Below are 72,089 nucleotides of genomic sequence, written 5' to 3' on the forward strand. Positions count from 1 at the left end.
AATAATAGAATAAAATAAAGGACACAGAAGCAAGATCATCCCTAGGAAGCCACTGAAAAATACACAAGTATGCCAATAAACATAACTAAATTAAGATGAAACTCCAAAAATATATCCAAATAATCTAAAAGGCAAAAAAAGACAGGAAAAAAGAAAGAATAAGGAGAGAGAACACACAAAAAAAAATGGGAACTCGACACAAAAGCACAGCATATAAAATGTGAAATTGACAAGTTGGACTGCACTGCAGTTGAGATTTTGTGAGATGAAAGTCATTGTTTAGAGGATAGAACACAAACTACAGATGAGAAGCAAATACGTGCATGCTGCATACTGAACAGAAGATTCACATCTAGCATGTGCAAAAAGTTCCCAACAGTAGTAAAACAAACCATCCAATTAGAAGATGGGCAAAAAAAGATACATTTACAGAAGAAGATATACAGGTGGAAAGTATCCAGATGGAAAGAGAGCTAACGTCATGAGCCATTAGGAAGATGAAAACTAAAACTATGGTTATATATTACTGCACACCTGCCAAAATGGCTCCAAGAAAAATAGTAATAGAGCCATCGAGGATCTGTTTTACATCATAAAGATGCATAACAACTGGACCGTTCACACATGGCTATGGGATTGTAAAATGGCACAGCCATACTTCAGAAAGCAATTTGGCAATTTACATCATGCAAACTAGCAATGTTCCTTCTGAGAATTTCCCCAGGGAAGCGAAGACTTCATTTCCCACAAAATCCTGCTCACAGATATTCATAGCAACCTCATTCATCAGATCCAAAACCTGGAGATAACCCAGGGGTCCTTCAGCAGGCAAAAGCCGATTCTGGTTTGCCCATACCCTAGAATACTAGTACTTTAATACATCCATACCATAGACGCTGTGCAGCGTTATGAAGGAACAGTTTTCATACAAACATCAACCTGGATGGATCTCCAGGGGGTTTTACTGAGTGAATAAAGCAATCAAAAAAGGATACCTATCATGTCTCTCTAAAAAACACTTGAAATAATGATATTAGACATTGAGAATAGCATAATTGCTGCCAGAGCTCAGGAAAGGAATGTGAATGTAAAGAAAGGGAGTGTTATTTAATTAACTTGGGAAGAGGAGGTAGTGTGGTCCTGGTCCATGTCACATCCCTTTCTCCACCACCTTCTGCCAGTGACCCTGCTCCTGCTTCCCTCACTTCAGGGAAAATCTCACCGTCCACTCTGCTGGCCCCCGCCAGGGCCCTCTTGCGCAACCTAGCTCTAGAAGTCTTCTACCCCAGGTGCCACTTTCTGTTTCTCAGCCTTTCTGTCCCTAACCTCCACTTTCCATGGAATTTAGCCAAATCCCCGGGTTCACAGTAGCTTCCTTGCTTGCATGGCATGGTGGATAGTGAGTGGGATCTCTCACTGTCTCAGATCATGCCCATTCTTATCCAGTTCCCCTAGGTCTGTCCCCAAATCTCGTGTCTCCAGAGCTAAGATTCATGGGTCCCTGCCAGTGCACTCTACACCACCTACAGTTCCTGGTTTTCAGCCTCTGTCTGCTGGAGGGGGGGGGGTCTTCCTTTATAATAGTAGGCGGTGGTCAGGGTACTATAGGGAGCTAATGCCCTCTGGTGTTTGGGAGGATGGGGGGGTGTGCTTGTTTTCATGCTACTGGCACCCCTTCCTCCAGCTGCAGCCCACGGCTCCCCTAGAGCTCCAACTATACTCAACTTTGATGCTGTGTTGCTCAGTAAAGGGTGTGGGAAGAACTGTGCTGCTGCTTTCCTTTTGCAGCACCCCAGTTGCTTGGTTTGGTCTAGAAGACTTGTCTTAAGGTCTATCTCTCACATCTGGGTGTGTTTGAGTCCGGGTTCCACAGCACTTACCTTACTTGATGCCTTTCCCCCAAGCCTTTTCAACACCTGCTCTACACTGGAATCCAGTGACCTTTTACTTAACCCACTTTATACAAGCTTTGATGTAAGGAAACAAGCATATTCTCTCACTTTGTATCCTTTCTTGGCACCTTTCTCATAGAAGCGAAAGGAGTCATTTGTGGAAATGGAAATAGTCATACATTCAGTGACACCCATGGCAGACTTGTTCCAAGTATCCCACCAATGTACAATCAAAATCGAAAGGAATAAACAAGCAAAACACAACAAAGCAGTAGAGACTAAACTAATAAAAGGAAGAATTATATCTGTGTCAGGAAGCAAGGACAGCATTCTAGAATACATTAGCCATGAAAACAATAACAATACATATTTATTTGAATATTTACTTATTCACCCCTGCCTTTCTATACTCCAGCCCAGCTCTTGATGCACAAGGTGATTCTCATGGGTTAACTGGAATGGAGAGCAGGATTGAGGTAGATAAAAGACCTTGCAGGGAAATGGAGACAAACTCACATTTATAAATATAGTATTGTCACTCTACTGTAAAATTTTTCTTAATAATAAAAATAAAAATATGAAAGTAATAAATCCAAAATGTACAATAGATATTGCAAGAATGAAAAGAAAATAAAGTGCTCAAAAGGAAAGAACAACTGGGATAGGGGAAAAGAGAAATAGAAGGAAGAAAAAGATTATATGTGTGTAGATATAAATATATATATATAAACAATATGTATATATATATTACATATATGTAAGTATATATAAGTATGTATATGTGTATGTATGCAAGATAGATAACTACACTACTAATCTCTGTGAGTTCATCAAAAACAAGTTTGTGCTGCCATTGTGTGACATCATTTTTATTACTAAATCTTATAATCTGAACAACTATTTCTAACATAACAATATACGATATATTAACTAGTGTTATTTTCCTACTATTTTTGAAGTTCCACATCATTTCTTTTTTTCTGTTTTGTGTTTTTAAAATTTAAAAAAAACTAAGTAAAAAAAAGATAGAAAATAAAGATAATGAATGACTAAAATGTTTGAAAAGATTCACCAAAAAAATAAAATATGCCTGAAATAATCTCATTTCTGTCAAACAATATTCATAGATAGGTATATGTGTCCATAATGGATGTAAAAATATTGGTAAGTAATTAATGGATCACGGTGGTAGGCTTTCAATAGAAATGCTTGGATCATTCTTACATTTCTATTCAATACTCAAATTATTCCAAAGAGCACACACTAATTACATAAGCATAAACATTAAAACTCCTTTCACAATCAGAAAAAGCTTGTAAATGGAGGAGATTGAATTTCAAAGCCAGGTGAGAACCAGCTGCACAGGTGGGTTCCTGTCCTTTTAGATTACTTTTTTTTCTGAAAAGAAAGTGGGACATGAGGCTATTACTTAAAATAGAAAAACACTAAAGCCAGTTTTAGACCCGTGATTCTGATCTTTTACTTTAGCACTTAACTGTTTTCTGCCCTTTTGTTTCTGTGAGGGGAAAGATAATTGCTGATTTCTGAAAGTTTTTCAATGATAAAGCTCATCAAATTAATGGGAGCTACAGGTTATGGAATATATGTGCATGAATAGCTAAAAATTTTAAAAACTTTGATAATTCAATAGCATGTGATGTAAATAGGAGATGTTTTCATTTTAACTCACAATTCATCTATTCCCTTATTTAATATACATGTTTTATCACTGCCTAGGTGCTAGATGCTGATCTGGTCCCCAAAAGGAAAAAGGAAAAATTACTTCCTGTCATCAGCAATCTCAGAGCCTTTAGGAAACAGCAAGAAAATTCCAGATTAGAAAGCAGCATGGTGCATAGTGAAAAAGGAGCACAGGAGAAGGGTAATTAACTCATCATGGAGATGAGGAGAAAGAAAAAGAAGGAGATGGTCCAGGGGAATCAGCTCCACAAGGAGTCAAGGAATCACCCTGGTCCTAAGGTGTCAGTGTGACTTTGCTGAAATGAGAAGACAGCATGCCAGGCAGAGGGAACCACACATGCAAAACACAGCACTTGCAGAAGTGAAATGCTCTAGAAGAATGTAAGCTGCTGTCCTTGATGAAGCAAAGATTACATCTGTGAACACGATACCCATGTGACAACACCAAGCCAAAAGCAGACAGGGGCTGCTGTGGGTACTGTGTCAGATCAGGAGGTTGGAAATTTATCCAGCAAGAGTAGAAAACAAAAGTTGCATTGTACCTTCTAAAGATATATAATTATTGTATCTGAATCCAAAATTTAAATACTACTAAAGAATATTTCTAAAAGAAGATATATCATTACAGGTGAATTTTAGCAAGATCACACTAAAATTGTCCAAGATGGATTGGAAATAAACAGGGTTAGAGGCAGGGAGACCAGCTGGGAAATCACAGGCATAATCCTAATAGAAGACGGGAATTTAAAAGTGGATGGAGAGAACACCCAGCAAGCCTCCAGCCCAAATGGGTGGCCTCGTACCTCCACTGCAGGTCTGCCCCCTGGGGAACCCACCCACCTTATGGACCTAGTACTGCAGTTGATCCTTGGATCCAACCCCCTACCCCAGAAACTTAAACTACAGTGGATTATCATATTAGCTGGATGGGAGACTCAGTTCTTAGTTACTTTTTACTCATCACTGAAACAAAACACCTGATGCACCAAGTTGTGAAAGGAAAGGTTTATTTCTTACAGTTTTTTGGAGGTTCCTGTCCATACTCAGTTGGTTCCAAGACAAGGTGGCATGGCAGGGCTGCAGTTCATGGTGGTTGTAAACAGCAAGCTGAAACCAGCAAGAGAGTAAGACACACCTTCTTCCTGCCATTACATTACATCCTGGCTCCACCCCTATGTGGGTGTAGCACTGACACCATCAATCCAAGCTCTATATAATGAACAAATCACAGATGCGCAATGCAAATGCATGAGGCCTGGGGGCCACCAACATAAACCATGACATTCAGGAACCCCTCACCCAAGCAGAAGACCTCAGCAGACTCCAGTCAGTGTGGTGAGTTAGCCCTAAAATAGAGGTCTGCAGTGGGTAAATAGGAGCAGAAATGAAACTCCTCCAACTCTAAGACCTTGGTGAACCTGGCAAGAGAGTGGGTAATCTCCTCCTCCACCCAGAGAACATCAAACAGGTTGAGGAGTGCACCAATAAAGCACCCCCCAACTTGGAGGAAATTAAAATGCCTAGGAGACTCTCAGTGACATAGTAGGGCCTCAGCTGACACAAACACTATAGACTGGGAGATGTGGTGACCTGAGATAACCTGAGGATATAGCAAAAGTAGGAACTAAGAGTTGACCTACATCAACACTTCTAGGCTAGTTAACCCAGAAAGAATATAGGACTCACCCAACAGGCCCAGTAGGAAGAATTCAGGTAACTGGATCTCCTCTTCATTGTGGTATCCAGTAATTGGACAAACATCAACTACACAGTAGGATCCTAAATCTCATACTACTGACAGTTGAGACTGTTTGGATTAAAAGACCAAATATTTACCCAAAAGGTGAAAATGACAAAGTGAAAAGGCAAAATGCAATCTCAAACATCTAGTCCATCAGGAGCAAGTACAGGTGACATCAAAATAGAGAACTTTAAAAGTCATACACCAGAAATCTCTGACAAGATCTCAAATGAAATAAAGAAGCAAATCCATTAGGCTATAGAGCAAATCAAATTAGAAATAATGACTTATATAAAGACAGAAATAACAACCTTAGTGAATAAGTTGCTCAACATAGTGAGAGAAGAAATAGATTTTAAAAATACAAGAACATGGGAAATTGATTGAAATTTTGAATGAACAATGCAGAAAACAAGCAGAATTCAAGAAACAAAATTCAGAGATATCCAAGAAACAAAAAATTGTATTGAAAGCTGTCAAACCATTTAAATGAAGCTGAGGATAAAATTTCAGACTTTGAGAACAGGATCACAGATAGCAACCATGAAAGGCTAGAATTTATAATAACAACAAAGTAGCATGAAGTGACAATGCAGCAGCTTCAAGATGATGCCAAGAGAAACAATATAATACTAACAGGCATCAGTGAAAATGCAGGAGTCAAGGCAAATGATATAACTAAACTATTCACAGAAGGAATAGCAGAAATTTTCTCAAACATGGGGGAAAAATCTGATATACAAATAAGTGAGGCATACAGAACACCAGACAGTCACAACCAACATAAATCTATACCCAGACATACAATAATTCAGGTCTCAGACATACAGCATAAAAACAGAATACTAAAAGCTATTAGAGAAAAGTCCCAACTTGCCTATCAAGGAAAGCCTATTAGAATCATGGCAGACTTCTCATCACAAACCTTCAGGTTAAGATGAGCTTGGAGTGAAGTATTTCAAGCCCTAAAAGAAAACAACTTTCAACCCAGAGTGATGTATCCAGAAAAACTGTCTTTCAAATTTAATGGAGAAACAAGATACTTCTATGACAAAGAACAACTGAAGAAATTCATGTCCACCAAACCAACCCTAGAAAGAGTACTAAAAGACATGCTAGATAGAGATAAAAATTACCACAATCTCCAGAACAACCACAAAAGGAAACCACCAGGCTGAACAAGAAATTAAACAAGGGAGAAAAACAGGAAACCAACAATAGGAACAGAACATGGCAAAGTCAAGCAAGTACATATTAATGATATTCATAAATGTAAATGGGCTCAATTCACCTATTAAAAGAAACAGGTTGACAGAATGGATCAAGAAACAGGATTCCACAATATACTGTATACAAGAAACACATCTGACTCAAAAACAAACTCAGAGATTAAAAGTTAAAGGATAGAAAACAGTATTCCATGTCACAAGAACCCAGGAAAAAAAAAGCGAGGGTAGCTATTTTTTTGGCAGACAAAGTGAATTTCAAACCTAAAACGATTAAAAGAGATAAAGAAGGGCACTACATACTTGTAAGTGGAAAACTATAAGAGAAAGAACTAACAATTATTAATATACATGCACCAAATACAGGAGCACCCAACTATGTAAGACAAATACTAATGGACATGAAAAACCAAATACACAAGAACACAATTGTAATAGGAGGCCTTAGACCCCACTGTCATAAAGAGATAGATAAACTAGATCAAAAGTCAGCAAAGAAATAACAGAACTGAATCATACCTGTGAGCAAATAGACTTAGTGGATGTTTACAGAGTGTTCCACCCAACCACAACAGAATATATATTCTTCTCAGCTGTACATGGGAAATTCTCCAAAATAGGCCATATATTAAACCATAATGCATTCTTAACTAAGTGCAAAAGGAGCAAAATTATCCCATGCAAAATATCTGATCATAGCACACCAAAATTGGAAATCAATGGCAAAAAAAACCCTGCAAAATTTGCATAAATACATGGAAATTAAATAACAATCTTCTGAACAACCAGTGGGTTACAGATGAAATTAAAGAAGAAATAATACAATACAATGAAAATACAGATACAAAATACCATAACCTATGGGACAAAATGAAAGCAGTCCTAAGAGGGATATATAGCAATAAATAGTCACATCAAGCAAACTAAATGAGCACAAATAAATAACCTAACGCTACATCTCAAGCTTCTAGAAAAGAAAGAGCAAGTCACAACAAAGCTCATAGAAGAGAGGAAATTATAAAGATTAGAACAGAAATTAATGCAATTGAAGCTAAAAAAACAAAATTAATGAGTCAAAGAGCTGGTTTTTTGAAAGAATAAACAAAATTGATAAACCTCTGGCCAAACTTATCAAGAAAAATAAAGAAAAAAATCAAATCCATGCAATAAGGACTGAAAAGAAAGAACTTACTACAGATCCCATGGAAATTCAAAAAATCATGTACACCTACTTTGAAAATCTCTACTCACATAGGGTGGAAAACAGAACAAATAGACAGATTTCTAGGAATATATGGGCTACCAATGCTCAATCAAAAAGATTTAACAATTTTGAATAACTCAGTATCAGCTACTGAAATCTAAAACGTGATTAAAAACTTACCAACAAAGAAAGTCCCAGGCCCTGATGTATTCACAGCTGAATTCTATAAAAGAAAATAGAGAAGATTTCATGCCAACATACCTTAAACTCTTCAATGAAATTGAAAGAGAAGCAGTCCTCCCTAACTAATTCTTGGAGGGAAGTATCACTCTGATACCAAAACCAAAGTAAGACCCAACCAAAAAGGAGAACTATAGACCAATCTCACTAATGAATATTGATCCAAAGATTCTCCACAAGATATTGGTAAACATAATGCAGCAAGTCATCAGGAAGATTATACACTACAACCAAGTGAGATTTATTCCAGGAATGCAGGGATGGTTGGCGAGGCTGCAGAGAAAAAGGAACACTTCTCCACTACTGATGGGAGTGCATACTGGTGGAACTCAATATAGAGATTCTTCAAAAACTTAGGATTGGAAATTCCATTCAACTCAGCTATTCTGCTCCTGGGTATTTTCCCAGAAAAACTGAAAAGGTCATGTCACAGTGATATATGTGCACCCATGCTCATAGCAGCACAATTTGTGATATCTAAACCTTGGAAACAACCAAAATGCCCATCAACTGCAGAGTAGATGAAAAAATTGTGATATCTTTATACAGTGGAATACTGCTCAGCTATAAAAAAGGATGATCTTGAGGTCTTTATAGGTAAATGGAGGCAACTTGAGAATATCCTCATTAGCAACTCACATTAGTAAATAACACATTGTCTCTTTAGTGTAAAAAATAATAAGAACTGGCAGAACAATGGTATCCAAAAACTATAATAGGTATAAAAGTATAGTAGATGTAAAAATGTAATAGATAGAATAAACATTGTGAAAGTGAAAGGGAAGGAAATCACTCTAAAGGATATAACAGTAAGTATAGTGTGTAAGTTAGATGTTCATATTACTAAATTTCTCTGAAATCATTGAACAGAAGGGTTTACACTGCCAATGTTTGAGCGTCAAACCACTTTTTATGCTTTGATTTTGTAACTTTAACAACTATTATTAAGATCACAATATGTAATGTATCAACTAGTGATTTTGTGATGTTAATCTTTTTTAATTCTGTATCCTACTTTTTTCATTTTTTTTCTATTTTTTATTCTTTAATTTTCTTCTTTAAATAAAATTAAAACAAAAAATGTAAAAAGTGGATGAGAACAGAGTTGTCTGATAAGGGTCAGAGAATCATGAATATCTAAGCTAACAGATTTATGTATGATTTCTCTAACATGAGAAATTCAAACTATATGTAAAGAGCAAAATAAAAGATGGATAATAAGAAATAGGAAATTGTTTTGTAAATCAAAGAGACCAGAGATGAAATAGAGGAAAGGAAGTGGATGAAAAAGGAATTAAGATAATAGGAAACCTACAATGGTTATCATAATTTTGAAGATAAAAAAGGCATTATGGCAGCCATTGTTGATTTCTGATTATCTGGTTTTGAAGTCCTGTGTCACTTTCATTGTTTTGTTTTGATTGACTTTATTCTATTTGATTTGGTTTTATTCTTTTTTAAAATTTTTATTTAAATAGAAAAAAGCAAAATAGAAAAGGGGTAGAAATAATGCATAATTCCAAAACAATAAACAGTAAGAAATCACTGGTTAATAAATTATATATTGTCCTCTTAAAAATAGTTGTTCAAGTTACAAAATTAAAGCATACAAAGCAGCCATTCAAATAGTAAGACTGCAAACAGTTCTTTCAATGATCCAAGAAAAACTTAGTCATATGGGTATCTATCTTACACACTTAAACGTACATAAAATTATATCCTTTAGAGTATTTTCTTTTCCTCTCTTTTTTACAATAGAAATTGCACATTTTGGGTTTTATTACTTTTACAGTTCTTGTTTCTTTTTATACTAGAGACACAATACGATATTTACAAATATGATTCTTATTTATTTCACTTATGAGGATTTTCTCAAATTGTCTCCATTTGCCTATGAAGGCCTCAAGACCAAAATAAAAAATTATTAAAAAAAGAACTAAGATGTGTTTTGTACATGTCCAAGTTCCCATGAGGAATACAACTAATATGCACTGCAAACATGTACTAAATTTGAAAAGAAAATAATTAGTTAATATGATTTGATGAGCACTGAGATGCAAAAGTTGAGCAAAGGTGACACTGAGAAGAAAAGCTCCAGATGAGGAAGGCAGAGGAGAAAGTAATGTTTCTTGGAATCATGAATGCCTGAGGAGAGGCAAGGGAGAGAGCCCTGTGCCCTACGGAGCCAGGGGCTGAGGAGTTTCGCTGAGGCTGGGCAGCAGCAGTTAGGAATACCAGGAGGAGTTTCCGAATGGTCTGTAATTCCAACCAGAATCAAGGAATAAGGGGAGCATTCCAGGAAATAAGCTGAGAAAGGGTCATGGGAAGACAAATTAGGAGGCATGGGAGGAGTGGGACAGAGTACAGACAAGGGAGAGGAGACACGACACAGGAGACAAATGAAGCAATTAAACTGTGCCAGCCTCTGTCTGCACCAGCAGATAATGACGTCTTCCACGAGTTATTTGTAAGTTCTTTATTCTTCAAGGCAGAGCGAGTTATTAACCTTTTCTAATTGGAATCTGATTTTCTCCTTAATTCCACATACAAGACTGATCAGATTTACAAATGAGTAAAAAGAGTTGAAATGACTCTATTATTGATACCTTAGTCACTTCAATAACAAAAGTCCACTTACTGCTTCTCATCTCCACCCTGTCTGAGTCATGGAATCTTAAGGGAAGACCTTAACCCAAGGCCCCATAGTTGCCTGTGAATGGTTCCTTAGAAAACAGCAGTGCTATAGACAAAGGACTTATGTCTTCCAACATTTTTAAATTGAAGCCCTAGAGCCTCATATGATATATTTGGAGACTGGAACCTTTGCAAGTAATTAGACTTACGTGAGGTCATAAAGATGAGGCACCCATGACAGGCCATTGCTCTTCTAAGGCACCAGAGGCCTTTCTCTCTCTTTCCTGGTGCCCACGCACAGGGTTCATGGCAGAACGCAGGGAGGTGGCTGCTGCCTGTAAGCTGAGAAGAGCCCTCAGAGTGAAGCCCACTCACTGGCTCTAGTTCTGGACTTCCCAGGCTGGAGAAGCTTGAAAAATAAATGTCTGTTGTTTGAGTTTCTCAGTCTTCAGGATTGTGTCATGGCAACCAGAACAGGGTAAAACAAGTCAGTGTCCCTGTCGGACACCTCTAAGCACTCAGCAGTAAGCCCTCTATGAAAATCCCCTTGCTTTCATCATGTTTCCACTCCTTCCTCCTTCTATGAACTTTTCCTGGGCCAAGATACTGGTGAGGAGCCCAGACTGGAGCATGCAGATATCATAAGGGTATGAGCAAGCCAAGCCACTGGGGGAGACAAGCTGCTCTTCAGAAAAAGGAGAATGTGAGATATTGTAATGTCAAACACAGATTGGTGATGAGTAGTTGGCCTTTAAATTAACTTTGCTTATAGTGTTTATTTATTTTTCCTCCTGCCATTTCCACTAATCAGACATGATGATATATGCAAATCATTCCATAGTAAAAAATAATGTCCATCAGAGCACTTCAAGTCGTAGAAAACTGAGAAATGTAATGGACTCATTGATTATAAGGACATGCTTCAAGGTCTATGAGCTACTTCTGCATTTTGCTTTTTTTAATTTTATTTTGACTGTGTCGGGCACAGGCGCTCAACACACCCCGCCCGGGACTAAGGACCATGTCAGCTTCCGCAATGCGCTACGTCCCTCTCCAAATTAGCCACCCCATGCGCACCTCATGCTCACTCCGTATTCGCCCCGTGCTGACTCTGTGGCAACCCCTGATTGACCACAGCTGGGTATATTAGCCAGAGCCCGTGTCTCATTCCAACCCTGCCTCCTTGTGGCAGCCTGTGATTGGTCATGGCTGAATATATAAGCCAGAGCCCGCGTCAATAAAGCGGCAGTTACCTGTTACCCACAAGAGCGTCCTCTGTCTCATTGGGGGGCTGTGCCGGTCAGACTGTAGTAAAAATACAACAGAACAAGACAGAACAAAGCCAACTGAGACAATGTAGTGACATTGGTACAGAACTTCACAGCAAGATACTGGGATAGTAGTAATAGGTGTTATAGTGTATCTCGATCAAACCTATAACAAAACATTGTAAAACCAGTTGAGGGAGAATATTGAATATAGCAAAACAATCATTACAAAACATACCAGTGAAAATAACCTTTGCCTTCAAACAGAACATAGAAGGAAATCCCCCTTATTTGCTATATTGCATCTGATCATCTTCCAGAGAGATGCTCAGAACTCTATCCTCAGTTGCTGACCAGGGACAGCTGACTGGTTCTCCTCCCCACTGATACCAGGGCGCTTACCAAGAGGGCGGGCAAATTGCTTTTTTTGTGCAGCCGCCGAAGTCCCAACATCTCCAAGTCTTGGGTAGCCGCTGGTTCTGAAATATGTTTTAAAAGGTAGATCTAGTTGCAAAGCTTGAATCCATTTTTTTGTCTTTAGTAAGAGCATTTTTAGTGTTTCAGACAGTCTACATATGTAGGCCCAAACCAGTGCCTATTTTGGTGTAGTTTAAAAGTCAATGCTCCTGGCCTCTGCTGGCTCAGTCGCCATAGCAGAGTTATCAGTACCTATTTCCTGCATAGCTATTGTCATCTCCACTCCTTCTGGCAAAGTACTTCTCTTTTAGGGACAACAGAAAATTAAATCTTACCTGAGGAAAACTGCGCCAAGAGAAAGACTGAATCCTGGGAAAGCAAAAGTTCTCTGCATTGCCCAACAGTTTTTAAAAATTAAATATACTGTAAATGATACATAAAAATTGTACTATTTAAGGAGAGCCATGTGCATATTCACTGAGCAATGTGCAGAACAGGGTAAATACATCATTGATTATTTATTTTGGAAAACATCCTAGCTTTTGAACAATAGTACATATAGTACAGTACTCTTATCTACAGTCAATCTACCATGGAACAGCACAACGGAACTTCTTACTCCTTCCTACACATGACCCATCTATCAATCTTTCCCAGGGCCACCTTTTCTCTTCCCTCTCACATCTCTGGTAAGCACCACTGTTCTCTCAACTCTCATTTCTCCTGCCACTTGTTTTTCTTTTAACATTAGTTTGTAGTTTAGAAGAAAATATTTCCAACTGTAAAGTAGATCCTAGCACAGTCCATAGATACTTAACTTAAGATCTCAACATATTGATGCTGGATCAAGTCAATGAGACACAGTCAGTGATCAAGATAAAGAAAATTATTCATCACACATCCTGCCAACCCTTAAGCCTTTGTACTGAAGTAAATAACAGAAACCAACAGCAAGGTGATATCAGGAAGGGGAACTACCTGGCAGTGGGGAGAAGACATCACTAGAGGGGAAATATCAGAAGATGCCTGACAAGTGCCAGGCTCTGTCTATTATTCCAGTTCTTACAACAAATACATCAGGTGTTTACTAACAGTACTGCCTTCCCATATACGAGTAAATAGAGGCTTAGAGGGTTTACCTAGTTTGACTAAGTGGCAAATAAATCATAATCCAAATGCAAGCCTAATCCATGTGACAGCTAAGCATCAAATGTGGGGTATGAGTTCATCTGATCCTCGTTTTCAAATCATAATCACATAAAAACTTGGGGTGACCACGGGGCAGGAAGATCAGACATAGTGCTCAAACAGTGAGAGGGCCATGCCCCCGGGGTTCTGCTCAGTGGCTCTGTGTCCTGGGAGGAAAAAAACAGAAACAGGATACTGCCCCTTCCCCGGAGGCCCAGGTCTCCAGCTCTGCCTGTCTTCCCAGAGTCCAGGCTTTACCAGCTTTCCAAGCAAATTCTGTGCCTTTCCAAGATGCAAAGCTGGCTGTGCTGCTTTCTGAAGCAACTTGAAGGCAACTTCAGAAGCAGTGTAAACCTCCCCCGATGCCGGCACACCCAGAGGACCCAGCAGCTCTTCTCTCCTTGCAGCTCCCACAGAGCTCCTCTCATCTTAAAAGCCACAGGCTCATCTCAGGTGCAGTCCCAGTTTGGGTTTCCCCATTAGCACACCTTGAGAAGAGAGCTGTAGTAAATATGGTTTGTATGGGAAGTGACACCGAAAACACAGATGACAAAAGAGTTAAAATGAGGCAGGGAAGAGAAAGAAACTGATAAAATGGGACTTTTTAAGTAAGGAAAGCTCTGGAGCTAAGAAAAAATATTCCCCAGCATTTATCCTGCCCACCCGCTTGGTGATGAGGGAGCCAGGAGACTGCTTGGTAATTAATACATTCATTGATTATTGCATAGACAAGTTTCTGAATTCTGTGAAGCCTTCAGTGATCCATGCCTAGTCTTCTCAAATAACATCAAGCAAAGATGCTGGTATTGGTAACTGGAAGGTCACACAGCTTATACCACAATGGGAAGGCCAGAGAGGGGTGGGAAAATATAGACAGTGCCCACTTAGAGAGACACTGCTTTCCCATCATTCACAGTACAGGCCTCTGCATAGATAAGAAAGAAAAGCATATTTGGAGAACACTGACTCATTTAAAGTTAAATCAGATATAAATGTATTCCCTTCACAAGGATTGGGTTATTCCCCAAAACTATGCTCAATGTGTTGTAGTTAGGGGTTGTGCAAAGAACAATTAGAATCAGGACATGGAATCATAATATTATTTTTATAATGGTCACCAGGAGTTAACACAAGAAAATGCAGGAAATCTATCTGCAACACCAAAGACATAGAATATTTAGTCAAAGGCCTGAATCCCACAGCAATGCCCCACATAAGTACAGATAAAGACCCAGAGCTCTTGACAATGCCTCCAAGTCCAACTGGAGGTCCAGAGCCCACAAGAAGGACACATGCCAGTCTCTTTTATGAATCCATGCTGGGAAGGCCCATAGGTCAGCGGTGGAAGCCAGAAAGTCCATGCCAGTAGGGTAAAGGAGCTGTGCTGGTGAGATGAGGATTCTATGCTAGAGCCAAGAAGTCACACTCACAACAAAGATCAGGGTTGTCCTGAAAAACACCACAGCCATCCTCAGTGACACGGAGGTCCCAAGCTCCTCCTCCGACAAGCACAGTCAGGTATATGCCAGGAAGCCAGTGTGACAAGTGTCGTCTTCCCCTCCGGAGCCAGGAAGCAAATGATCGATGTGAGGACCAAAGCTTCTCCAGGAGAACCAATGGCTCAGACAGCAAAACAGCAACTCATAGGAGAACCCACAATGCCTCAACACCTCAACACCTCAACACCTCAACATCTCAACACCTCAACTAATGCACCTCAATTAATGTATTAACACCTCCTTCTCCTTCTCCTTCTCCTTCTCCTTCTCCACCTATTTTTGCTGGCAACTTTCCTCAGGTGGAGCATCTTTGGTCAGTGCCATGCTGATGAAATCCAGCTAGCGAAAGTTGACCACCAGTTCTTAATCCATAACACAATGTTTTCTAATAAAGTTAATGAGAGCATGAGATCTTTTGTATTTGGTTGCAGATAAATAGCAAAATAAGGGGAAGAGCAAGAACAACAGGGCAAGATCAAGAGGAAAGTGGTTAGATACAACAACGTAAATATACAGAGACACAGCTGGCCTCCTATTTTTATATTTTATTTCTTTTGGCTCAGTACAGTAAAAGTGGCAAGCTCATTAGAAAAAATAACAGTTTCAATTACTTTTGGGTAAAATTCTAGATGGAAATAAGCAACTTTTCCATCTTCTTCTGAGCCTTTTTGTTACCATTTTATATAAAGAAGACAATAATAGCTATCTCATAGAGCTATTGTGAGAATACCTGTAAAGTTCCTGAAACACTGTTGGTTGCCATTTGAATTCAGCAGGCACTACGGGTGGGCTGAGGTGCAGGTGCTAACACACACCTCCCTAAGCACCTTGCCTTCCTGAGCTGGTGCTGGTGACAATAGCCGCTTCTCATTAGCTAATTGCTAGGTGCTGCCTCACTTTCACACCCAGTGGGTCTTCCATTATAGATCTCACATGGCCCTCTTTGCTGTGGATTCTCAGCAATATATTTGCTTTCTTCCCAGCATAACAATGTAAAATAAGAAACAGAATTATTTGAAGGAAAATATACCTTCCTCATTGGCCATTGCCTCCCCCAGTCAGGATAAGAAGAACACACGTGAGCGGTCTATAGGAGGTAGCACGTGTGTATCCTACATCATGCACTTCTTGTAATATCACACCTTCTTCCTGCTTTCCTAAAATGATAAAATCCCACACTTGTAGAGTGACTGGCATTTTATTTGGCCATAAAATGGATTTCTGCCTGGTCTTTTTCTTTTTACTGCATACTATTTTGTCTTTAGAAGTAAAAACAATGTTATTATTAGTCAGTTTTTTTATATACACTTTATGTCCAATAAAAATCACTCTTTTTAAGGGTAAGTTTTGATGAAACTGGACCAATGTAGCTATGTAATCTCCATTATCATAATGATATAAACATTTTTTTGCAAACATTTTCTCTTGCAGTCAATAACTTTCCTCAATACAAATCCAAATCACAGATTTACTGCACATTTTCTCATAGTGCTAGAGTCTGCAGTCTTTTGTATCTTCCTACCCTTAGCATGCTTTCGGAATTCATACATGTTACCGTGTATAGTATTACATTTTGTGTAACAATCAATTTTTTTCTATTTACCAGTCGATGAACCTTTTCATCCAATTACTAGTTTAACCCATTTACTATTTCCCTTAATAAGCTTTTATGTTTCTTGTGCATGTATGTATAGATTTATGCTTTCATTGCTATTAGGAACATACATGGGGAATATGGAAGACATATAAATGTATGTAAAACCTTTCTTAAAAGTCCCAAATTGTTCTGCAATATGCCTATCCCCTTTTTTATAGCCCTACCAACTATGTATGAGGATTTTATTTGTGCCGCATTTCCTGATATAGTCAGGTTTTTAATTTTAGCCATTCTACTAAGTGTGTAGTAGTATCATATTGCAATTTGAATTTGCATTTTTCTAATGAAAAATGACCTAAATGTTTTCATTAAAATGCTTGTTAATTTTATTCCTTCTTAGCAAAATGTTTGCAAATCTTTTGCACATTTTTATTGTTATTTGGTTCCTTATTAATGGATTGAACATATAGTCTATATATGAGACTTTTCTCAAAAAGATCTTTGATGAACGTGATTACAGTCAGAATCAATGAACAATTGTTTACTTCTGCTGAATCTAATTATATTTATAGTCATATTTATGAAACTTTGTTTATTCCTGTTGTGGTTTATGTTTCAATGTTTCCCCCAAAGCCTCTTGAAGTCATGGGGGCTGGGGTTTTCAAAGGTGGCTGAATCTAAAGTTTGTGATTGCTTCATGGCCCAGTGCTGGGATTAAGAATGTGATGCTACATCTACCCCAGTAGGTAGCTTGCATACATTATAAGGGACAGAAAGAGGCTTGTCCCTCTATCTCTGCTGCTTTTGTTGTCTTCTGTGACTATGAGCTGTTGCTCCTCTCCTATGTACCATCCTGCCTTTTAACCAGTCGATTATAGACTAAAACCTCTACAAACTGTAAAGCTTTCCTCCTTAACGTTGGATGTCCGGTATTTTTTATTAGCAATCAGAGAAAAGTAAGACAGTCCCAAAAATGGTCACCAAGATTTTTATTTATTTTCCAAAATTTTTGCATTTTTGCCTATATTAGATCTGTTTTCTTATGAGTTAACTTTCTTACTGTGTGAGGGATTTAAGTAGTATATTTTGCACATGGATATCCAGTAAAATTGTTTCAGTACAATCTTTCAAAAATCACTTCAATAATTTTTAAATGCCCATATGTTTGAGTATCTACTTCTATACTCTTTAGTTCCAGGGCTTTAGGTATTTATATCTAAACCAATAGCATAAACTTGTTAACTGGCTTTACAGTAAGGCTACAAATCAAGCAGTGTAGTTCCTTTCATTTTCTTGTTATACAAAATTATTAACCAAAATATTGTGCTTTTTTATATAAATTTTAAGAAAAATGAATTAATTTCAGCAAAAATATTCTGTGTCTTTTACTGGGACTGTACTGAATAGTAAGGTCAATTCAGGAAGAATGCACATCTTAATATTAATCTTCTAGTTCATGAAAATGGTACATTCCTCCACTTACACAGCTGTTTGTTAATCTTTCCCCCCTTTCTTTGACTACTCTTCAACCTCCTCACTTAATCCTGTGCTTATCAGAATTAGTTAGTATTTCCAAATCAATGATATGAAGGATGGATAATGGTCATCCTTATCTGGTTCCTCATCTCAGTAAAAATGTCTCTGTGTATCTGCTAGATCTTAGCATACTGGTTTTAGGATTAAGATGAATGTATTTATAATGCTAAGAAAGTATCCGATTCTTAGTTTCCTTAGTTTTTTTTTTTAATCAGAAAAATTAATTGCATTCTGTTGAAAGATTTTTCAGCACATGTGAAAGAGATCATGATGTTTTTCTTAGATATGCTTGTTAGGTCTGAGAAGAGGGGGAAGAAGAGGAAGGAAGGGAAAGAGGTCCGGGGAAAGTGGAGTGGATGGCCATGAAAGTAGTGGGCGGCAGTGGCTGCAAAGATAAGAAATATAAAATATAAGTAACCTTTATTTCGGGAAGGCGGGGAGAGACCCCCCCCCCGGCCCCGAGCACAGCATCTCCACCCCGGGGCCGGGGTTCTCTCTCTGGAACACACTCTCTCTTTCTTTTTCTTCTTCTTCTTCTTAACACATGGAGTTAGGCCCATAAGTAGCCTCTGTCTGGGGCGGACCCCAAGGGGCATTAGGGATGCACAGGTATTTCATTGGCATGCGTTTGGTGCCAGCGTTACAGGGATGGGGGTATAGGGTTACAGGCAAATCTATAGGGGCGGGGGAGGCAGGAGCCCCCTAACTTGGCTGAGGCTTTTCCTGGTTAAAGTGTCCGGTCTGGGCCAGCAACTCTTTCATATCCTGTCTTATGATTATTAGGAAAAGGGGTGAAGATTTCTCTCTGTAACTACTTCCTGCTGGCTGAGAGCGCTGTATTGGGGTCTAGGGGAGTCGACGGGATGAAGGTTGATGCCCAGGTAGACGCTGATGTTAGGTGTTTTAGTTAGGACAACCTCACTGGTAAATGTACGTATGTTAGACTGGAAAAAACAAAGAAACAAGATGTTATGAGGAGACATGGCACTGTCATATTTATGGACCCAAGTGAGGTAGAGGGAAAGGTGTCTTTGATTTAGACCTGTTATACTATCAGGCTGACGTTGAGGTGGCAAGGCAGAATTCTGAAAAATTAAACGTGGGATTAGGAGGAGTGAAGTTATGAGAGGTGTTTACTCCCCCATATGAAAGCATAAAAGTTAAAAGGTAGGTAGGTAAGGCTTGTCTCTGGTATATATGACGCTGGAGTCTGTAGGCAATCCTGTTAGAGAGTCCTGCTGTAGAAATGATCATTAATAGAATGTAAGAAATTAAGAATCAAACTGGACAACAAAACATGACAACCTGTGAGTCATAAAGCAGAGATGAGTATCAAAAGGATGGTTAGATCTAGGGCCTGAGTGATGTGAAACCAGGATGGCAGTTTAAAAGGGAATAAAAGCATTTTAGGATTTAGGACTGGGACCTGTATAAAAATGGGCCCTGTTTGTAACTGGCATGAGACATTGAGGATTTATTAGCCTAACAACTCAGTAAGAACTCTGTATATGTGGTCTCTTATGTCCACGAAGGTAGAGAATGTCTTACCTTGAGAGTTTTAATGTGATTTGGATTCTGAGACAGACATCCACCAAGGTGATTGGCCCCTGTGATCTTTGAGGGTGACAAGCTAGGGTGGCCAGGCCACTCTCTGGTGGCCAAGATAACCCAACAGCTGTGGAATAAGGTCTTTTGGCAGTGACCTATGAGGGCTACCAGGTAGGATGGCCAGGCCACTCTCTGGTGGCCAGGATAGCCTAAACAGCCCTGGAGTAAGGTCTCAAAGAATGCCAGGATGGGGGATTTTGTCTGATGTCTTCTGATGAAGTGAGTGCGGCCCATGGCGGGGGGGCAGGTAGCTTCACCTTGTGTAGATTTGTCTGTCTCAGAATTGTGTTATTTAAAATATGAACAACCATAGCAAGGTCTCTGTGGAGCTTGAAGGTCAAGTTTTGCCTTGTTGTTTGAGATCTGGACTATAGTAAAAGTTATCTGTAGAATTAAGTAAGTATGTAGGAGCTTAATATTGGCATTTAAGATTATAAAGCAGGCAGGTTGGTAAAATTATCAGGTGGCCAGTAATAGTGAATAAATGGTAGAAAAATTGTAAGAAAAAAATAGCCTCTCTTGAGTGGAACTGAATTGTAAAGAAAAGTTTGGGCAGGGCCACGAGACGCGCAGTGTCTAAGGCAGCTCGAAACATTGAGATAGATAGCACCTGTAGGAAGAGAGCAGAACCAAAGAAGTGAAAGACGTCTACAAAGAAAATTACTGTACTTTGAAAGGGGAATTGAAGAAGACATCAGAAAATGGAAATATGTCCCCTGTTCCTAGATAGGCAAAATCAATATTATCAAAATGGCTATCCTTCCAAAACTGATTCAAAGCAGTCCCAATAAAAATACCATCAAGTTTACATCTTACAAGTTTGGCGCCAGAGGATGATTCACAGAAAGTTCAAATTTTACTTTCAAGTCCAAATTCTTGGACAACAGGTTTACTAGTCCAGGCTTGAATCATGGTACCCATTCCTGAACCAACCAGATGCAGTCAAGATGGAAAAAGTCATTTGAATAAAAGGATAATTATTTTGAAACCATATAAATGAACTAGCTAGGAGTGTGGGGATAGAAAGGCTTCCTAAAAAACAGCATTGCCTTTTCTTTTGGCAGACTAAATAACTGCCTGTTAAATTTTTAAACAAAGGAAAGGTCCAATTAATTGCACATAATTGAATCCACCCCCTTAAAAAACTAAGCAAAAAAGGAAAAATTGTATCTCATTAACAGCTAAAAACACCAATAATTTTGTTCCTTTATTTCCATATCTGAAACCCCTCTGTTCCAATCAGCTTTTTCCCCTAATGCAGCGCTGTTTGTTTCCTAGAAACCCCATGAAATGCAGTTCTCTCACTCAAGAATCTTTCTCCAACTGTCATGAACTTCACTTACTGGCTTTTTGCCTCTCTCTGCAGCTTTATTCATATATTTTGTCTTTTGCTTTTATTATTTTATGAATATGTTTCACCTCACGTCCCAAATTTTAAGCTCCTTAAATAACTAATAATAGTGGCTCACAGCACGAATAATTAAAGATTACTTTTCTTCTATTCTGTGCAACTTATAAGACAAGGCTGTTTATAGTGTTAATAATCATATTTGGGTGCATCTTCTTAGGAAGACGAGCCTTAGCATCACTTACACAAAGCACAAAAATAGTTCCAAACCACGCGGATCAAGTAAGTGTCAAGGTTGCTGATAGTTTCTGGCATTTGCACTGAATAACATGCTAACAAAATTTCTCAGTGTACTAAAATAATACGTGAAGGAAAGATCTCAAGTGTTTTTAAAATATTTCAGCACTTGATGTCCTATAAAATAATTGCTTCACCTTGTTTTCCTCTGTTTAAAGAACTCTGAAAAAAATTAAAACAAGAGGAAGTTCAGGAGATTTACAGGAAAAAAATATTCTTCAATAAGACAATAGAAGTTTGTGATTCAGCCCAGATTTGCAAATCTGAGATGTGTCAACTAAAGTGTGAAAAATTTGCGTTAACTGAAATGATGATCACTTTGACTTTGTGAAAAGTAACAATTCTGAAGCATATTTTAAAGGCACAATAACTAGAATCTGACTAACTCATGCTAAAATATTCCATAGAGAACAACACCTTATTTGGTGAACTCATCATAAAGATTTTTGCATTAATGTATTTATCTTTAGATTGCAGAAAATGTTCCCAGTATGACAGAAACTATTGCTTTATTTTGAAAGGGAAAATTATTTTCATATTTATATAAAATGTTTCTTGAACTTAATGATTACAGTTTTCTCACTTCTGTAGAATATGGTACAGTTTATCAGCACTTTCTCATCTAATGTTTATGACTTTTCATTCCTTCACAGTGAAAAAGTAAAGTTTTAAAATCTTCTGTAGCTTGCCAAAAGATGAGGTAATTAATTAGAATTGCACAAATTCTAAGTCAGCGAAATGCAAATAAATAGAATTTTACTTTAGTTTTTCCTTAAGAGGCATGCATATACCTTAGGCAAAGATTAGAAAGAAGAAAAATTGTGAAAATTTTTCACTTCTGGATTAACTTCCTAAATTCTTAAAGATGATATTTATGAAGGATTTGGAGACGGAAAAGGGAAATTCCATTCCTGCTGATTCTTAGGTCAATTGCTATGTGAAGTCTGTTATTTTTTTTATTGTATTTGCTCTTTCAGTTAGATGTGTAAATATGCCATTTTATTTGATAAAATAGCATATATAGAGTGTAATAGCAGTAGCAGATAATTGAAACCAACCTGATTTTTTCAAGTTTTACCCAAAACCTTCACCTTCCTATCTCCTGCAGTTGCACCAGCAAAGGAATGTTTTTAGAGGGAATTAGATTCACTATGTGCATAAACCAATGCATTTAGATGGTGACTGTGAAGGTCCAATTAACTGTGCTAACAATGTGGCTAAAATGAGGTAACAGTCATGTTGGTAGCCAATTAGGATGGGATTGATTGAACACTCCCTTTTTTAACCTCTTGTGAGGTCAAAATCAAAGTGCAGAACCATATTTCATAGACCAGAAAAGAAGCTCAGGGGAGAAAAGAAGAAAGATGAGTAAATTGTAATATGAAATGTATAAGCTCTCATTTATATGTAAGTGTAGAGGGACACTTATTTGCATTAATAAAATTACATATTCTTTAAGGACATTTTACTATAAATATCATGATACTAGTACTTTACTATATAAAATGATATGATTAACATCAGACAAATGGGAAAAGGTTAAGGAACAGAGTTGGGAATGTGTAGGTGCCCTCCCACTGCCTTATCTACTGCCACTGAGTCATAGCTTTTCTGGATTTAATTTTTTTTGGCCTCCAAAGTAAAAACAATGCATAATTACTTTCTATGTATAAAGTCCTCTGAGATTGCAAGAAAATATACATATAATTTCCTATTCCAACCATTTACAATACAGTTGACAAAACAAACTAACTCATGTAGAGAACAAAAATAGCTATTTGGAAGCTTTTTCTCTGAAGCACATATCAATTTGTTGTTTTCCATAACAACCCAAAGTACACAGTATAAATCTACTTTACAGGAAAGAAAAATTAGACACAGTGTAATTGAGAAACTTTTGCTTAAGACATATGGTCAGCTTTCAAGTCCAACCAGTGTTTAGAGCCTGGGTACTTCATTACAGTGTGTTAGAATGCCAAAACATGCTATATCCTCAAAGAATGAAAGGTAGAATAATGAAAGAGAAAGTTACACACCAAGAGTTGTTCAATATTGGAGTAATGATCCAAGGTTCTGTGTTTCAATAAGATGATGAGTCAAATCTTGAAGGATGAGGAGAGCTGAGTGGACATTGGCGTGGTTGATAGCAGTGAGATGAGAAAGTAGAGAATGGAGGAGGGAGTGCATCTGTATGGGGTGTCGGAAGAGCACAGGAGAACATAAAGAAAGCTAAGACTGCACCGGTTCTTTGGGACCAATTTTAAAACCTGCCAATCTCCCTACACAGACTGACATCTCTGTTCACCAGGCCCTCTACAGATAGGTCTCTAAAGTTAGGCTTCGTTCCTTCCAAAAAGCATCTGGAAAGCAAGCAAGGACTCAGATCGCAACTGCCTTATCCTAAGACCCAAGCCACAGGCCGAGCTGACCTGGACAAAGCCTCTCTACTGCTTAGGCAGAAGTGCCCTCTTCTACGAGCATAGGACTTTGAGTCAGAGCATGACTTTGTGTGATTAAGAGAAGGAGCAACCTGGGCCAACGAAGATCCCTATGTACAAGCTGATCTCAACCCCAAGCATACTCTCAAGCAGATTCACACACGGCTCAGCACTGCACATACTGCTCCATCCAGCATAACCATGTCCTCCAGAATCCACCTTAAAATTCACCTTCACATAAGTGTTTGTAATTATAAAGTTTATTTATATTCAAAGGTGGCTATTCAAAGATTACTATCTGCTCATTTATGGAAAGAAAGTTGTATATATTAGAAAAACAAGGACATATATAATATGTCAAAATCCAGTGATTCTAACTATGGTAACTATTAAACAGAATGAATTAATTAATGTTTTTTTGAAACTAAGGTTTAGAAACAAAAGGAAGCATTCAATATGCTTAAAATATACATTTATGTCTGGTAGAAAATATAATTAACTTTGAGGAGGTCACAAAATTTTTATTTTATTTTATCTTTATTTATTTCTGGTACCAGGGATCAAACTCATACCCCATGTTTGCCAGGCAGGCACTTGTGCCTGTCACAAAATTTTTAAAGAATAGGCAGAAAGATTGACAGAAAAAGGAGAATTTACCATCCTAAAAGAACATTAAAAACGTGTCCTTTTTTTTAATCACTGAGACAAAAGGAGAACATTTCAAAACACAGTTTTTCTCCAGCCAGAATGAATGAAGGTGGAGGGGCTACAGGGTAGCTGTCACTATAGTTTGAACACAGTAAAGAGTCTCCGCTCTGAAGGTACTTATCTCTCTGGGAGTGAAGGAAAAGAGATCGCTTACACACTCCCAGGTAACTCCGAAAATTTACCGATGAGACAAATTATTGTACATCTGTTGAGCTGGAGCCAGAAAAGTGTGAATCAAAGCCAGAGCTACAGTAGGTGAGTCAGTCCTCTGCCCAGGAAAAGAATCACCCCAATCCTCCATCATCACACAAAACCCAGGAGAATCACCTATAAAGCTTGTTAAGAATGGAGATTTTCAGTCCAAACCCACACACCACGGAGAGCGTGCCTCAATGGATCCCAAGAGAGATTTAAAATCTGCACTTAAACATTCTTGCCCACATTAAAAGCAGCAGAATCTGTTGCAGCACATTTACAAATCATACTGTGTACTAGAGACACTACCCCTATTCAGTGGTTTCAATGGGGGACAGCTAACGAAATGATGAGTATTGATATGTACAGCAGGATTTAGTTATGTATTGTAACCAATGCTATTACTATCAATCATTGAACGGAAGTTCCAGTTACATGCTCGCTCCAAAAGTAGTAAGATGTTTATGGAGAGAAATTTCTTGGTTTAATTTGATTCAAAGAAAAATCTACGGAAGTTATTGAACATACCAGAATACTTCATAACTTCTAATGGTTTCTCAGTGATGTGAAAGCCATAATATTAAATGGTTCCCAAAACTATATGAGTCAGGAGAATTTGCCATTGCAAAAATTTGCCATTGCAGCAGAGGTAGCATTTAAAGCTTTAAAATTCCACATTCTATCTAGCACTGCAGTTGTATATCTTAAATTTATAACTACTACAAAAAAATCTCTTATTGAGGAAGAGATAACTATCTTAAATATATACGCACCAAACTCCAGAGCGCCCAGTTATATAAAACAATTATTAACAGAAATGAAAACTCAAATTATCAGTAACACAATTGTAACGGGAGACCTTAATACGCCATTGACACCAAGGGACAGATCGACCAGACAGAAAATGAGTAAAGAAATAACAGAACTGAATCATACCTGTGAACAAATGGGTTTGATAGACATATACAGAATGTTCCACCCAACAACATCAGAATACACATTCTTCTCAGCAGTACATGGATCATTTTCTAAAATAGACCATATATTAGCTCATAGAACATATTTAAACAAGTGCAAAAGAGCTGAAATCATCCCTTGCATGTTATCGGATCACAGCGCTCTGAAATTAGAAATTAATGATAAAAGATACTGCAAAAATCCCACAAACACATGGAAACTGAATAACACACTCTTGAGTAATCAGTGGGTCACAGAAGAAATTAAAGAAGAAATCAAACAATACCTAAAAGAAAATGAAAATGCAGATACAACTTACCGGAATCTGTGGGATACAATGAAAGCCGTTCTGAGAGGAAAATTTATTGCACTGAGTTCCCACATCAGGAAAACAGAACGAATACAAATAAATAACTTGATGCTACACCTCAAACAGCTAGAAAAGGAAGAGCAAGTCAAGCCCAAAGCCAAAAGAAGAGAGGAAATTATAAAAATCAGAGCAGAAATCAATGCAATAGAGACTAAGAAAACAATCCAAAGGATCAACAAATCAAAGAGTTGGTTCTTTGAAAGAATAAATAAAATCGATAAGCCCCTAGCCAACCTTATTAAAAAAAGGGAAGAAAAAGCTCAAATTCATGCAATAAGAAATGAAAAAGGAGAAGTCACTACAGACCCAATAGAAATACAGAAGATCATCAACACCTATTTTGAAAACCTCTACTCTCAAAAGTTTGATAACACAGAAGAAATAGACAGTTTCTTAGAAGCATATGAAGTGCCAAAGCTAGATCAAGAGGATGTAAAACTGTTGAATAACCCAATCTCGGTTACTGAAATTGAAAATGTAATTAAGTCCTTACCCACCAAGAAGAGCCCAGGCCCAGATGGATTCACTGCAGAATTCTACAAGAAATACAAAGAAGACCTAATGCCGACACTCCTCAAACTATTCAATGAAATTGAAAGGGAAGCAATCCTGCCTAAGTCATTCCTGGAAGCAAATATCACTCTAGTACCAAAACCTGAGAAAGACCCAACTAAAAAAGAGAACTATAGACCGATCTCCCTAATGAACACAGATGCAAAAATCCTCAATAAAATATTGGCAAATAGGATCCAGCAAATCATCAAGAAGATTATACACCATGACCAAGTGGGATTCATCCCAGGAATGCAAGGATGGTTCAATATACGCAAATCAATAAATGTAATTCACCATATCAATAAAGCCAAAAATAAGAATCACATGATCATTTCTATAGATGCAGAAAAAGCCTTCGATAAGGTCCAACATTTATTCATGATAAAAACTCTACAGAAAATTGGAATAGATGGTCTTTACCTCAATATAATAAAGGCCATTTATGACAAACCAACAGCCAGCATCATACTAAATGGCCAAAAATTGAAAGCCTTTACTTTAAAATCAGGCACAAGACAAGGATGTCCTTTATCACCACTCCTATTTAATATAGTACTGGAAGTACTAGCCAGAGCAATTAGGCAAGAAAGAGAAATAAAAGGGGTAAAGATAGGAAAAGAAGAAGTTAAGTTGTCATTATTTGCAGATGACATGATACTCTACATAGAAGACCCCCTAAGCTCCATTGAAAGACTCTTAGATACAATAAATAAATTCAGTAATGTGGCTGGATACAAAATCAATACTCAGAAATCAATAGCATTCCTATACACAAACAACAAAACCACAGAGAGGGAAATAAGGGAAACTGGAATATTCACATTAGCAAGCAAAAAAATGAAATATTTAGGAATTACTCTTACGAAAGAAGTGAAAGACTTATACAGTGAAAACTATATTACACTGAAAAAGGAAATTGAAGATGATCTCAGAAAATGGAAAGACATCCCTTGCTCATGGATAGGAAGAACAAACATTGTGAAGATGGCCATTCTCCCAAAACTCTTATACAGATTCAATGCAATCCCAATAGAAATACCATCAACATACCTTATAGATCTAGAGAAATCACTCCTAAATTTCATCTGGAACCAGAAGAGACCTAGAATCACAAAAGCAATTCTAAGCAGCAAAGACAAAGCAGGAGGCATCACAATCCCTGACTTGAAATTATACTACAAAGCAACAGTAGTAAAATCAACATGGTATTGGAATCAAAACAGAGCTGAAGATCAATGGAATAGATTAGAAGATACAACCACAACTACAAACACACTCAACCACCTTATCTTCGATAAAGGAGCCAAGCAGGTTCACTGGAAGAACGACAGTCTCTTTAATAAATGGTGCTGGAAAAACTGGCTCTCCATTTGCCAAAAACTAAAGCTAGACCCATGTCTATCACCATGTACTAAATTAAAATCTAAATGGGTCAAAGATCTGAATATTAAAACAGAAACGCTAAATCTATTGGAAGACAAATTGGGTAGAAACCTTGGAGACATAGGAGTAGGTAGAGAATTCATGAATAGGACTCAAACTGCACGGGAAATACTTCCCAGAATCAATAACTGGGACCACTTCTTATTAAAAAGTTTTTGCATGTCAAAAGAAATCTCCAGCATAGTGAAAAGAAAACCCACAAACTGGGAAAAGATTTTAGTGAACTCTCTCTCAGACAAGGGACTCTTGTCTAAAACATATAAAGAATTAAAAAAACTCAGACCTTCAAAATTCAAAGATCCAATCCAAAAATGGGCATCTGAGATGAATACGCAATTCTCAGATGAAGAAATGCAAATGGCAAATAAATACATGAAAAAATGCTCATCATCATTGGTCATTAGAGAAATGCAAATTAAAACCACACTGAGATACCATCTCACTCCTGAAAGAATGGCCAGGATCAAGAAAACCAACAACAACAAATGCTGGAGAGGCTGTGGGGAAAAAGGAACTCTCCTGCACTGTTGGTGGGAGTGTAGACTGGTACAGCCTTTGTGGAGATCTGTCTGGAGGTTTCTCAAAAAGTTGGGATTGGAAATCCCATTTATTCCAGCTATTCCACTTCTAGGCATATTCCCAGAAGAACTGAAAGCATCATACCACAGGGATATATGTGCACCTATGTTTATAGCAGCACAATTTGTAATCGCCAGATCTTGGAAACAACCCAAGTGTCCATCAACTGAGGAATGGATAAAAAAGTTGTGGTATTTCTATACAATGGAGTATTATTCAGCTATAAAGAAGGATCGCATTGAGATATTTATCAATAAATGGGCGCAGCTTGAGACCATACTCATAAGTGAAATAAATCAATCTCACATGTATGAATACCGAATAGTTTCCCTAATGTAAGTAATGATTCAAATATATAAAAATATGTGATAATCATGATTCCCCATTATGTGGCCTTGAAGCCTTATAAAATTTTCACTTATTAATTAGAAAGGCTTTACTCTGGGCTTTTTGATATGGAAATATTTGAAGCTATAGTATATGAAGTTTTATCCAAATATTTTAAGGAAAAAGACAGACACTATGGTAACTACTATTCTTTAAAAAAAAATCATTTAGCTATTTCTTATGTTTATTTTAATTAAGGGAAAAACTTAAAAAATTAGGATATATAGTAGTAACTCTTTTTGATCTCCTATTAACTTGGTTTGAAGTCCTGTAATACTCCCAAGATCTTGTTTTGACTGATTAGACTCTGTTCCATTCTGTGCGATAGTAGCAAGTTTGAAGGTATAGGCAACTAATTTGAAGGCAATAAGATTCACAAAGATGCCCATTCTGGTTTGACTATTGTCTCCTTTGGAAGTCCTGTAATGTTCACAATGCCTAAGTTTTATTGGTCTTGTTCTCCACTGTTTTGTCCGGCTTTATAATATCTAATGAGATGGACAATTCCTTTTAAGGAAACAAGAGACAATGTTGATAACCATTGTTGATGACCTTGTACTCTGTTCTACATCATGTGCTATGTCTATCCTTGGTTTGGACTTACAGCTTTGTTTTGCCATATTTGACTTTATTCTCTCCCCCCCAAGAGAGTAATGAGAACTGAGGAGTAATAAAATCCAAAATGTATAAATTTTGTTATAAAAAAGAGAGGGAGGGGAAAAAAAAAAAGAGCTCTAACGGATATAACAACAAGTGTGTTTAGGGATGTTAAATAGCTGACTATATTAATGTTTTTGGATCATTGAACACAGCTGTTTGCAGTCTCTCCGTTTGAATGTCTACTTTGTATTCTTTGATACTGTGATTTGAGCAACTATTTCCAAGATGATATTATGTAATCTATTAACAGGTGATTTCTTACTGTTATGTTTTTTTTTGTAGTTATGTATTATGTGTAACCTTACACTGCTTTGTTTTGTTTTGTGTTTTTCTCTTTTTCCTCTTAAATAAAAAAAAAAATCTCTTATCTTTCCCCAGCTTCCAGCTGCAAGTAGACTATCTTCACTGTGGTGCAGAAACCAGGGGTCAACCTGTAACACCCACATAAGCTGAAACAGCCTGGTGGTTCTGGGATGGCACACATGGAGATTGTTGCCAACAGCATAAAAAGAAGTGGATGGGAAGATGCTGGTGCTATTGATTCTCCTGGAGAAGCTTGTCACACTGGTTTTCCTGATATGAACTCAACTGTTCTCATCAGAGGAGCTCGGGTCCTCACTGTCATGGAGCATGGCTGCAGTTCTTTTGAGGATGCTCTGGTCCTTACTTCAAGCATCACTTCCTGGTTCCAGTACAGACACCTCAGCCTTCTGGTACAGATCCTTCATCTCACTGGCACAGATTTTCTAGCTTTCACCACTGACCTTTGGGTCTTCCCAGTGCAGATTCTTAATACAGACTTCCTTGAGACATTATCATGGGCTCTCTGCACCCAGTTGGTCTTGTTCAGAACCTTGCCCTGGGCTCTACGGCTTCAGCTGGACTCATGCAGGATACTGCCATGAAATCTAGACCTTCGCCTGGATTCTTTGTTTCTCTAGTGTATGGAAAGATCCCCCGCACTTTTCACATTTGACTCTTTGGGTGGATGTTATTTTTAAAATCTTATAAATTATATGTCCTATATTAAATTTATTTCCCTGTAAACCCTGACTGCAACCATCACCTTCCCTATTCATTCTTTTAAAAAAAAAACTTAAATTACATTTATCTTTAATTTATATATAAAACCATAAAATTGTGTATATTAGTGGAATAATGTACGATATTTTGATGTGTGTTTGTATTGGATAATGTTTCACTCAAGACAAATGTACCTCTTCAAAACTGATCATTTCCTTAGGACAGAACATTCAAAATTCTTCTGGGATACAGACCACATATTATTATCTACGGTCATCCTGTCACACAATGGCATTCTTACTAGAGTGCAGTGTTGTCTCACTGTGGTTTTGATTTGCATTTTCCTGATTAATATTGCTGAGAATTTTCTATTTACCTAATGGCCATACCCTTTTGAGAAATGTTTACATAGGTTTATGTACAATTTTAAACAGCTATTTGTTTATGGGTTTTGCTATTTTTGAGTTTTTTACATACTTTGGATGTTAACTCTTTGTCAGGTATACATTTTACAACTAGATTCTCCCATCCTATAAATTATCTGCCCTCTCAAGATCACACTTCTTTGATATTCATAAGTTTCTTAGTTTGATGCAATCCCATTTGTCTATCTTTCCTTTTTTTCTGTGCTTTGGGATCCTGACCAAACAGGCTCATTCCAATATCCTGAAACAGTTCATTTTTTCTTTTCTTCTAGTATTTACATAACTTTAGGTCTTATATTTAAGCCTTTAATCCATTTTTCTTGATGTATGTAACTGGTAAGAGATGAGAATCCAGTTTAATTATTCTTTGTGTGGATATTCAGGGCCATTTATCGAAAAGAATATTGTTTCTTTAGTAGCCATTCTTAGTAAGACAGTCAGCGTGAGGAGGGTGGAAAGATGTGGGTTCACACCATGAGCCATGAGCTCTGCAGTTGCTTCTCATTGCAGATTGTCAATAGAAGTCTTTATTTAACAGGTTAGCTCTTGAGATGTCACTATCTGCCTGCTTTGATTAATTGTGGCACAGTGCTTTAGATATATGAAAAGATGTTCATCTTATTTTAACAGTGGCCTTCAAAGTTCAGAAAAAAATTAGCTCGCTGCAAAAGAAAGTTCTGGACATCATTAGCAAGTTCAGGCACTTCCTATTAAGTTTTATTGTACTAAAATGGTAGATTTCAAAGATGTTCTTCAATTTTTTCATCTAGGGTAAGCTGTTGTTTGAGGAAGACAGAAAGAGTGGGCTGTGTTGGAAAATCTCAGACAGGCAGCACTGCTGCAAAGGCAGGCTGACTGAGCCACGTGTGGTCAGATTCACCACTGCTCATCCAGCTGGCCACCTATGCAGTCTCAATTCCCGTTCACAGCTCGACTCACTGAGCATGAAACTCCTTCTGGGAAACTCATCCAGACTGACTCTATTAACTCCAGAACCCAGGGAGTGCTCATCTGGAAATTCTGTGCCTAGAACTTTTCTATAACAATTTTAGTTCAAATTTAATTATAGTGGTAGAGGTATTATAATAACTACACTTTCAGGTACATACATATGGATCAAGTACAGTATTAAGTGCTATTCTTAATTCTCATAACAGCTTTGTGAGGTGGATATAATTTTTCTACTACAATCCTTTTATAGGTGTAAGAACTGAGGTCTACAGTGGTAAAATTATTGCTTCAAGGTCAGATAGCCATGGTGCTAGAAAATAGGTTTGTCCAAGTCCGTTGCCCATGTTTCTTACCTAGCATGTGTTTTGAATCATTACATTAACCTATCATTGTAAGTTTATCAGGGGTTTTTATTAAACACCATCTGATATGCACAAGAATACAAAGAACTTTCTGGTACAAAAATGCCCATATATTTGATACAGACTTAAAAGTCTTTTGAGATAACTTGGAAAAGAAGAGCTGGTGTTATTGTGTTCATACTACAACAAAGAAACTGCATTAACGGGAAATAAACTGAGGTCAAAAAGTAATTAGATAAGTCAGGTTCAACACCTGTACCTTTCATCCCAAATGTTTTTTCTGTCATAGGTTAGAGAACCAGGAAGCATGTTGGAGGAAGCTAAGAATTGTGGCCTCTTTCTGCTGGAGCCATTTGCTTCCTACACTCAGGTGTCACAAAAGACAAACAAGGAAATTCTGGGGATGTCCAGAAAGACACACTCACTGTGCATGTGCACACATAGCTATGTGACCCAGGTCACAGTAAATGGGTTTTGGAACACAAGATGCAGGCATTCATAATGTGGCGTAGCCATCTTTACTGTTACCATGTCATCTGCCCTTGGAAGCTGTAGAACAAAATGACCTGATTTAAAAAGGAGAAACACAGACAGAAAGCAAGGGGAGTTCATCTGAATAAATCAGTGAAAACCATCATGATCTGGCTTTTGAAGGCTTTTTCCTCACGATGAAATTTAATGCATCAGATTTCACGATCGGCAGAGGAAAGACACCCTATTTTCTAACATTCCATGCTGCTTTGGTCAGAGGTAGGGGCTAGAGAGTTGGTACAGGAATACAGACAGCGGCCAAGCCAGTTATATTTTTATTATTACCAAATTCATCATGCTAAGGGATTTTCAGAAAAAATCTAGGACCATGTTATTACATTTGCATACAGCAAAGTTAATTGCTTCAGAATGATAGGTAGATGATATTCACTATTGTTGTCAATTAAAATTTAGGAGTTAGAGTACAGAGGCCAAAGATGCTTTTTTTGTTGTTGTTTCCTGGAAACCAAACTGAAGCAGAGTAAGAGGAGGGGTAACAAAGTACAGCTGATCTAGGAAGTGACTGAGAACTGAAGAACAATGGAATAACACCTCAGAACTGCCATTGTATTTCTAACTAGGTCAGAGCTGAAGCAGAAGAGATGGATACCCTGGGGTAGACAGCCCTGGGTTGCGGGGAGACCAATCTTAAAAGTACATCACAACTAGAAAAATAGTAGCTACTACACAGAGAAAGTGCTGAGTCCTTTGTTGCTGACATACATGCAGCAAGACAGGAATTAACAGGCCTATAGATTGTATTCTACCTTGGGCACTTAATAGCTGTGCTAGCTGTGGCAAGTTATTTTTATACTTTATTTTAACATCTGTAAAAATAAAACATCATGTCACACAAATACTAAACAAGTTAATGGTTAACGAAAGCTTAACATGTAAACAGTTCTCCGTGTTAGTTACTGCTTACAGTCAAATGGGAATAAACATGTCAAGACTGAGAATGGTGGGGGTAGAATTCAAAGATGCTAACAAAACCCCATACATTAAATTAACTTGCATGTAACTGTTTTTGAAAACCATCTCAAAATCTTCCACAGCATGTGAGAGTCAATGAGTTCAAGGTACAGTATAGCTATTAGGGAAGACAGCCAGCTTGGTTGGAAGGTCATGTTGAATTAAGTGGGTAAATCATTTATGTTCCATGTCTCAGCCCTATTCTCTGTGAAATAGGAATAGCAATTGAATTTATTTCATTGTACTATTGTGAGAAGTGAATGTGATCATGAATTTTCAGTACTTAGCCCATGATGTCTAATAATAACTTTATTTTTGTTTTATTATTATGGTCATGAACAACCCTTAGCCCAGTAGGGAAGAAATAAAGATCTTAGAAATGACACACAATGGCAAGCGTGGGCATACCAGCAAACCAGCATCTACCTCCCTCACACTAAATTAGCATGGCTGTGGGGTTCCATTAAAGATCAAACAACTTAAAAAAATCAGTAAGCCTAGCAATGCATTATGTCAGTAGTCTATGCAAATAGAAGAGACAAAAAACTTTTAAATTTCTAGCTGTAAATAAAGGTCACTGCCTCTCCAACCCCTCCATCTTCCATTACCCAACAGGGAAACACTCCATATAGAAGATGCCTGAGTAAGTTAGAGCTGCATCTCATTAAACTCCCCACTAAGAGACAATAGTGTAGGCTCTCTGAGCCCAGAATACCTAAGGAAGCCTTGGGCAACTTGGACAGGTAAGCAGTAGGGAGCTAGTGTTGTATGCATCAGACATCTATGCAGGCTTCTATGGACATTATTTTTCCTGAGTATTACACATTTTTTAATGCTGCAAACATATACAAGCATGAAAAATGGGGGAGTATGGAGCAATCACTAGGATTATAATATGTAGGTGAATAAGTCATCAGAATAGTCTCTGCAAGTAAAGGCCTATATAAATGCTAATATTCCTACCTCTTGCTGATAATAATAATGTGTCATCTGGCAGAAACAGTCCCTTAAGTGCTTTATGTTCTCTGCTGGAATCAAATCATTAATCCCACTTATATAGTTAATAGGGAAGCTCTGAGCTCAAATTAAGGTCCTGAAGAAAAGTGCTGGAATTAATAACAAAGGGATATAATTGTTTTTCATGACAGCTATAAGACATTGCTTTGCTAAATAGCACTTTTTGACCCTGAACTTTACTTTGAATACTGAGCATGCCTACAAAAGAGGAAATACTTAATAGCCTTACATCAACAGAAACTTTAAGTTGGTCAAACCACTCGTTGCTAGGACCACACAGTCTCTCCTAAAGCATCCCTGCTCCAATCAGTCCGTGAAAACTGAGTCAGCATCTACAGTGTGACCGAGAACTAGAGCATGAACCTGCTGAGCCATGCCACATTCACCCCCACTGATACATCTTTAGCCTGTGGTCCTCTCCTTCAGGAGACATACCAGCATATAGTAATCATATATTCTAGTGAGCAGCAGAACCAGGAGACATTCAAGCTCTACCAGCACTGCCTTTTCTGGCTCAGTTAACACACTTCAGGCTAGCTTCCTTGTCTTTAAAGTTGGTAGTGAAGGAAGAAGGACATGTGGGATTATTTGGATAATTATTCATGAGTTTTACTAACTAAGTGACAGGAGGAAAGAGGAGGAAATGGAGAAAGTGGAGAGATGGACTGAAAGGCAAAGACAGGAGATATCCTATGGCATTACTGCTTCACTCATCAAATCAGTAAAAACCCAGGATCTCCTGCAACAGAACTGCCTTTGTTCTGTTTCTGAGAGGGTCAGACCTGAGTAGATCAGCAGACTCTTCTGCAGCCAGACCCCGAGGCACCGTGAGTACAGCAAGAAGAGCTTTTACACAGTCATGAACATGTCCCATGAGTGTGCTTTAAGGACACAGGGACAGTGATGCCAAGTCTGACTTGTTGTTATGTTTTCTACAGAGAGTATCTCTGCAGAACCACTTTGTCTTCACTACAAAATTACAAGCCTAATTAGATCAAGTGGATATGGCAAAGGCATCCAACATGGCTTAAATAATCATTGTTATTTCTGGGACTGGGCAGGACTGGCAAGTACAAAGGGCAGCAGTGACTTCAGGCAATTGTTCCCTTCCCAAATGGGATTGGTGGAGTGAGCTAGGCCTGGGACACATGACCTGGCTGAGGCCCAATAGGGTATCCGAAATCAATTTCCTACCTGGCAGCACACACTAACCACACTAACACAGTGAAACCTCAGAAATTTGTCTGATCCAGAGGGGAGGCAGTGCATACTGTTTCAGTGCAGGCCTCAGCAGCTTGACTGATCCGAAGGGGAGGGGCCAGCAAACACTGTCCCTGTCTGCAACTCACTAGCACACTGCAGTGGTACTTCAGAAAAATTGTAACCAACAAAGAAAGAAACTGGGGACTTCTGGAAGAAACAAAAAAGATGAGAAGAGGAAGCAACAACAAAAAGTCCCCAGGTCCCAACCCTGAGAGCATTGACCCAGGACAGGAATATACAAAGCAGAATGAGAACAGCAAACATGTAATATCAGACATGGCATTAGTGGACATAAAGAGATATCTTCAGGACCTCATAGATGAGTTCAAAAGTGAAATACTTAGTCTAATAAAGCAAGATATAAGACGATTAATAAAAAAGATACTAAGCACCTCTCAAGCAGACACAGACGGAAGAAGGGAAGAACTCAAAGGAGAGAAACATTTGATGAAGAATGTAAAGAAAATATAGAATACATATAGCAGATTCAAAGAGATTACCAGGAAACTAAAAATGCTATGGAAAGATGGAACATCTGCTTGAAAGAAACTAAGACTAGATTATCCAAATTGCAAGACAGCTTTACAATGTGGGATTATGAAGGGGAAAACCTTTTTAAAATAACAAGGAAAAAAGCAGTAATAATACAAAAGCTAGAAGACAACAAGATGATCTACAAATTGAGAATAAAGAATGTGAATAAAGAAGCAGGGGTATCAATGGACCTACAAAGGATACTCACAGAAATAATTAAGGAAAACATCTCAAACATAGGAAAAACAAATGATATTCTGATATAGGAAGCATACAGAACTCCAGCCAACTACAACCAAAACAGAGCCACACACAGGCATATAATAATCAAGATCTCAGAAATTCAATATAAGAATGGGATATTAAAAGCTGTTAGAGACAACAAACAGATCACCTGTAAAGGAAGGCCCATCAGAATAACGGCAGACTTCTCAACACAAACCATCAAGTCAAGAAGAGCCAGAAGTGAAATATTCCATGTCGTGAAAGAAAATAACCTCCAATCCAGTTTGATACACCCTGCTAAACTATCTCTAGAAATTAATGGAGAAACAAGATGCTTTCAAGACAAAGAGGAACCACCAATCAACCACCAATCACAACCACCAATCACAACCACCAATCCAACTCTACAGAGAATACTGCAGGGCATTCTGGAGAGAGAGAAAAGTACTAGGATTCCAGGAACAGTGGCAGAGAGGCCTCAATGAATGGAGCATAAAACAGGATGAAGAAGATAAGCAGAAAACTGATGGCAAAAAAAGATCATAACAGAAATGAGGCAGAGAAGGTTCGTTATAATCTCTAATATAAATAGCCCGAAAGAATCACACGTGGAGTAGATCAGGAGGCAGGGTCCACTGAGATGCTACTAATAGGAAATATAATTAACAAGAAAGAATACATGGACTGAAAATCAAATATGAGAAAACAATGCTCTATGTGACAGAGAACCAGAGAGTAATAGAGGCAACTAGACCAGTATTTGTGGAGAGGTTGGAAAGAAGGGCTTTAATAGGTAAAGGAATATAATCAGAGATCAAGTCCAGGAGAGACAAGGTTCAGAACCACTTAGGTAAATAGCAGGTTGCCCCACCACCACCAATTTAAAGCCAAGGGTCTTGGTGAGACCCAAAAATGCCCAGTGCACCCAGGGGAAGTGAAAGGGGAGGGAGAGTCTTAAAAAAGATGGCAGAAGATATTGTTAATAGTGTATCGGGATTTAAAACCCACATTACTTGCACCATTCTGCTTAGATAGATTTTTTTTTGATAGATTTTATTCTGTCCCAATTGTCTACTTTCATGAGATGTGAGGGCACAGATAGCTATCTCAAAAAACATTGGGATATAGCACAGTAAACATCTTTACTTTCCTATTAACTTAATCTGGAGCCCTAGATGACTTATACTGTTTTATCATGACTGATTTTAGTTAAATCTGGTTTGTTTTATTGCTGTTTGATATCAACAGATTTTATTCAAAATTGATATGATTGATAGTATCAAGTCTGAGAGTACAGGCAACTACACTGAAGATGACAAGACTCACTATGATACACATTCTGGTTTGATTACTGCCTGTTTTTGAAGTTTTATACTATATCCAAAGTTATGTTTTTATTAATACTGTTATGTACTGATATACTCAATTATACTATGTCTGATGATATAGCTAATGCTATTGAAGATAACAAGAGACAATACAGGAACTGTGGTAGAACTCCTTGTACAATGGTCTTATATATCTTTTTCATTTCATGTGTTTATAGGAATATGTTTTGTTTGTCTTGCTTTGTTTCTTCCTCTAACATAGAAAGGATAGAAATACATGTTAAGACTCATGCATGTGTAGAATCTATAAACAGTTTATGAAAACTGATCATATGACACATGATGAAATGAACAGATACTTTGAAGGAAAAGAGACACTAAAGTACTCAGTGCTGACTCTGGAGGGTCATAATGTGAAACCCAGCAATGGTACTATTCTTTGTTCAGAGTGACATTAGACTGCTTGGGTTTGTTCAGTCTCAACATAACTGAAGATATGGATAACTGCATTTATGTAAGTGTATAGTATTGATAACCATATTTCTAAGTTTTTGATGGATAGTTGAACACAACTGCTTGTAGTCTCACTGTTTGAATCCCCACTTTATATGCTCCATTTAGTATCTTGAATAACTATTTGTATTTGATTAATTTTTTTTGTCTTTTTGTTTTTTATCGGTGCCAGGGACTGAACTCACGACTGCACACTTGCAAGGCAGGCGCTTATGCTGCTGAGTTGAATAACTATTTGTAAGAGGACAATCTGTAATCATCAACTAGTGATTTCTTATTGTGTATTTTTTTCTTTAAAAGTACGTATTATTTCTACTTGTTTTCTGTTTTGTTTAGTCATTCTTTAAATAAAATTAAAATAAAAAAGAAAATTTTGGATCTTATTTTCTTTTTCAGTTTCTTACACCAGGGAGACAATATAGTATTTACACATGTGAGTCTGGTCTTTTTCATTTGTAAGTATTGTCTCAAATGACAACCATTTATCTATGAAAGCCTTAAGGCAATCATTTATAGCTGAGCAGTATTCCATTGTATAAAAATACCACATCTTTTTTATCCATTCCTCAGCTGATGGTTATCTGTGTTGTTTCCAATATTTGGCTGTTACAAATTGTGCTGTATAAATGTATGCACATATACCTCTGTGTTATAATATTTTCAGTTCTTCTGGGAATATGGCCAGAAGCAGGAAAGCTGGGTCAAATGAAATCTCTAATCCTAGCTTTTTAAAGAATGTCCACACTTCTTTCAACAGTGGTTACACCAGTCTACACTCTCACCAACAGCAGAGAAGACTTCCTTTTTCCCTACAGCCCCTCTAGCACTTGCTAATGGTTGATTTCTTGATCCTGGAAATGGAAAATAAATATATGAAAAAAAATTTATCATGATGGGTTATTAGAGAAATGCAAATTAAAACAAAGCTAATATTTCATGTCACTCCAGAAAGATTGGGCAAGATCAAGAAATCAACCAATGACAACTGTTATTTTGTAATCCTTATGTGGAAAATTGTTTCTTTTCCAAGGTCATGGTTGAAGTAAGAGCAAACCATATTTTTCAATTCAGATTCCCCCAGAGGAGAAACCAAAATGATACAAAACGATTTAATAACAATAATTAGCAAAACAATGGGTAAAGAATTGGAAGGTATGGGTAAAAGAGAGGGAAAAACCAGGTAGGATGCAGTGCCAGTCTGGGATTAATTCCACACAGAGCTCTGTAGATCAGCTTCACTATTGTTTATGGCAGTTTAGAGTCACCTCAAGTTGAGAGACAAGTGGCAGCTTTCATACTGCTCTCCAGGCTGCCCTTGGTTTGGGGCCATATGCAGGAGACTATAAATTACTAAGCCTCTCTGCTAAAAGGCTCTAATACTCAAAGGCAGACCTTTAAGGAAAGCTGTAGGTATGAGTTCTTAGGAAAAGCACTCAGAAGTTAATAGCTATGTAATTAGACTTGCTAAAGGAGATCAGAGGGGAACTAGACAGGTAAGCATTACCTTGAGTCTTAAAAGATACTTAGATTCATACTTTTGAAAAATGTTGAAACTGTTGCTATTTTAGCAACTCTTAGAGATGGGTCAAATGCATTTTGCACAATGAAACTGACATGAATAGTTGAGAAAGGGGTGGGGGGATGATGTGTGATTTAGATGGCAAACCTTCCCCCAAAGGCTCATATGTTCAGGAATGAGGGTTTTGGAGCATAATTAAATCATAAGGCACTAATCTTATCAAGCAATTGATCCACTGATGAATTCATAGCTGAATGTGATGTGAGCAGTGGGACCCAGAGGATGTAGGGTACTGTGGGCATGCCTTTGAAGGATGTACTATTCTTCTGTTTATCTCTGCTTCCCAGATGCCATCAGTTGAACAGTTTTCTCTTCCATACCCTTCCACCATGATGTTTCTGCCTCAGAGCCAGCAGATAGGAACCTCTGCAACCCCAAACCAAAATAAATCTCTCGCCTCTAAATTATGTGTATCAAGTATATGTCCCAGCAATGGAAAACCTGACTAACACAGCCTACAGGAGGGTACCATGAAGACTCAGCAGGAGAGAGATATTCCTTTGACTCTTTTTCTTACTGTCAGGGCATCTATTGAGAGTCAGTCACACTTCTCCATGCCCACCAGTGATGACCAGAGACCTTCCCACTGGTAACCAGCATGGGCCAAGAGAAAAAGAAGCCTGAACCCCACATATTCATGGTCATCAGGGAAGCTTCAGGGTAGCTGTTCAGATCTGGATAGGCCCACCCCACACCCCATCACCTCCCCAGGAAACTAGGTTTGGAGAAACCCAGGTTCCTGACCCATTCCCCTACACATTGGATGGGCAGCCAATACAAGAAGCACCTGTGATCCCACAACTGGCTTGTCCAGAGGAAGCCAGGTAAATGTCAAGATGAAGGAACAAAATTCAATTTCAGACTTCTAGCCCACACAGAACAAGTCCAAGAGACATAGCATAGTAGAAAATGGAAGTCATGCATCTGAAATTTCTGAAATAATAGCAAAGTCAAAAAATAATTTCAAGAGACTGTAAAAGAAAACAGATCAGAAATACTATCTCAGATAAAAGAAAAATGAAACCATAATGAAGGAATTGCTGAGCATATCTAAAGAAGACATAGGTCTTTAAAAAAAAAGAGGAGCATAAAAAATGATAGGAACCTTGAATGAAAACTATAGGAAACAATTAGAATGCATGAAACAGATTCAAATTCCAGGAGATTAAAAATTACACTGAAAGATGGCAAAACCAGTTGACCACAACTGAAAATAGATATTCACACTTTAAAGACAGGATTGTAGCTAGTGATTGTTAAAGGAAAGACCTCTTAAAAATAACAGAGAACCAGGAAGTAATGACTTCAGGATGATGTAAAGAAAAATAATTTAAGAATGATAGGTGTCAGTGAAAAAACAGGAGTCAACATAAATGACACAAAAGGACTACTTACAGAAGTAATAGCAGAAAACTTTCCAAGCAGAGGGAAAGGATCTGACATTCAGATAAGTGAGGCATATAGAACTCCAATTAGACATAACCAAAATAAATGTATATCTAGACTTAATAATCAAGATCCCATAAATTCAAGATATTAAAAGCTGTTAGAGAAAGGAAACAGATCATCTATAAGGGAAAACTCATCAGAATCTTGACAGATATCTCAACACAAACCATCAAATCAAGAAGAGCTTGGAGTGAAATATTTCAAGTCCTGAAAGAAAAGCACTTCCAACCCATATTGATGTACCTTGTAAAGCTATCTTTCAAAATTGATGAAGAAATAAGATATTTCCATTACAGAGAATAACCAAAGAAATTTATGACCACCAAACCAACCCTTTAAAGTGTACTGAAGGACATTCTAGAGAGAAATAGAAATGTCCAAGTTACCAAGAACAGCAGCAAATTTGGATCACTGAGCAGGTCAGGCAATTGAATGGAGGGGAAAAGTAGAGAGCCAATGGTAGGAAAAAAACATAGAAGAGATAAATCAGTGCATGTTGGCAGTAACCATTAATGTAGATGTCCTCAACTCACCAGTAAAAAGAAACACAGAGTGAATCAAGAAACAAGATTCATCAATATGCTTTATATAAGACACACATTTAACTCAAAAGAAAATTCACACACTGAAATTCAAAGGAGAGCAAACAATGTTCTGCCGCGGCCAGTGTGGGGAAGGAGTCAGGCGAGAGACTGAAGACGCAGGGAGAACAATTGCTCAGGAGGCAAAAGGCAATTTATTAAAGGACTCCAGAGTTTTTATAGTGTTTCAAACAAAGAGCAGTATAAGTCACTTTAGGACACTTTTTTGTGCATGCAGCAAAGGTATACATGTTCTTGGGCCCATGAGAAACTTTTTTGTTGTGCAGCCCAGGAGGTAAACATGTTCCTGGGCACATGAGAAACTTCTTTGCTTATGTTATGAAGCTATTCCCAGGTTAATATCAGCGCGATGCTTTGTCTAGAAGGCTGAGGTTACTGCAGGATAAGGAACTGGTTGAGGTCCAGCTTCAGTGCGTGGTTTTCTACACCCGTTCACTGCCGGACCCCTGGTTCCTGCTCCCAACAATGTTTCATGCACCAAGGACCCAGAAAAAAGGAATGGTAAGTTGCTCATCAACCATGGAATGGATAAGAAACATATGGCATATTTATACAATGGAAAGCTACCCAGATATAAATGATAATCTCAAGGCCTTTGTAAGTAAATGATGTAGCTCGAGATCATGCTTATGAGTGAAATACTTTAGACTCACAAAATTGAACATTGTGTTATCTTCCTAGTATAAAAAACCGAAAGAGTTAGTGGAATCTAAAATGTACAACAGATATTGTGAAAGTGAAAGAAGATGAAATGGCTAAAAAAGGGAAGAAACAACTGGGGTAGGAGAAAGGAGAAAAGAAAGAAAAAGGAAACATATTATATATATACAAGATAGATAATTATACTACTAAATTCTGTGAGACTAACAGAGTTAGTGCTTTCATTTTGATCATTTTTTCATATGTATATCTGGTAAGCTGAACAAATTCTTTGAAAACAACAAACAGCACATTAATAATTGTTAATCCTCTAATATTGTGTTTTGAAATTATGTATCATAATTTATACTTCTTTTACTTTTTTCATTGTAAAATTTAAAAAGGTAGCTAATGATAAAACTTCATAAAGATTATAGAAATATCAATAAAATTATGCTGAACCATAGAGTACAGTAAGGTCCAACAATAAAAGTAATTTTGAGTCCATTTTTCTCCTATTTGTATTGATCCATAGGTCTCCATTTTCATTTATTACAAGATTCAAATTTAATGTATATTAGAAATTCCTTTGAAATATCATTCTAGGAGGCATGCCAAAAATATTAAAATTGCTTGTAATAAGATAACTCATTTCTATTTATTTTCTTCTTAACTCTCCTCATCTAGCAGATAAAGCACCAGGAAGCAACTTCACTAACTCCTAGAAATTTTGGACCATGACAAAGAGATACCACTGAAACAATAAACCAATCTTGAACACCCAAATAGACACACCAACATTCAGTCTATGAAGATAGTAAGGTGAAATATAACAAAATGTAGAAAAAAAGAAAATAAAAACAGTTGGTTTCACTACACATCCCATGGTCCTGTAATGTCCCTTTCAATGATCCATAACTGTAAAATATTGCCAAACTTGTGCTCTACTAATTTTTTTCATGAAACTATTATAGAATTATAAAGTTAAACTTCATGGATTGAGATTGGTTTTGTTTGGAGCTACTGGCATTAATCCCATTGGGGGGATCAATTTTTGGTACAGAAAATCCTTTTTCCATAAGTAATTAGAATAAGAAGAATCCTAAGGTGAACAGAAAAATCTGCTTTATAAGTGAAATAAAAATATTTTAAAGCATATGCTCTCTGTCATTTTGAATTTAAGATTCTGTAGAAATTTCTACCCCAATTCCCAGAATAGAGACAGTGATATCCAATGCAAGATACTCAGTACTATACCTCCTGCCCCCTCCATACATGTGTTCCTTTGTGGAAAACTTCCCTGAGGGTCACTCAAAACCCATAATGAGCATCTAAGGAATCCTGTTTTTGCTCTGTGACTGCCTTTACCTGAACTCCTTCTGGTCACCCACATACATATTGCTCAAAATCCCGCCCAACCAACACATGCCCTTCTCCAGGACCAGTTCATTTCCTCAGCTGCATCACCTAGATATCCCTGCCAACATCTTGCATGATTATCCATCCAACTCCAAGTTTTAGTGTGGCTTTTCTTTTGCTAGAGGAAAAAATGTGCCACTCTGAAAATGCATGAATCTCTCAGCTCTTTAATATGCATGGTCTTCATTTTGATTCCAAAATCATTTCCATGTTTGACTGTAAGATAATGCTAATTTTTTTAGCTTTACAATGAATAAATCTGTTGAGAAACAATGTTTCACACTCATTCAAACATTTCAGTGATCCACTGTCTTCATTCCCTTCTCTGTTAGTATTGACAACAAAATAAACACCTCCTTTCCACCAGAGGCAGCTTCTTATAAGAGAACAACTTATTTTATATATAGGAGTTCAGAATGCCACACTTATATAACGTGGTTCATCTCAATGTACCAATTCATATTATTTTATAAATCCCACTTCTCTTAGAGATGGTTAACCTCTGTTGGAGTAAACTAAGGATGGTCCCATGGTAACCCAGTTCTACTTTAACTAGGGAATATATGTTCCTGAGAAAAAGAACTGAGATGCCTGCCACTTCATCGAGATCCTTAAAGACAAGAAGTTAGTTCGAAACTTTTGTTTGAGAACAAAAACACATTTATTACTCACATTCTATTTACATTTCCCTTGCTAACTCTCTGAGTTTGCCTAAAATTTCAGTCTTTGTTTTGTAATAATTTGAGAGAACAATGAACCACAATGTCCTTGAATTTATAGTGATCTTGAGTGATCAAAAAGAAATATAAAAGAGAGAATCCAGTATATGATAGTAATTATGATATGTTTCAAAAGATAATTGGACAGTCAAAAGAAGGCCCTTTTTCCTTGCAATACACTGTAGAAGTAAAAGTACTATTGCCACTGTGCTATACTACAGTGGATACCCTAGGGGCTTGATGAAAAAATTTCTGTCTTCTCTTGGATCATGCTATGTTAAATCTTTGGCCACTCAAAGATGTTCTTATGCACAAAGTCTATTGGAGCTTGTTTCCACTTACACTCTTCTACACTGATTTTATAATGACTACTTTACATACTGGCTCAAGAGACAAAGCACAAGAAACTCCATTCTGAATTTATCATTGTCACTCAGCTCCAACAATGAAGGCTTTCTTCATCACCAGGCCATTCTTCCCTTAAACTGGGTTCTCTCCCAGGATCTACTTCACATATATTTGAATGCTAATAAATTCTTGGGAAGTTCCACATAAATTCCACTTCCTAATGAGCTTACTCAATCCTCTGGCTCTCTGCTGTTTCTAGTATCTCTCATAACCAAGCATGTAATTACACAGCAATTGTATTTTCCTTACTGCTATTCCTTCATTGATTCTGTCTTTGCTATTTTAATTTTAGAGCCAGTTAGATCATCTAATTAGCATGAGATATGAATGAGGCTTAAATGTGTCAAATGGTTCAGCTTTGTCTGGTTGATGGCCCCAATGCCTAGGCCAGATGATTAACCCAGCCACCATCTAACAAAATGTCCTAAAAATAGAAAGGGCCCCAGAAAAAGGAGTGGTTCTTTGCAAAGTCCTAAGAATAGCTGCTCATCACAGAAACATAATTTAGACATTTGGAGGCAATGACATCTCTGGCTATGAAGAGTTTGAACTTCCTTTAGAAAGAAAGATGTGAAGATGCTGAATCAATAAGTAGCAAGGTAGGGAACAACTCTGAGAGAAACAGCTCAGACACTGGGGTTTACCACCATGGAGAAGACAAGACAAAAAGAGAAGGATTCTCACAATCCATAAAGAAGGGGGGGAAAGAAAAGAAAAACGTGGATGCAAGGCTGGAGCCAGATGCGCTCTGGCCAGAGCAAGTCTGACTCGCAGTCATGGTCATGGTGCTCTCACCAGAGCCACTCAGCCTTTCAGTTGCAGCTCTTTTGCCAAAGCCACAGTCACGCTAAAGTCAGGGGTTGGTGAGCCCAATAGAGAACAAATCCAACATAGAGACCTGCACTAACCCACAGTGAGTGCTCAGAATTTGGTCCTCCTGGGAGCAGGGATGACCAACTGGACAACATATTGAAATTGGGCAAATGGGCTGGAACAAAGAACAGCAGTGACTTCAGCTGGCTGCTCTCTGCCCAGAGCAGATTGGTGGGATCTGCTCGGACTGGGTCATGTCCCTGGCTGGGACCCTATAACCAGGGATGAATTGTCCCCAAAGTTGTCCCAAACCAGTTCTGTCTGCATGGCACACACTAATGTGGTGAAGGCCCCACTGGTTGACTGGATTGGAGGGGAGGGGGCATCCTATACTGCCCCTGCTTGCATCTCAGTGATCAACAGCAAACTGGAGAGGGCAGAAATCCCTAGACAGTGTGCTTGAGAAGAACCATAACCAATACAGAAGGGGGCTGAGACCCTCCCCCATACACCTGTATGGAAGAAACCAGAAACATGGAAGGAGAAAGAAATTTTTAAAAAGCCTCCAGCACCCAAACCAGAGAAAATGGGTCCAAGAGGTAAATACAGAAGAGATCAAGGGCAATAAACATGCAATATCAGACACAGCATCAGCTAACATAAAAAAATATGTTCATGACATTATAGACAAACTCAAAACTGAAATTCTAATACAAGTAAAGCAACATATAAGCAGATTAATAAAAGAAATGCTAAGCACCTCTCAAGAAGACAAAGGAGCACTTCTTTAGAAAGAAGATGGAAGAAAAGAAGAAAACAGAAAAAAAAGAGAAAACTTCAATGAAGAATATTTTTTAAAATGAGAATACATGAAACAGATTCAAAGAGATTACCAGGAAATTAAAAACTCCTTTGAATACTGGCAAAAATTGCCTGAAAGAAACTAAAGACAGATTAACAAAACCTGAAGATAGATTTGCATTGTGTGATCATGAAAGGAAAGACCTCTTAAAAATAACAAGGAAACAGGCAGTAACAATATAAAGGCTAGAAGATGACAAGTTGATCAATAATTTAAGAATAAAAATTGTGAGTGAAGAAGCAGGGGTAAACACAAATGAAATACAAAGGCTATTCACAGAAATAATTAAGTATAGGAAAAGGAAATGATATTCAGATGTATGATGCATGCAGAACTCCAGCCAGCTGCAACCAAAACAGATCTATACCCAGACATATAATCAAAATCCCAGAAATTCATCACAAAAACAGAATCTTAAAAGCTGTCAGAGAAAAGAAACAGAACACCTATAAAGGAAAACCCATCAGAATCATGACTGACTTCTCAACACAAAACTGATGGTTTGATAATCAAGAAGAGCTTGGAGTGAAATATTCCAAGCTCTGAAAGAAAATAACTTCCAACCCAGATTGATGTACCCTGAAAAACTCTCTCTCAAAATTAATGGAGAAAAAAAGATGCTTCCATGACAAAAAGGAACTGGGGGAGTTTGTGACCACCAACTCAACCCTACAAAAAAAAATACTGAAGGACATTCTAGAAAGTGAGAAAAAAAAAAAAAAACAGGATTTCAAGAACAGTAGCAGAGAGGCCTCAATGAAAGGGGCAGACAGTGGAGTGAAGGAGAAAATTAGACAACCAATGGCAGAAAAACAACATAGCAGAAATGAGGCAGAGAAAGTTGGCTATAACCTCTAACATAGATAGCCTCGATACACTAATGAAAAGAAACAGAGGCAGAGTAGATCAGGAGATAGGATCCATTGAGATGCTCTGTATAGGAAATATAATCAACTTGAAAGAAAGTTACTAAACTGAAAGTCAAACATGAGAAAACAATGCTGCATGTGACAGGGAACCAGAGAGAAATAGGGACAGCTTGTCCAGCAGCTGCACATAAATTGGAAAGGTATTACCCTTTTGTGTAGTGGAGAACTACTTAGCTATAATGAAGGAAAACTTGGAGGCTTTTGTAGGTAAAGGAATACACCTTAAGATCAAATTCAGGGGTACAAAGGTTCAGAACCACTTTGGCAAATAGCAGGTTGCCCCTATAATCTAAAAACTGAAGGAGTTAGTGGGACTCAAAATGTACAATGTACCCTGTGAAAGTAAAAGGGGAGGAATTGTCTTAAAAATGAAGGCAGAGGAAATTGTTAAGTGTATCAGGATTTAAAATCCACATTATTCTCATCACTCTATTTAGTCTGATTCTATTCTGTTCCAGTCTGTCTACTTGTACTAGATTTGAGGGCACAGACAGCTATTCCAAAAATAGCAGGATATACTATGGTAACCATCCTAAATTTCCTATTAACTTAATCTGAAGCCCTATATAACTTATATAACTATTATGACATATTATTTGAATCTGTTTTTTTAGATCGCTGTTTTATCTTGACTGATTTTATTTGAATCTGTTATGATTGACAGTATGAAGTCTGAGAGTATAGGCAAATACTCTGAAGACAACGAGATTTACTAGGATAACTAGGATAACCACTCCGGTTTGACTGTTAGCTGCTTTTTAAGTCTTATAATGTCTCCAATGTTTTGTTTTTAATAATATTGTTATGTACTGCTATGTTCAATTTAACTATGCCTGATGATATAGACAATTCTATTGAAGATAATAAGAGACATAATAATAATCATTGTAGATCATCTTATATTGTGGTTTTATATGTATTTTTCATTTTGTGTTTTTCTTGGAATTTGCTTTGTCTTGTCTTGTTTTGTTTTGTTTTGTTTTTCCTTCTAATACAGAGAGGATAGATATACAAGTAGAGACTTAAAAATGTGTAGAACTTATAAACAGTTTATGAGAACTGATTATATAATACACAATGAAATGAACAACTACTTTGAAGAAAAAGAGACACTAAGGTACCCAGTGTCTGCAGTGCCATGATGTGAAACCAGCAATACTATTTTTCTTTGTTCAGAATGATTTTAGTCTGTTTTGTTTTGTTTAATTTCAACATACGTGAAGGTTTGGACAGCTATTTTGAAGAGAATGAGAGACAGTATGAAAGCCATTGTTGATTTCCTTATTGTCTGGTCTTGAAGACCTAAAATGCCTTCAGAATCCTGTTTGATCAGTTTTATACTATGTTGTTTTGTATAAATTCACTGTACATGAAGATATCTACAACTATTTGGAAGAAAACAAGAGACAATATGATTGATAGTGAATATCTCTGGTTGTCTTGCTTTGAAATCTGTGTCTCTTACATTGTTTTCTTATATTCTATTTTGTTCTGTTTTATGTTTAATTTTACTCTTTTTAAAATAAAATTTAAAAAATAATAAAAAATAAAAGGAAACAAAAAAGAAAGAAAGATGTTTACTCAAGAAATAAGAAGCATGCACCCTGGGATATAGCACAGAAACAAATGTTTTATTAGATACTGCTTGCAATTATATGAGTCTGCTGGGCTAATATCATAAAATATCATCAATTGAAGGGCTTAAAAATACATTTATTGATCACTTTCTGGAGGATGAGAAAGCCAAGATCAAGATACCAGATAGTTTAACTCCTAATGGGGTCTGTGTTTCTAGACTCCTTCCCATTGTGTCTTTAATATGATGGTGGGAGGTGACGTGAGGAGTACACTCGGGCACCCTTTTTTATAAGAGTATTAATCCTATCTTGGTTATTTCCTCTCATTTCTGGGACAAAATAGCCAATAGACAAAATGAAGAAAGAAAAGGTTTATTTAGTTCACTGTTTGTGGAGGTTTCAGTCTGTAATCAGCTAGCTCCAAAGCAAGGTGTCTTGGCAGAGGAGCAACAGTTCAAAGTGGCAGAAGTCACAAAAGCAACAAGAGCAAAAAGAGTAGAGAACAAACCTCTTTTTCTCCCTCATGTTGTTTGCAGGCTATCCACCTGCCTAGGTGGGTGTAGCTCTCACACTTTCTCCCTTCCCTCTTCTTGCATAGGTGGAGGATGTTTACAAATTGAGAACTGCCACCACCTACTGAGGCCAGAGATTAAACTTCTAAATTTCTCAAGTTGACACAATCAACCATAACAAATCTCAACATGAGGACTCCACCCTCACGACATAACTATATCTCAAAGACTCTGTCTCCAAACATCATTACATTGGGCTTCAATGGATGAATCATGGGGACACAGTTAAATCCAAAGCAGAAATCAACAGAAATTTAGTACTATAGCCATGAAATGTTATTGAAGCCAAGGGAACTGAAGAGGGTCTTTAGTTGTGCATAAAATCTAGATAAGTAAGGATAGTGGTAGTCTTCGAAATAATGGAAAGGACACTTTAACATTTCAAGATCAAACTATTTGAGATTCTGCTGTTTGTTATTTGTTTTGCAGAAAGTATTTGGGTCAGGGTAAACTCATGGGGAACAAAAATAAAAATGCTTTCCATAAAAGATAATGCTAAGGACAACTGAATTTTAAGGGCTAAGGTCTATAAAACAAGAACCTATATTTAAAAGCCATTTGAACACACAATTATTATGTCACATTTCCCATTGTCTCACTCAAATTCAAAACCCAGGATGTCTTTTCATACAGAATGAAAGATAATTTGGTAAGAGCTCCAAGTGCAAATTGAATACTTGCTACTTTTAAACCAAATTAGCTTTGCTTAATAAGGCTAAAGCTTATGAATTTTTAACCTTTAATGACCTTAAGCTCCTTATTCTATAACCCCAACGCTTTGGCAAAGCTAAAGAAAATCGCAATTTGTTTTAATACATTCTTGATTTAGCAAGCCAATATACTTATAATAAGTTGCAAGAATAAGTCATTTTTTGGCATAAAACCAACAACATAATTAGCCTGGTGTACCCTTGAGCACTTAATCATGCGGCAGTAACCTTCACAAGGGGTGACAGTGTTTAACACTTTAGCAACTGAAGCAGAGTTTATGTTGAGAAAAGGAAATCTTCCAATAGACTAGCTGGATATTTATGGTGGTTTTAGAGGTGAGCAGAAGAATCATGATCTTATTCTAAGTTTATATGATCATGAGGGATAGTACCCTTTATTATTGATTTTATGATCTTATTATTATTTACTACTTAGATAATGGTAACAAAGTATGAAAAATTTATTCAATCTTCTGTCATTTTTTTATTTAACGAGAAAAAAAGAAAGGACTTGAAAAAACAAAGCAGTAAAAGGGTACAAGTAATAGAGAATTTCAAGAAAAAAAATACAGTAAGAAATCACCAGTTAATAGGTTACACATTATCTTCCCAGAAACAGTGTCCAAATTACAAAATTAAAGCATATAAAGTGGACATTCATACAGTGACATTGTAGACAGTTCCGTTCAATGATCCAACAAAATCTCAGTAATATGGTTTTCCATCCTACACACTTGAACATACCTGCGGTTATATCCCTTAGTCCATCTTCCTTTCCTCTCTTTTTTACAATAACAATTAGACTTTTTGGGTTTCATTACTCCCACGGTTCTTATTACTTTTTTTGAAGAGAATAAAACCAAACGTGACTAAGCAAAACAGAATCAGTTAGAACAGAAGGGTGAGCATAGTACATGATGCAAAAATAGAATACCAGATGATCAAAAGTGGTTACCATTGTGCCTCTTGCTATTTTTAAATTGAGTTGCCTATATCATCAGATATAATAGAATTGATCAAAACAGTACAGAACAAGACCAATAAAACCTACACTGGAGGCCTTACAGGACTTCAAAAAAAGGATAATAGTCAAACCATAATGGGCATCATAGTATACCTTATTGCCTTCAAAGTGGTTGCCTATACCCTCAAACTTGATACCATAAAACAAAATAGAATATAGAATAATCAGACAGAACTAGATGGGGAGAGCAATACTGGGGTTCAAATCAGATTAATAGGAAAACCAAGAAAGTTACTATAATATGTCCTGATATTTTTTAATTTAGTTTTCCCTTAATTAAAAAAATGAGAGAAAATAGATTAAATTTTAAAAAGGGGAGGGGGGGGGAGATTGAGATAAGAGAGGACATTGTAACAGAACAACACAGGTCAGAACCGAACAATTCAAGGGTCATTTGTTTCACCACCAGATTGTCTTCTGTCATTTTCAACAATTACATTTTTTTATTTCTTAAAAAACTAAATTAAGATTGTAGAAATAAGAGCTATATGAAAATACGTTAAAAAACAAGTAGTTTTTATTCCTCAGTTTAACTTTAATCTCAAAGACCACAATGAAGGGTAGATATTGGGTAAAAAGGCCATGCAGACATTAACATAGACACATATTTTCAAAATTAATGGTCATTAGACAAGCTTCAAAACTGAGACTATTCTCACAAATATTTGAAAGTTTTATGTTAGCATTTTACCCTTTCACTGCATAATCTTGAAAAACAGAGTTCTTGTAAAAACTCCTGCTATATTTACCAATTGTCAATTATTTTTCTCGAAATATATGTATCATTCAGTGAATGAATATCCACTGGACCAGGCACTGTGACAAACGTTTGGCATATTTAATCTCATCATCTCATAATAACTTCTCGAGGGTGTACTGTATTATTCTTATACTCCATATGAAAAACCAAGCTTTAGGGATGTTAAACTGCCTATTGTCTTATCGCTGCTAAGTTGCAGAGCTAATATGCAAAACTTCTTACAAACATCCTTCCATTTTATAGTCTTGCAAGATCCTGTACTATAATACAAAATGCCCCAGTTTGAAGTATAGTCTTGTAAAATTTTGATTTGTGACAGACTCGCTGAATGCTTGATAAATACCTATAGGTATTTTAAGTTCCTTGAGATCAGGTATCTGATTTCACTCATATGTGTGTCCTGCATAAATCCCTGGGGGAAATACAGACAGCTCACTGGATGCAGAAACTCCTGGAGAGGTGACAGATCGTTGGAGTGCCATGTTCACACTGGATCCATCCGCTGAGGTTCACAGCTCACCGTACTATTAGGAATGGGGCCCAGTCACAGGACGTGAGTCCCTAGGGATGTGCTGTTAGAGGGCACAGGGGCTGCTGGCAAGCTTCCCCTTTGCTCTGCTTCCAAGCTGCTATAAGGTAAACAGCTTTGCTCTGCTATGCTCTGCCCCCAGGAGATCTCAGCTTCAGAGCCAGCAGAGACTCTTACAGTAATACAATTTTTTTTTAAATAGTCACTGTATCACCTCTTATATCTGATTCTGCTTATATTCCAAGCTGAAGGAACTACTGAGGACAGTAGTGGAATTCAAAGTTCATTAGGCAAGCAGATGCACTGTGCTGAGATGCACACTGAAGACTCTGGTCTGTAAGACACCTTTGGAGACCTGGAAAATTCTTCACCAAGAAACAGACCAAAGTGGAAATACTGAGCTGCTTGTGGTGAATGACCCTACCTGGCAGAGAAGCCTCACTGAGCCTGGGTTCTGTAGCTTTATCACTGCCCCAGACAAGGGGCCTATATGTATCCTCTTACTCCCATTATATCCACTGTGATCCAAACAGAACTCATTGTTCTTCCTAATAAAATGAGAATACCAACGTGCTACACTCACTGATATTTAACAATGAAGGCCCTGAAAGCTATTTATATATTGCCTATTCATATTTCTGTACTCCCATGTGGACATTCCTATTGTGCACCTATATGGAAATATTTTTTTGTCATGTCTCTTTCTCTCTGATATCTTTAAGGGACTATATAGAGGTTATGAAGATGTCTAGGTTTTGTACCAGACCACAGCTGGCAATTGAATGTCATTTATTATGTATTAATAGCATTACCAGAAAACTCACAAGCTGACATCTACCAAAACTAGTGAGACACATGGATACAGATTTTGAAGTGTATTATTTCCTTATTCCTAAAAAACACCAGGTTACACTTCCCTCATGCTTATGTGGGAAAAACAAAATAAGAGTTTGAGGATTGGATCGATGAGTTACAAATCTCACATTTGTTTCTGAATCTTCACACCCACCCCAGATAATTTTGCCCTTCTATTTTCTTGAATGTTCAGTTAAAGAAGAGATGGTTTTGAGCATGTTTTAGGTCCTAATACATAATGTAAACATTCAAAGTCTTGACACAGAGTGAACATTGCCTGATAACTTGATTGTAGACCTAGACATGAACACACATTAAGCAGCTAAAGGAGAGTCCCAAAGCAATCATGAAGAGCAAAATAAGATGCTTCCTCTTCTTAATTACATATTTATGCTATATTTGTAGCTTTGTTCTACCACCCTGTTATTACATTCAGAGTTTACAGAAATTGTTGATGAACATTGCTAAAAATAACCTCCCTCAGAGACACATATGACTCACCTTGATAATGACATTTTCATTGCTTTTCTTATTTTATTTGTATAGCAGGTGATCATTAAAATTAAGCCCTTGATTAAAATTGCCCAGGGTAATTTATCTCAGGGTGCATTCTCACTTAATAAGTAACGAGAGTCATAAACACTGATAGGGCTGAAGTTTTCACTAACCTTAGAAACTCTCGGGGATAAAAGGTATTATGCTAACACAAAAATCACAATAATTAACTAGACCCTAATTTCTTAGGGACATTCATTCAGAGGGCCACTGGAAAATGTAATGAACAAGTCCTCACTATGATACACATTTGATGTAAGATTAAACTATAAAATTACAGACCTGGACCCTACAGAACTTTTTAATGGAGGGGAGGGCCTTTTATCTATTTTAAGTAGCAATATTTCATAGAGTAACAGAATTCTCATGTAAGTTTACATGGTAGATATAATCAAAATACAGTAGCCAGGGATCTAGTTCAGTGGCACAATACTTGCCTGACAAGTGCAAGGTCATGAACTCAACTCTTGGTGCAAAAAATAAATACAGTTTCAAGAATAAATGTGATGAGGAATTTTTAAACAGCCTCTGGGTTTCTTTTTGCCCATCAAAATCTCAATGTTATTTTGCCCTATCCCCAGTGTGTTGTAGAATATTAACTTCTACTGCTTCAAGGAAGGACTCTGCACTACTCTACTGGGACTAGTCTGTACACTACTAACCCTGGCAGCTCACATCCAGCTGAGAAATAGCTACAGCCAAGCCTATTGCCTCGGAAACCCCTGAGAACTCATTATCTGGCTGAACACATTACTAGGCCATTCGAATTTTGACATGGTGACCCAGATGTTCAAAGAGATATTGCTTCATCTTAGATCAAGAGTCTGACAGTCCTTTCAATGGCCATAGTAGATGAACAATTTTTTGAAAGGCATTCATTATTTTACAGAAACAGGGTATTTGTTACTTTCAGGAGAGGATCTTGGTTTCCTGCCAATTCAAAAAGTAAAAAAAAAAAAAAAAAAAAGAGGCATAAAGAAGCTGATGGTCTAGTCCCTGACATTTGAGCCCAGGCGTCTCCCACAGAACCACTGCCCAGTCCAACCTTACTACAAAATGTACAGAAAGTATTATTTTTTAGAATTGCATCAGCATAGAAATTTATTCCTCATAGCAAAATCACTGAGGAAAACTTTTGAGGTTTTCCATCATATGCATTGGAAAGTAAATGAACTACCCCACTACTAAAGCTATTTTAATGTTCTCTAGGCATATTATTTGCACATTTGATTATCAGACATCAATAAGTACTTTCCGGAGATTTATTTTTTCTTAGCAAAAAAAGAAAAGAAGCAGGAGTGCATGTATAATAATGGAAATTTGCAGAGTGGAATTGAAACGCCCATGGTCAAGCCGGCGTGGTCCCATAGTGCCATGTAATGAGGGATACATTGAAATAATTGTCTCTTTCTTATTAATAATTGCTGGTTCTATGAGACAGGGAGAAAGGAGAAATATGTGTGGAGGTTATTACTTTTAAATAGCTACATTAAAAGCAGTTATGAAATTAGTTTTGAAGTCTAGACTCATTTGTAAGAGATTTAGCCAGGCCATTTCCATCACAATAGGATTTTTGAAGTGAGTGCAGAAGGGAAAAGGACCCATTACAGACAGGTCACCCAATCCAGCCCCAGAGATAATGTGAAATCGTTCCATATACTAATGTCTGCAGGGCTTAACAAAACTATTCTGAAACAGATACCCATTACAAAGCAGTTCTAATAACCTTCCTGCTTTAGGCTCAAAATCTTCTTTCCTAATACCAGAAATGACTAGGCTGCCTACCCATTCATCTTCAATTGGTGATGTAAAAAAGAAGTATGTTGCAAACACCAGGAATAGAGGAAGGCCACTCACGTCTTGAGTGACAGGAAGGTGCTAGCTGAGTTTGTATCTAGTGCTCCTTAGTCTCTAACTCATCCAGTGTCTGCTAGAATAATTTATTTCACAAAAATCCTGATGGGCTATGATGAAAGTATCTTGGACTTACAGAGATCTGTGCCTCTTGTGAGTCTCATCTGTAGAGGGGGCAGTTGCTTCCTGGCCAGGAAATAGACATCTTCTTTTTATGTTCTGCACCGTGGCTCCCCAATGTCACATTAATCAGTCTGCAATTCAGTGTCATAAATCATATCCTAAGTGCTCCACTACTACATGAATAATTAAGTTACAGGGAAAAATGAAAACTCAAATGGCACCATGTAAAAATACACCAGCCTTATACCAATCTAACAGGACAGTGCTGGTGCCAGCCGTGGTCAAGGGAGTCACCTTCAATCTTTTATATTGTTCACTTGGTGCTACCATCCCTGGGGAAGGTTATCTGGGCTCCTTTAATCCTGTGGACTCTCTGTTTCATTCTTTCCTCAAAGCTTAAGGAGCCACCATCCTCCATATAAGATGACAGATTGCCTTCTTCAGCATTACAGCAGACACGGAAAATAACAAATTGGGGAGAAGAGAAAGCTGAGGGGTCCTTGCGGTAAGCAGGTTTGACAGTATCTGTTCCAGGCAAGCATCACTGTTTACATCCATTTGCACTGACATTCTGAGTGTGTAAGTTGTTTGGGAGAAACAAGAAAGCATGGCATGAAAGCTCTCATTAAGTGGGGAGGGCAGGCTTAAGTACAGAAATGCGCGGTATCATATACTTTGGAGTCTGAAATAAATGAAGAGATGCTTAGGGTCAGGAAGTGAAGGCTGAGCGCTAACAAGCAAGTGACTATTAGTTTCACTAGCACCTCAGCCCCAAACTAACGTGATGCCATTTGTCCCCAATGCCTCTTGTCAATGACAATGTATTTGTTGTTATTTTTCAAATTAGCTTATAAACACCTTGAATTTAATGCTCAGAAGTCAGGGTTGAATGAGTCACCTGTGTATTCCTAAGCCTCAAGTAGCATTCAGCACAGAAGTAAAGGATTACATTAAATGTTAGTTAAGTGAAGAACTTAGTATTAAACTGAATATGAAATATATACACCTAGTAACAATGAAATCTAATAATAGAGACTAAGCGGAGTGACAATATATATTTATAACTGTGTCTTCATTCCTCTCTGATAACCATGGTATGAGTAAAACTTACCCATTCTGTTCCACTCACTGAACTCAGCAAAGAAAACAAGATTAGAATTAAAATATGAAATCATGTCAGAGGAGTTCTACTGAAAAGAAGGCCAGAAGCAAGGAAAACATGGACCACCAGAAACAGACAGATATTTTCTCCAGGTTTATATCCAAGGCCTGCTCAAGCAGTACACACAGGCATACATGTGCACACATATTCAAATAATGTGCTAAAATCTCTGTTAGAGAGATACTAGCTTTTCCATATTTTCCAGAAAAGAACAGAGCCAGAGTCATCTGATTGTCTTACCCAAAGTTTCATAGTCAGTGGTGGACATTAGTTTTGAACCCATGGCACTTTTGTTTGTTTCTGAGATTTACTTTTCTTTGTCCTTCAGAGCTGGAAAATCATTCCAGGGAAGAAAGCTGAGAACTTCTGATGTGGAGTTAAGGTGGAATCTGATTTTATCATCTCCTGCTCCCCACTGCTCCCCTCAACTCAGCTTCCTCTGACAGTAAGTTTCTGTTCTTAATCTCAGCACAATGTCGCCTCATAAAAGTAGGTTCTATTTCTGCAGGAGGCAAAGACAATTAACTACCTTTATTCTGTTTAATAAATACTTTTCAATTCTTTAACAATATAAATTAAGAAATCCAATGGCCTCAATTCCTTTAAAGTCTGGAACATACAATGTACACACAAGGCACCACCATGGCTTTGGGAGTTTGGTGTCTGTTCTTTCTGAATCTAGTATATTTCTCTTCAAAATTCAGTGATTTCAAGGCTTAAGTGCTATTACAAGATTTATTTTGTTGTTATTCAAAGATCAAATTTCTTGGACATCAGATAGTTAGGTGCTATTTCAGTTTTCTCATCACAACACTCAATAAAACCCCAGCTAGGAGCCAGAGTCAAGTGGAACAGGTGTTAGCAGAGGATGGTACAATCAGACTCTGCCTTATCTCCCCTCTGCAAGTCAGGAGCTTTCTGCACTGAAAAGAATTTACCGGTCCCCTAAGGGACAAAAGACAGCAAAGCTCAGAAAGAGAGGGCTCACCATGTCAAGTACACCAGCACCACAGCATCTCTCTAGCAAGAAACAGTCTGGTGCACATAAGCAAGTCATGTGTTCCCCAACGTTAGAAAGTAATACCAGATGAAGGATGTTTATTGGATTGTCCTGTAAAACAGATAAATGCTCAGTTGCATAGCTGATGAAAAAAAATTAGCTCACTGCTAAACATTAAGTGGATCAATAATCTATTAACACTAACCTTGTTAGCAGGGAGCTTGCAGTATAATACGTGATTCGCCTTCTTAAACATACTTCCTTCCATGTCTTTGGCTAAAATAATTTTCTTCTTCCACATTCAGCACCGATATACTTAATACTCCATATTAATTCAAAATGACTTTGTCCCTTTCTTTAAAGGCTGTTCCCCTTCAAGGCCTTCTGAGATCCTCACATATGTATCATTTTATGCAGCTGATAACAATGTGATTTTTATTTTATGGGCAGAAATCAGAGCAGAGGCTGTGACAATATTCAGTAAATCTCCAAAGCCAAGATGAAATGTTAGGAAGTCCTTGGTGGCAAATCATCTTCTCAAAGTCACTGTCTTATCAGCAGAAAATATTCTCACCCTCCTCCCCCTAAAGGTAACAATGACAATAGACTCAGAACATATCCATGCAAAAAGTTGTTCCCTTAGGAAAATGCAGAGAATGGAAATAAGTTGGTGGAAAAAGTATAGTTTTAGGGTGAAATGTTCATATTTATATGAGTTTTTAAAATTTACTTTATAAAATAAAGCTAGGTTTGGGTGAGGATCGAAGGGAATGAAAGTAATCTTCACATGGCAGACTTTGTTGAAAAGGAAAACCTGTAAGAGAGAAATTGCTCTTTTTAAAACTTTGTTATTTTGAAACTGCTTAGCTCTGTAACTGCTTCAAGCTTTTGTAATTACTTTCTTGACCCCTGTAACCATAAGAGCATAATCAAACATACAGAATGCCTGGCTGTACCATTGTATTAAACTTTATAAACATGATCATTAATTTACCCTTGTAACTGATGATCTCATGCTGCTAGCCAATCAGAACTGCCAGGCTGATGTGTCTCACTTTTGAACCTCCTCCTGCTTGTGTACCATATAAAAGCCCTAGACCACCAGAGATTGGGAATGACCCCAATCAGAGTCCATCAACATAAATAAATCTGCCTCCAAATCCTCGGTGTTATTTTGATGTTGCTACTTGCTGCTGAAATATGAATAAGAGCACAGATTGTACAAGGAATAAAATATTGCAGGGACACTGTCTAGTGTGGGTATGTCTCAGCTAAAGTTCCAGAGGCAAATATTAATTTCGGAGCACCCTAAGTTCCTGCAATGTCTCAAGCCTACTCAGAAGACTTGGGAAGAGAAGAGTCCAATGACTCAAATATTGAGAAGACAAGAGAAGGAAGATTGAACATTCTGAAATAAAGTATACTCCCACACTACCAACATTAAGTAGAGAAAAGCAAATAGTAGAATAAAAGTCAGACATGATTAAGATCAACAATTAATATAGGCCAGAGATACAAGAGCACTTCCTAAAATTTAGAGGAAACATCCTAAAATGCCTGTCTGTACAAGTTTCATAAATTCTTGGAAGTAGATAAGCAAATATTACAAGAAAGAAAGAGTAGACCATTGGTGACATCAGGCAAGAGGTTGTGGGATCTGCCGGAAAGTAGAGAAAAGAAAGGCAAGCTCGTCACTAAGAGTTGAAAGTTCCTAGATGTGCAGAAATCCTGGGCATTTATTCAGCACACCTTCAGAATTATCAACTGAGTTTTTAAGCACTATGCTAAGTACCAAATTCACAAATAAATCATTTGTAGGTAAATGGATGCGCATACCTTGGGACCATAATTTTAAATGAAATAAATCAGACACACAAGTATAAATATTATGTGGCTTCTCCTATATGAGAAACCCAAAGTATAAATAAAAAGCAAAATATAAGATAAGTGATAAGAAGTAGGGAGATAGATCTTCCTCAAAAGGGAGGAGATCAAGAGATGCAGGGGAAGGGAGAAGAGAAAAGGAAATGGGAATGAGGAGAAGAATGGAGATGTTTTATATATTTGTATCAGTGCCACACAAGGAATTCAAATGTTATGTATCATAAACATATACCCAAAAGGAAGAGGATAAAGATACAGATGAAGGGTGGAGGAAGGAAATGGGAAAAATGAAACATCCCACCATCCCTGCACTCAAGGATCTGTGAACATAAAAGTAGGAATAATCCAGGTGCTACCTGGTCACCTATGGCAAAGTGGGAAACTGTCCCACATGAATGACACATGAGGTCAAGGCAAAAGCAGAAGCCAAGAATCATGAGATTTCTTGAAAGAAAAAACAATTGAAACAGAAATTAATAGTGCAGTTCTTCCCTCTAGATAAGCTGCAGGAAGTTGTAGTCTTATAGATATATTGCTTTATGCTATGTATCTGGAGACTGAATTCAAGCTGTACATTTTAGTTTTTGTTTTTGGTTTTGTTTTTAAAATGCTGAGTATGGAACCCAGGGCTTCATGCATACAAGGACAATATACCACCACTGAGCTATATTCCCACCTGGAATTCAGTCTGGCCATTTGCCATGTCTTAGCCTTTATTCAAATTTATTTATTAAAATTTCTATACTATTTTCCAGTTAGAAATCAAGGATAATTTGAGTTATTTTAAATATGATATAGGCTCATTTATTTTCTGCTAGTGATATCATAACAAAATTAAAAATAAGCCATGGGATGAGACAGACCATTTAATCAATTTTTATTACTTATTCAGTAGGTGGCCTGAGCAAGAACAACTTCTGTGAATCCTGCTTCCTTATCTACAAAATGAAGTTAATTCAACTTACTATGATGACAGAAGGCTTAGGGAGATATATGAAAAATTCCAGTAGTTTCTAAAACAGAATATACTCTCAGAACATTAATAATATTGGCCACACATAATTAAAAATTTAGTTAATTGTATTTCTTTTCATCTTGTTGTTTCCTTTGTTTGATGGTCTCACTTTATGTTTTTGCTTATATTTCCTGTGCATTGAAGGTCATGACAAAATATCATTGCAAATGTCAAGAGGCTTTTATACCTTCAATCTTCCTTTCAAATCTTTACTTCATGTTAATTTTTGCATATTTTATTTTTAGATACCCAGCTTTTTCAGCACCATTTATTAAAGAGACTATTACTTTCCCACTGTGCAATTTCTGTTCAGTACTGAGAATTGAACCCAGGATCTCACAAGTACTAGGCATGTGTCCTATTACTGAGCTACATCTGGTTTTTTAGTCTTATTTTTGTTTTGTTTTATTTTGTTTTTATTGATTTTCACACCAGGAATCAAACTTAGGACCTTGCACTTGCCAGGAAGGGGCTGTGCTGCTGAGCTATATCCCAGGCTTTTATTTTTATTTTTTGAAACAAAGCATTTCTAAGTTTCTCAGCCTGCTTTATAACTTCTGATCCTACAGACTCAACTTCCCTAGTAACTGAGATTAAGAGGTAGCTTGTCAAAGGTTTTCTGACTGCTTATTTCAGAGGAAATAATTGATAAAATGCAAAAGCAGCCTATGGGATGGGAGAAAATATTTGCAAATTATACATCTGATACGATGTTACTATCTAAAATATGTAAGGAATTCATACAGCTTAACAAGAAATACAAACAACCCACATAACTCAATAAAAAGTAGACAACAGACCTTTGCTCAAGGCAGACAGACAAACTGCCAACAAGTATGTGGAAAAGTGTTCAGTCATCAAGGGAATGTAACTCAATACCACAGTGAGACTTTGCTTATCCAAGAGTCAAGGAGAAACTGTTGGTAAGGACATAGAGAAAAGAGAAACTTCATATAGTCTTAGCGGGGATACACATGGCATACTCGTTAAGGAAAACAGCATAGTGGATCCTTTAAAAAATTAAATGTAGAAGTATCACAAAGACCTATCTCTGGGTGTTTATCAAAATAAAGTCAATATGTCAAAGAAACATCTGCAAAGAAACTCTTTTATTCATTGCAGATTATTCAACATGGTTGAGATAGGCAGGAAATGCTGAGAATGGCCTTTGACAGGAAAATATAATATTTATACACAGGTGCACATACACAATGCAATACTATTCGGCCATAAACAAGAACTTCTGTCATTTGTGAAAACATGGATGAACCTGCAGGACATTACACTAAGTGAAATAAGCCAGAAACAGGGAGATTACTACTACACAATCTCCATTAAATGTGGAATCTGAAAAAATCAAACTCAGAAGCACAAGTAGGGTACTGGTTAACAGGAGCAAGAGTAAGGCTGAAGCAGGGGAAAATCACATGGAACCACACAAATACAGTAACACCCACTTAAACAGTACTTAAGCTTTGAGGAAATAGAAAAATACCAGGTAAAGACACTAACATCCAGTTATAAGACAATTAAGTTCACAGTAATCACAGTTAATACTGTACTGTTTACTTTGAAATGTGTGTTGATGTATGCACTGATTAATTTGTGGTAATCATTACACAATATAATGTATATATAAAATCCCAACACTGTACACTTTAAATATGTACATTTTTGCTCAATAAAATTGGGAGGGAAATATTTGAAAAAAGAAATAGTAGAACAGATTTATTAGCATGAGAGATACTTTATGTAAGTGAAAAAAAGTTTAGACATATCTATTATATTTCAACTTATGATAATTTTTAATTCTATTTTAGGAAAATAACACAATAAACACAGCAGAAACTGCCATAGTCTAATATTTTTTATAACAAATGATTATAGTTTCTGGGAATTATTTCAAGGTGAATGTAGGTTCATGGTTATTACCTTCATTTCCAAAGTCCCTGTCTCTCAAGGGACAACAATGACCACATCCTTGTCACATGAGAGACATTTAATTCCTACCTCTACAACATGAGTATGTTCTACAGGATCCACAGGTGACATACCTGATCTTTAAGAATTCAGTTATGAAGTGAGAAATGCCTTTTCATTCTCCACTATGACCTAACGATGGCTTTGTATCACAGTTTCTTTCTGTCATTGGTGTTAGGTATTGGATCTAAAGTGTCTCCCAAAAATGTAGTGGGAGCTTCATTTCTAATGTAAAAATATTCAGAGGCAGGGTATGGGGAAGTGATTGGTTCATGAGGGCTTTAATTTCATCAGTAGACCAATCATTGCTGAGTGCATGGCTCAGTGGCTTTCATAGGAGGCGGGCCTAATTGGATGAAGCAGATAACAGCAGCTATGGCTTTGAAGGGTACACTTGGTTCCTATCCCCTATTCTTTCTGGCTCTTTCCTAATTTCTCTCTTTACTTCCAGGCTGCTGTGAGGTGAGCAGCATTTCCCTGCCATGATTTTCTACTTCATCTCAGGCACAAAGCAAGGGAGCCAGTTGACCAGGTGCTGAAACTTTTGAGTCAGTGAGACAAAATAAATTCACGCTCCATTTAAATTGCACATGTCAGTATTCTGTCACTGCAATGGAAAGCTAGGTAATACAGCTGATAACAGCAGCACCAATTTTGGAATCCATGTCCACAAAAGCAAAAGGGAATAAACATTTAAAACAAAAATCTTTCCAAAATAATTCTCCCCGCCCCGCGCAAAAAAAAGGATGGTGCAGAGAAGATTAATGATATCAATAAACTCACTTTCATTCCAGAGAGAGATAAAAGAGCTGTCCTATGTGAGTCACAATTACTCATTATCGCTGCAAGAGTGTGCAGCAGTGATCCATAGCTTACAAAGTCTGTACCTGCATCCCTTTTAATTTCATGAACCACAAAATGCGTCACACCCTTAGCCCATTCTCCTGGAAAGCAGCCCATCTTAGCAGACTAAGTGGAGTCATTCTACCTCATGACTTGGAGCAAGATACTGATGCCCTTGGGATACCAAGCTCATTGAGAGAAAAGGGAATTTTACACAAACCCAAACCACAAGACCACAGCCAGGATGATAAAGACAAGATGTTGGTTCCAAGGAATCATCAGGGAGCTGAAATTAAGTACAGGGAGATTCACAAAAACTCACAACCTGGAGAACACATCATGAAAACTAGAGATGGAGAGACGCTTAAGGGAAATCAGAGGTGAGCACCAGATAATGCAAGTAATCCAAATGGAGGAGGGAAACATACTTGAATCTAGAGAATTGAACGAAAATTTGAATTGAAAGAAAAATTCACTCAATCCAACCCATTACCAGGGTGGTTGAGAAACAGAAACAAGCATGGTTTACCAGTGAATGCCTCATCTTGGGAGGCATTCTAACAGCCCAAGGGAAGGAAAGAGTGCTGCAGTGGGCAGTCTCTCTACACTCTCCCTGCCCTCTGGAAGAGGAATTTCAGCTTGGGAGATAACTTCAAATAGAGACCCATAAAGGGACAGACTGCAACTGCTGAAACATTAGGGAAAACCAGGCAATCCATCCATGCCTCCACCCATCGATCTCCCAAACATCTGTGGTCTCTGTGGCCCTGCAGCGTCCTGCCCATTGCCCACCACTCAGCATTCTCTTGCCCCTAAACAGAGCATGCTTCAATACCAAGAGCTTTAGACAACACAGAACTCACAGGTGGGGAGCCATATCCTATATCCCATGAGACACTGGGGCAAGAGGGAGAGACAACAGAGCCAGTCCAGAGCAGGCACTCTCCTGTTGTTCTTCCAAATACCGGACTGTTGAGTATCAGTGTAACCCACCACCACTGACAAAGGCACTCCTCTTCCCAGAGTGGATAGTTTCTGAGTGCTTGGAGCCCTACACAGCAGCCCTAGGTGCCACAGAACCTGTAGGTGTGGAGCTGAGGGCCACAACCAAAGAGATGAGAGAGAGAGACAGAGACAGAGACAGAGACAGACAAAGACAGAGAGAGAGATAGCTAGAGGCCCCAGTATAGACAAAGATCTCTCTTATTTCTCTCTCAATACTGGAGAGTTAGGCATCAGCGTGACATCCTCCCTACCAGCCACCATCAGCTCTTGAAAGGAAACCCCTCCCCTGCACAGAGAAGGCCACTTCTGTCCTGATTTTCTGTCTGGTTGATCTGTTCCTTGGTGTAAATGGTGTGTTAAGATCTCCTGTTAGAATTGTGTTACTGCTAATTAGGTTTTTCATTTCTGTTAATACTTGTTTTATATAACTGGGTGCTCTGGAATTTGGTGCATATATATTTAAGATAGTTATCTCTTCCTCTTGAAGTTTTCCCCTAACCAGTATGTAGTGACCTTCTTTATCTCTTCTGATCATTATTGGTTCGAAGTGCACATTGTCTGTGTCTGCAAACAGAATAGCTACCCCCGCTTTTTTTTTTTTTTTTTTTTTTTTTTGGTTCCTGTTGCATGAAGTATTGTTTTCCATCCTTTGACTTTCAGTCTGTGAGTATCCTTTTGGGTTAGATGGGTTTCTTCTAGACAGCATATAGTTGGATTTTGTTTCTTGATCCATTCTGCCAGTCTGTTTCTTTTAATTGGTACATTGAGACCATTTACATTAATGGTTATAACTGTTATATGTTGGTTTATTTTTAACATGTTATCTTTCTGCTGTTGCATCTTTATCTTTCTGTTCTGTTTAACTGTCTGCTTTGTTTAGTGGTTTTTTAGTGTATCTAAACTGTCTTTCAGTATTCTTTGCAGGGTTGGCTTGGTGATCATAAAATTCTTCCGCTGTTCTTTGTCATGGAAGTATCTTATTTCTCCATCAATTTTGAAGGCAGCTTTTCATGGTACATCAGTCTAGGTTGGAAATCATTATCCTTTAAGATCTGGAATACTTCACTCCATGCTCTTCTTGATTTTATTCTTTGTGCTGAGAAGTCTGCTGTGGTTCTGATAGGTTTTACTTTATAAAGTGATCTGTTTTTTCTCTCTGACAGCTTTTAATATTCTATTCTTTTGTTGGATTTTTGGGATGGTGATTATTATATATCTGGGTGTAGTTTTACTTTGGTTATGACTATTTGGAGTTCTATATGCTTCATTGATCCTGATATCAGTTGCCAATCTCATGTTTGGGAAATTTTCAACTATTACTTCTCTAAATATCCTCTTGACATCCTTTGTGTTGTCCCTTTCTTTTTCATTTATCCCTATCAACCTTATGTTGTTCATCTTTGCATCATCTTGCAGGTGTTAAATTATTATTTCCTGATTTCTTGTTATTTTTTAAAGATCTTTCCTTTCCTGTTCACTGGCTGCACTCTTGTCTTCAAGGTCTGAGATTCTATCTTCACATTCATTGAGGCAGTTTTTACAACTTTCAATGGAATTTTTGATTTCCTGTATATCTCTTTGCATTTGTTTTATGTATTCTGTTTGTTTCTTATATTGTTCATCCAGGGATTCTATCTTTTTGTTTAGTTCCTCCAATTTTTTAACTGTGTCTTCCTTAGATATGTTCAGCATGTCCTTAATTTCTTTTATCATTTCTTCTTTTACCTGGGAGGTTATTTCTAGTTTGAATTCCTTTAAAGCTTCCTGGAGTTACTTATTTATTTCAGTTACTATTATTTCAGGTATTTCAGGCATATGGCATGTATTTTCTATTATGTACATGGCTCCTAGGCTTTATTCAGATGGGCTGGATGTTTGAGGTTGCATTTTGGTCTTTCATCTTGCCATTTTCCTATATTTCTGTGTTTCAAGTGTTGCTCCAAAGCTTCCCCTGGGTGTGTTGGAAATTGTCTCCTATGTCCTGGGCTTCTGGGACTCCTCGGGTAGTGTAGCTCCCTCCTTGGGCAACAAGGCCCTCGGATTAAAAGAAGGTTGCCAGGCTCCTCTCAAGTAGGCCTAAAGCCTCCTGAAGCTGCACAGCTCCCCACTCTGGCAGCAAAGCTCCCCTGATGGAAAAAAGGCCAACTGGCATGGTCCAGGCAGGCCCAAATCCTGCTAAGCCCAATCTAGTGTGGTTGCAAGCCCAGTGGGCCCCCAACCCCCTACAGCAAGGATCTCATACTCTCCCACGGATTGGATGTTGTGTAACCATCCACCTCCTTGGATGGCAAAGCTCCTCAGGCTGATAGAAAGTCACCCCTATGGCCTAGGTAGGCTTCAAACCTCCTCAGCAGGGCTGCTTCCTCCTCCAGGCAGTGGCAGTAGTGCTGGTGCTCTCCAGGCCCAAAGAAGGTCACAGGCAAGGCTGGAGCAGGTTCCTTTAGCTCGGCTCAGCTCCCTCCTCCTAGCGGGGCAGCTGCGGCATGCCCTCTGGGCAGATAGTAGGTGGTCAGCAAGGCTGGAGCAGGTTCCCACAGCTCAGCCCAGCTCCCTCCTCCAGACAGGGCAGTTGCAGTGTGTCAGAAGGCCACTTCTGAGCACTAGGAGCCCTAAGCATGACAGAACTCACAGGGAGGGAGCCATTGATTGTACCTTGTAAGATGGGGAGAAAGAGATACTGCAGAGCCAGCCCAAAGGAGGCATTCCCCTTTAATCTCGCATGTCATGGGAAATATTGTGTCCTCTGGAAATTCTGCCCACCACCCAAAGTTTAGCACTGACAAGGGAATTCCCCCTTACTCACTAAAGGGCTACAGAGCACCCGAGAGCCCTAGAGGCCACAGAGATTGTGGGAAGGTTTTACAGAGGGCAGAGAAGAAGACCAGAAGGACAAGATACAGAGGCTCAACTGGGGTCATATAGAAACAGACACATTCACAAGTACAGTACAGCTGCAGATATAGATGAGACAGACACAGATATAGATATAGATGCAGATGCAGGTGCAGATGTAGATGCAGAGACAGATACAGTGTGCATCAGTATGTTGAGAAAGGATAATGAGAATTAATCAGTGCTCTAATCTAAATAGCACTTCTCATGGGTAAATCAAGGTAATGCTTACCACGATAGTGTAGAGGATCTAAACACAATCTAGCTGTGAGCATATTAGGGGGCTCAAATCAGAACTTCTCACAGGTTCTAAGTCTCTTGCCCCTAAACAGAGCGTGCTTGAATACCATAAGCTTTAGACAACACAAATCTCCAATTATATTGCCCTCTCTCTGCAGCCCTCTTCCCATTCTCAAAAACATTGTCTCAAATTTCCTCCACAGCAGCCTTCTACTCAAAAGGCAAAAAGTACTATCAACAAAGATGAATCTACTTTCTTTTCCCCTATTGTCATTTCTCACTGTTCCTTCTTTTCTAGATGATTGGTCCTCTTCCTTTTCTCTTCTTTATTCCTTTCCTCTACTCACCACATTCCAGCTCACCTGTTGGTAATAGTGTACTGTAACCTGTATGAGTCATTAATAAAAGAATGAAATTTTTTTAAAGTTTTAATGTGCATGAGAAATGTATAAATGGATCTGATAAAGTTGATAGAGGTAATTTTCGTTATGAAACAGTGAACAGGGCTGATCCGATTTAGCTGAAAAAGAAGATAAAGTAGATAAACAACAAAAAGCAAACCAAAGCAACCTAAAGCACATAACTGGGAAGAAGACATTAACCAAAGACATTCACATACTAGCCACAGAGTTGGTCCATGCTACTCAATCCTTAATCCTCAGAAAAAATAAATAAATAAAAATAAAAAGCTCCACAATACACTCCAAAACTCTTGACTCACCCAAAGCTATCCAAAGGGCATACTCAGAAAGTTCAGAGATGATATAAGCAAAGAAATAAGATAAACAAATTAATCAATGAGCTTAAAGAAGATTCAAATAAAAAAATAGAAGAGCTAACCAAAATGATTCAAAGCATGAATGGTAAATTTTGCAAAGAATTAGAGTTCATGAAAAGCTGCCAAACATAAACTCAACAGACAAAGAATTTATGTGAAAGTTTGGTAGCAAAAATGACTATTGTGAAGGGGAAACAGATCTGGTGCATGAGACTATGTACTCAAAATACCTTTAAAAGAACAAAAAATACAAGGAAAATGCTACAGCGTATGTTTAGTGATACATGGAAGATTAGTCAAGGACTAACTGGTATTAGAGACAAATCAGAAGAAGCATAAATGACATAACATCTATTTACAGAATCTGCAGGAAATCTTGCAAGTATCTAGAAACAATTCAATGCATAGATAGTGACACATATAAAACTGAAATACCAATAACTATGAAAGCATTTCTTCATGACACTTCATAGCCAAAATTTCAGAAGTCTAACACAAGAACAAAATTTTAAAACCTGTTCCCAAAAAGCAATAAATAGCTTACAAAGGTAAACCCATTAGAATTACAGCAGATATCTCAACACAAATCTTCAAAGCCAGGAGAGCTTAGAGTAGAGCATATCAATCTCTAAAAGAAAACAACATCCAACCCCAGCTAATATATCTTACAAAACCACTTTTCAAAATTGTTGAAGATTAAGGACATTTCATGGCAAAGGGCATTTTAAGAAATTTATGACCACCAAGCCAACACTACAAAAAATTCTCAAGAATATCCTAGACAGAGAAAATGAAGTCAAAGATACCAAAGTCTAACAGCATTAAGTGCCTTTGGAGGGTAGCAGTTAAGCAAAAGGAAAAATAAAGGAATCAGCACCAGAGAAAAACACGATGACAGAAATAAATCAATAACTTTCACATATGAAATGATCCTAACTTCCCAATCAAAAGACACATACCAAAAGACAAAACCCAACACTATGTTTTATAAAAGAGGAATAAGTAATGCAAAAATAATAATAATTCATAGACTAAAAATGAAATGATATAAAACAGTATCTCATGCAACCATAGGTTGAAAACAATCAGGAGTAGCCATCCTAATTTCAGACAAAGTGGACTTGAAGCTAAACATTGATCAGCACAGGCAAAAAAGATCACTACATCTAAGCTAAGGGAATGATTCAGTAGGAAGAGTAACTGTTGTAAATGTATGTGCCCCAATAAGAGAACACTCACCTTCATGAAATAAACATTAGAGGACATAAACAAGCAGGTAAACATCAATACAATCATAATGGGGGCCACAGAGAGCTACTGCCTCACATAGACAGATAAACTAGACAGCAATTCAAAATCAAAATAGAGTTGAAGCACTTTGAACAAGTGGACTTAATGGATATCTACCAAGTGTCCCACCCCACAACAAAGGAACATACATTCTTCTCATAAGCACACAGTAGTTCTCCAAAATAAACCATTTAATAATTCACAAATGTTCCTTAAATACAAAAACAAATCAAAATTTTCCTGGGCATGTTATCAGACAAAAGTTCAATGAAAAAATCAATTTCAAAGGAAACTACAAAAGGAAATTTTAAAAACAGTGATTGAATAATATACTTTTGATTAAATGGTGAGTCACAAAATAGATCAGAAAGAAATTAAACAGCTCCTATAATCAACCAATGATTTCAGAGAAACAAACCAGGACCTGTCAGATACAAGAAAATCAATCCTGAGTGAAAAGTTGTGTGCTGTGAATATCCACATAAGAAAAATAAAACAAGTCCAAAGAAAGAAGTTAATGATGAATGTCAAGGTCCTAGAAAAACAAGAACAGTTCAGATCCAAGACAGTACAAGGAAGGAAGGAAAGAAGAAATGAAGGAAGGAAGGGAGGGAAGGATGGAGAGAGGGAGGGAAGGAAAGAAAGAAGGAAGGGAGAGAGGAAGGGAAGGAGGGAAGGAGGGAGAGAGGGAAGGAGGGAGGGAGGAAAGGAAAGGATAGAGAAGGAAAGAAGGGAAGAGAGAAAAGGAGAGAAGGGGAGAAAGAAATAGCTTTCTTCACATCAAATAATAAGAAAGCATTAATATGCCTTTTATTTTGTTTAACCTTTTTAAAGTAATTTATACTAAGCCTATACAATTAAATATTACTAGTTTCCATAAATATTAGGATGTTAGATGCCATTATGTCATGCAGATTATATTTCTCTATGAGAAATGTTGATGACAAAATAATAAGTAAAGAAAAATACAAGATATTCTATTTGGTGTATTTGAACAAAAATGATAAAGAAATAAAAAAGTTATTTAAGGCGATGAGAATGTTTGCTGTAAAAACCATAACAGACAAAACAAAGTGTTCAATATATATTTTTAACATGGTAGCTTGCTATATACTAGTAAAATATTTATGGGCATTGACTACACTGTATTTCAATAAATAGCAAGATACTGTTATGTGATATTCCTTTCT

Source organism: Cavia porcellus, unplaced genomic scaffold, assembly GCF_034190915.1.
Source record: "Cavia porcellus strain 051 isolate PalLab524CR breed Dunkin Hartley unplaced genomic scaffold, mCavPor4.1 scaffold_2, whole genome shotgun sequence".
Classification (NCBI taxonomy): domain Eukaryota; kingdom Metazoa; phylum Chordata; class Mammalia; order Rodentia; family Caviidae; genus Cavia; species Cavia porcellus.